At 36.0% G+C, this 60,948-nt stretch overlaps 3 protein-coding genes and 2 long non-coding RNA genes across 9 annotated transcripts; 2 read left to right on the plus strand and 3 right to left on the minus strand.

The window, feature by feature from the left end:
* Positions 1-24,891: 24,891 nt before the first annotated feature.
* On the plus strand, positions 24,892-31,779 carry LOC147481622 (uncharacterized). Its single transcript, XR_015203842.1, has 2 exons — positions 24,892-27,557; positions 31,467-31,779. It is a non-coding gene; the product is annotated as an uncharacterized LOC147481622 (long non-coding RNA).
* On the minus strand, positions 27,648-46,095 carry LOC147481623 (protein REVEILLE 4-like). 4 transcript variants are annotated; one of them, XM_086576012.1, is made up of 8 exons: positions 45,881-46,095; positions 45,734-45,791; positions 44,796-44,919; positions 44,537-44,695; positions 43,558-43,667; positions 29,804-29,863; positions 28,944-29,010; positions 27,648-28,160 (listed from the first exon to the last, which is right to left on the minus strand). In XM_086576012.1, exons 1-7 carry the CDS (start codon positions 46,018-46,020, stop codon positions 28,951-28,953), a joined length of 711 nt encoding a protein of 236 aa, XP_086432138.1. In that variant the 5' UTR covers positions 46,021-46,095; the 3' UTR covers positions 27,648-28,160; positions 28,944-28,950. The 4 variants fall into 4 exon arrangements, with proteins under 4 accessions (XP_086432138.1, XP_086432137.1, XP_086432140.1 ...); XM_086576011.1 differs by lacking the exon at positions 28,944-29,010; XM_086576014.1 differs by lacking the exons at positions 28,944-29,010; positions 44,537-44,695.
* Positions 32,116-40,799, minus strand: LOC147481624 (uncharacterized). The gene is made up of 2 exons (XR_015203843.1): positions 36,372-40,799; positions 32,116-36,302 (listed from the first exon to the last, which is right to left on the minus strand). It is a non-coding gene; the product is annotated as an uncharacterized LOC147481624 (long non-coding RNA).
* Positions 46,096-46,180: 85 nt separating the features above from the next.
* LOC147481625 (large ribosomal subunit protein uL4-like) lies at positions 46,181-49,981 on the plus strand. Of its 2 annotated transcripts, none has more exons than XM_086576009.1 (2): positions 46,181-47,386; positions 49,592-49,981. In XM_086576009.1, the coding sequence occupies exons 1-2, from the start codon at positions 46,277-46,279 to the stop codon at positions 49,703-49,705; spliced, it is 1,224 nt and encodes a 407-aa protein (XP_086432135.1). In that variant the 5' UTR covers positions 46,181-46,276; the 3' UTR covers positions 49,706-49,981. The 2 variants fall into 2 exon arrangements, with proteins under 2 accessions (XP_086432135.1, XP_086432136.1); XM_086576010.1 differs by having other exon boundaries at positions 49,595-49,981.
* Positions 49,982-60,279: 10,298 nt separating this feature from the next.
* LOC147481626 (uncharacterized) lies at positions 60,280-60,663 on the minus strand. The gene has a single exon (XM_086578988.1). It carries the CDS (start codon positions 60,661-60,663, stop codon positions 60,280-60,282), a length of 384 nt encoding a protein of 127 aa, XP_086435114.1.
* Between the last annotated feature and the right edge of the window lie 285 nt (positions 60,664-60,948).

Below are 60,948 nucleotides of genomic sequence, written 5' to 3' on the forward strand. Positions count from 1 at the left end.
GACCCTTCTACCATTCCACCGATGCACCAAATTATTCGGCGCAAAGTTATTGCCTTTGACGATTCTCCATTGTTTGATGCGGATAATGTAAGTCCAATGTCTCGCGAAGCACTTCTTCGATAGTTCAAGTATGTACGGAAACAAAACAATTACTACAAGCGTCATCTGAAACGAACCATTCCTCTCGAAGATGATGTGAAATCTATCGCACCACAACATAACACACGGCAATGACATCATAGCGTGTGGGATCATTGACATGGTGAGGATGAGATTCCTGTTGTTCACAACGAACGGTCATCCATGAGTTCTCAAAAATGGTGTTGTATCTGTCACACCACAACGTAACACATGCCAACAACATAGTTGTATGTGGGATTATTTACGTGGTGGTGATTAGATTCTTGCTGTTCGCAATGGTTACCCATGAGTTTAAAATGATACATACGGACTTCGTAATGGTTACTTTTCACAAATCTCAGTGAAACATATCCAATTCATATTTGTCCATTGTTTTATATCAACTGAATCGAGGCATTCTTACATTGAGAAAATTGTATTGACCTTGTTTCATGCTTCTAGACGTCTTAAGCTTATTTCCAGGAAGAAATAGTCGAAGTTTATACTTAATATATATCCGTTGCGCAAGTTTTTTCGTAATGTCTACGAATCTAGTTGCAGAATGGAAAAGTTACCTTAGTGCTTACAACATTATTTCTGACACTCATACAGTTAAAAAGAGACAAACTTTGGTTTTGCTAATGGTTGATTTTCTTATTGGTGATATTTATATGTCGAACGTATTACTCGATAAGGAAAACATCGCTACCTAATTGTCATTACCTCCTGGGGGGCGATGACTAACAATACTTATTGGCTATATCAACTGATTGTTGGATTTACACCGAAGGTTCACATAATAAGTCTGGCTCCGGTCTTGGTTTTATCATCTTGAAGCTGAATGAAGACATAATTGAGAGGTCTCTATGTTTAGGTTTTGATGCTTCAAATAATGTGGTCGAGTACAAAACTGTCATTTGTGGTATACCCACAACTCTTCAACTGGGGGCGACTAAGTTACGATTGATTATTCTAAGTTAGTCGCTAGCCACTTTGAATGATCTTATGCGGCTCGTGATGATGGAATGGACATTTATTTGAACTTAATTCAACGAATTACATTTAAGTTTACATCTATCAGTATTGTGTTGTATCCGTATTATGATGTAAGGCATCCTGATTCTATCGCATACTTATCTGTGGAAATCAGACCATCGCTGCCAAGACAACACTTGATCAACAACTTATGCTATCAGATGATTCCAACGAGCTTGGCACTGATAATGTCTCGGTATCTACCATAGCTATCGACGACGATCATGTAGCTAATAATGCTCTGGAATTCCTAATGACCAAAAACTCTATCACAAAGGTACAAGTCTCAATCCTATCTTTCGTTGTTTGGGCAGAACGAACGATTTACTATGTGAGCACCACTCCCGGGGGTGAAGTCTCGCTCACAGCGCAATGACCCAATGGTATTAGTGGCCATACATGCCAAAGAATGTTAAGCATTTGTCCGAGAAGTGTGTGCCTTGTCAAAAACATGATATATGATATGGGTCAAACTTGTCGCAATGCAGTGTCATCTAATCCATTAACCTTGGTCGTTTGCAAAATGGGGCCTTGACATTGTTGGTTTATTTCCGACAGCCCCTTGCAGTGTTCGTTTCTTGCTCGTTGCAACAAATTATTTTACTAAGTGAGCGGATGCCCCGATCCATGCTTTAGACATTAAAAATTTCTTATGGCGTGACATTATTTGCCGTTTTGGTATTCTAGCATTGTTGACTTTTTACAATGGCAAATAATACGTCGTTAAAGAAATTTGACAATTTTGTTTTGACTTTACGATTAGTCACAATTTCTCGTCACCATACCATCCTTTATTCAATAGACAAGCTGAAAGAAAAAATAACGGACAACACTTCGTTAGGTTGTTTATAGTTCAGTAGTTTATTTTCTGTTATTATCTTTGAAGTTTTCAAGATTTGGTAATCAATAAAGCAGTATTTCTTTCATTGCAGTTCTAATGGTATAATTATGTTTCCATCGCAACCTTATTATCGCTACGACAAAATCTTGACGAAGCTACCAAGTTTAGCTTCGTCAGTCTAAGTTTGAATACTTTTACGTTCGCTTAGTTCGTTACTATCGTTACAACAAAATCTGATGAAGTTACCATGTTTAGCTTCGTAAGTCTAAGTTTGAAGGCTTTTACGCTCGCTTAGTACATTACTATCGCTACGACAAAATCTGACGAAGTTATCACGTTTAGCTTTGTCAGTCTAAGTTTTTAACGCTTTTACACTCAGCTCGCTTAATACGTTATTATCGCTACGACAAAAATGCGCGAAGTTACCGCGTTTAGCCGTCGGTCTAAAATTTGAACGCTTTTCGCCGCTTTTAGCTTGAATGCGTTACTATCGCTACGATAAAATCTGGCGAAGTTATCATGTTTAGCTTCATCAATCTAAGTTTGAACGCTTTTACGCTCACTTAGTACGTTACTAGTGCTATGCCAAATTCTGACGAAGTTACCACGTTTAGCTTCGTCAGTCTAAGTTTGAATGCTTTTACGCTTGCTTAGTACGTTACTATCGGTACGACAACTCTTATGAAGTTGCCACATTTAGCTTCATCAGTCTAAGTTTGAACGTTTTTACGCTCGCTTAGTACATTACTATCGCTGCGACAAATTCCGCCCAAGTTACCACATTTAACTTCGTCAGTCTAAGTTTGAACATTTTTACGCTCGCTTAGTCTAATTTTGCCAAGTTAAGTTAGCATTGGGGGCGTTTTTCTCTACATGGAGGCGTCTCATTCTATTTCATTTCAACTACATTAATCAACAACATTGTCAGTTTTCCACAAGTATGTTATCTGACACAACAACAATATTCAATAGCAAACCTATACTTTATTTTTATTTTTCATCAAAAGATTTTTTCGCTCTATGGTATTACATTCACACAATTACATAATCATTGGTTTGGGAAAATTCAATGGTTCTTTACAAGTTTTTTGCATATACAACTCATACAAATCTTTGTAATTCATCTTTTCCCATTCTAGTTCATCTCCTGTTTCTTTTTAAGTCTCTGTCAATTGTATTACGGACAATTCACAATGTGCCATTTGCACGTGATCTTTGCCGAGCCACTCATTTAAATCTTTCATCGACTTGTTATTTTGCTCCAACCTAACTCTTTTTGCGAGTGAAACTTTCCGTTCTATGCGAACATATCTACCAGCTTCATTATTCTTTCTAAGGCATCGTACCGGTCTTTCTAAGAGAAATTTTCCGAGTGAAATTTTTTGACAGCTTCATTATTTTTACTAAGACATTATGCTGATTTTTCTAAGAGAAATTTTCCAAGAGACAATTTTTGACAACTTCATTCTTTTTTCTAAGGCATTGACCAATCTTTTTAAGAGAAATTTTCTAAGCGAAAATTTTCGTTAGCTTCTTTTTTACTTCGACTCTTCGGGTCGTTCGATTAAATCTTCGTTTTCTTCTTTGAAATCTGCATTTGCTTCGCTTAGCATTTTTAGTTACATATCTTCCAACAGTTTCATTATTTTTTTAAAAGCATTGAGTTGATCTTCTGAACAAAACTTTCCAACAGCTTTATTATTTTTTCTAAGGCATTGAGCCTATCTTTCTGAGCGAAATTTTCCGACAGCTTCAATATTTTTGCAAAGGCATTGAGCCGATCTTTTAAGCGAAACTTTTCGACAGTTTCAATATTTTTTTCTAAGGCATTGAGATGATCTTTTTTAGCTAATCATTCCGACAGCTTCATTATTTTTTCTAAGGCATTAAAACAATCTTTCTGAGCGAATCATTCCGACAACATCATTGTTTTTTTCTAAGGCATTGAGTTGATCTTCTTGAGCTAAACTTTCCTTCAGCTTCTTTATTTTTTTCTAAGGTATTGAGCTCTTTCCGATCAAAAGTTTTCTTCGCGGACTTTTCGTGAATTTTTTTCGCCCGTAATACCGCCGTTTCAACCTGCGGCCAAAAGAAAATTAGCTTTACGTCAATCTTTCTGATTTAACCAAAATTTTAAGATAATTGATAACATATACTAACATACCTATTTCATACCGTCGAAAATCTTTGACACCACTTTGTCATATTCTCCGAAATTTTCCGTGTTTTGGTCACACTTACAGAATTTTCCGAGTCCATCCATTGTGTACATACGTTTTATTTATCCATTGATCTTCGGATAGTAGGCCTAACATTATCCCACTTTATTTGGCTTGTGCCATACTTTTTTCTTTTCGGACGCAATTCTATTGTTTTTTCTTGTGCCGATGAAATCTTTTCGTTACTGTTTTCTTTTTCTGAACTTTTGTCAGTTACCTTGGTACTAGGTCGTTAGCAATATGCTCACTTCATATTGCGGCATGGAACATCTCAACTTCATCTATAAACTTCATTAGATTAGTCTTTGATACAAGCTTCAATCCCCGTAGGCAAATTTTACCCGGCCCGTAACAACTTAAAATTGCCATTATAACCAAAACAAAAACAATAATCAAGGTCAACTTACTGTTTCACAAACTTTGTTGTTTTCCTCTATAAATAGTATTACACCTAACAGTGCTTCTTATCAAGAGTCGTTGGATATTTTCCTCCTGCACTTTGCTTCGCTGGACTTCTTCTATCACCAATTCTATCATTTTCGTCTGATCATCTATCGCAAGAGGCGTAATTATACCTTCCCAAATTCTCTTTTCCTGCAAGTACAATACCAATGACAGACTTGTAAATTTCTAATGATCAGACCTACCAAGTGTTTAACAAACACACATACAATTCCTAGATTAGTTTCCCTCATACATAAAGTTCATTGCTATTTAGTTAAGTTCTAGTTTGATATTTGTATGCCTTCCCACTTTAATTTGCCTTTATCTCTTTGGTTCCTTAGTTAATATATTTCTTTTTGTCTGATATGACTCTCTTCAACAGTAGCAATATATACCCCACTTGCCACAAATTTTTGCATCCACTTATCCCACTTATATTTCCAGCAAGTTATCTCATAACCCCACCATTCAATCTTTAAGGTCAGCTTGGGTTTTGCTTTGATAATTAATCGATGAGGTTAATATGGTTGAATGGCATGCGAACCTTTTCTGTACTAATTAATCGATGAGGATAATTAATTGATTTTGTACTAACCTATTCCTTTTCGTTGTCTGTGCATAAACGTTTCCACTGATTCAAAACTTGATTTCCATTTCCTCATGGCATGCTGCCTTGCCACGCCATATCACTCACCCTTGTATATCTTTCTCTACTTAGTTTTTTCCATCTACTATTTTTCATATGGAGCTTCGCCAGCACTTATATAATATTTCTTAGATCTAGTTTTACATTAATGGTTGGATTCTTATCTAATCCAAATTCTTATCTAATCCGAAGTTGGCATCCAGTTTTAGTCGCTCAAGTCTTCACCTTCGAATCTAATTCGTATCTAACTTTCTTTTCTTCCTATTATTACTAAACTACCCCTACATTTAATTTTAACTGTGTAATCCTAATATAAATCTTCCATTAGCATGAGTAGTCAAAATCAATTTTATTATTATTACGTAATTATTTCGATACAGTTTTTGCCATCAATTTCTTTTGCTATTTTTTCTATGCCACCCATTTCAATTCTCACTTCAGCCATATTTCATTTAACTACATTGCATCCCATATAAGTTAGTTTGACATTATTTCATTCACAATAATTCACAACTTTTTCCTGACAGCCCATTTTCCTATCGTTTACATTCACACGACACTTTGTTATGCATTCCGCTCACTCTTTTCTTCTTCCATTTTTTCCTTGCTTTTTCTTCTCTTCTTTGTCATATGAACTTTGTTCGCATGCCAAAGAGGGGTCGGTGTTTCGACCCCCACCTACGTGGCAAACGTCCATTAGTAGGGGTCTCCATTTTTATTTGTTTAATCGACAGGGCTAAATCCCAATTTGCAATACTATGGATCAATGTACATGCCCATTAACTCATGTGTCTAAGGCTAAACCTTAGCCACATGGCTTGCCACTAACATACATTAATTTATGTCCAGATTCATTTCTTATTAGAGAGATAATTATCAGTTGAGAGTTATATTCAATTACAATTACTTAAGCTACAAAAAAACTTAAGCTACAAGGAGTCTCTACTCTACCTATATAAATACAAAACTATTTTTCATAAAGAACTACGTTCTTGAAACTTGATCTCATCGATAATTTGGGTACGTAGGCAACCGAAAGGTACAGTCTCATCATTCACTCAATTACCATCACTTTTCTCACTACTTTTTTACGTTATTTATCTCTTTCGTCACCACTTAGTGTTGTGATCATATTTGGTCGAAACAATCAACAACACCTTTACGTGTAAAAATCGACGGTGGATAAGAAAAGGAAGTAATCATACTTCCATGCTACGTTTTAATATAATTACCAAGTCATAAAAATATTACAAGACTCATTCTTCTTCAATTTTTCCCACTATGTTCTTTTCCTTATTATCCCGCCCAAATTTTTTACCAAATCGAGAAATTTTTATCTCAATTAAATCCTAATCGGCACAAATTTATATAAATATCTTACTAGATCTTAGAAACTCATATCTCAATCAATTCATTAATCTCACGGAGATATGAATTTTATATTTCCGAATCAAATCACACACAAACAAAGTTGTTTTTCTTAATGGTGGGGAAAATCGATTTGGTATCGATCCGTACGCATAAGAAAATTTGAGAGAATCTGAACTTGAATCAGTTGGATTATATTTAATTAATGATGCAAAATAGGATATCCTTAACGGTGCAGGACCGTTACTAAAAATATTTGTAACGCTTTTTATCCGTAACTGTTTGGGCGTTATTAATTTGTTAAGTTATTTACTTACGTTTTATTACCGTTACAAATTATTTTTAGTAACGGTTTTTCAGTGTGACTGAAATTATTTACTAACGGTTTTTCAGCCTCAACTGCGGTAATTATTTGCAAAAACAGTAACGGTTTTCTTTAGTTTCTAATAGTTTTCCAACATAGCTTAAGTAAACTATTAGTAACAGTTGTGAGAAGTTAGTAACGTTTTGTTTTGTGTGGAATGTGTTACTGATTGAATCCTTTACTAACATTTTTTTCATCCATTGTTAATGTTTTTTCAGCTTTTCAAGTGTAAGTAAATGAAGAGATCAGTAACGCTTTTTTCTGTTATGAAACAGTTGCATATTAAAAAAAAATAACTTTCTCCTACCACCCATTGAGCACCTTCACCTGCACCCATTGAGAAGGGTCGCGGTATTGACACCCCACTTTTTGGAATTGGCACCCCTTTAACCAATTCAAAGGTATTGGCACCCCTCCATTAATCACATAAAAAAAACACTCATGGCAAGAAGCTACCGCGAGATCGCACAATCTACGACATCGGGTTGCCACGAGATCCCATATCCCACAGAAGCTTGTTGTCGTGGGTCATTTTTTCTTTTAAATTTTTTTTAATAGCCACCGTAAAAAAGTTAGTTGCCGCGAAATGGTTATGTTCACTAAAATGGAGTCTTTGCTTGTGTTAATTATCAAAACTCTTCTTCATTAATTTGATCACAAGTTTTTCTTATAACATATGAAATATATTTGTTGCGAGATAGCAAAATTATGCTTCGATTGTACATTTTTTTTGTCATGATTTTGGTGTTGTTCTTGGAGTGTATAAAGAATCTTTAGAGAAGAAAATGATGTATCCATATGTCGTGTGTGTTCAATACGCAAAATTTGAAGTGAAAAAAAAACAAAAAACACAAAAAAAAAATGTTCCGCGGCAACGCCCTGCCATGGGATATGGATTCTCGCGGCAACTCCCTGTCGTGGGATATGGGTTCTCGCGGCAACTTGATGTCGTGGATTGTGCGATCTCGCAGCAGCTGCCTGTCGTGGGATATGGGATTTCGCGACAACCAGATGTCATAGAACTATCGGGCATGTGGGGTGTAAAAGGACATATAAGAAATAACCATTATTGTTTTACTTTTTGCCAAACGAGTGCCAATCTCATAAAGTAGGGTGCCAATACCACGCCCCTTTTGAGAAATCCACAAAAGTTATCACTAGACAAAAAATCTCACAAGTACATCCAATCAAATAATTCATTATATTACTACAAATCACAACCAAAAAGTCATACATAAACATTTGATGCACCACAAGGAAATAAACATTTCTTCAAAACCAATAAGATTTGTCAGGGAGCTCATCCTCATCTTCTTAAACTATCTACGCCTTGACAATCCATGAATCTTTAATCCTATGAATAACAAAAATTAAAATGTATAAGACATAGGCAAAATGAAAGAAACATCCATACCTGAATTGAGTCGATGCTAATTTCAAGTATTACCCAAGTACCTCAAAAACTTTCTAGCTAAGTAGTCAGATATATCAATATGAACATAATACACTTGCTAAACAGGTGCCTTATACTAGTATGACTAGCTAGCATAAGGACACTAACCTATTAATACAAGTACATATTAGTACATGATTTTAAATCATGCAAAATAACTATATCAATATTTAAAACCAAGAGAAATATATGTAACATTAAAACTTGTAAGCCAGCACAACTATAATCAGGATGAAGTAGATATGAGATGCACTACACCTAAACAAGATATCCGTAAACTATTAAATATGTTACCTAACTATATACGTATACCACAGTGACTACAAGCCTTGTTTGTTATACCGTAAATGAGATATGATAACTAACCTGCATAAAACCTTAGTCAGACATTGAACAGCAACTACAATAGCATGTTCTTCTTCTCTAAACTTAACATACACATTGCCCACCTACCAACAAAATGAGCAAATTTTCATTATTAACAAAACATACAAACTTGGGGTGCACAATACTATCAAAGATAACTTACCATGTGTGTCAGCCAAGTTATCACAGATGTTAGAACCGGTAGCAACAGATAAGGTTCCACAATTTATAAAACAGATAAGATCCGAAACCACAACTGTACCCGCAAAATTAAATGGTTCTTGGTTCTTACATCACTAGGGCCCGGACTATAGTCGGACCACTGACACCCCTAATTACTCCTAACGTCTTACAATTCATTTATGAGTGTGTGTGCCAACCAAAATAAAGTAACTCACATTACACTTAAAGATCAACAACACCTTAACGTGTAAAAATCAACGGTGGATAAGAAAAGGAAGTAATCATACTTCCATGCTACATCTTAATATAATTACCAAGTCATAAAAATATTACAAGACTCATTATTCTTCAATTTTTCCCACTATGTTCTTTTCCTTATTATCCTGCCCAAATTTTTTACCAGATCGAGAAATTTCTATCTCAATTAAATCCTAATTGGCACAAATTTATATTAAATATCTTCCTAGATCTTAGAAACTCATATCTCAATCAATTCATTAATCTCACGGAGATATGAATTTTATATTTCCGAATCAAATCACACACACAAACAAAGTTGTTTTTCTTAATGGCGGGGAAAATGGATTCGGTATCGATCCGTACGCATAAGAAAATTTGAGAGAATCTGAACTTGAATCAATTGGATTAGATTTAATTAATGATGAACATAGAATCGAACGTAGACAAACTTCCAATGGAATTCGTGATAATAATGTTTGTTCCCCGAGTGATAAAAAGACAACACCATTTAGTACGAAGGCAATGGTTTAGAGTTATATTGATGTTGGTGTTGTTTAATTTGTTTGGGATTTGCAGCTTTCTCTTTTAACGACGCATAGAGTGTTGGAATCTCTTGTGTATTTCTAAATACTAGTGTGTGTGCAAAGTGGAGGAGATGAACAAAGGGTGTTCTCTCCACTTTAGTGCATAGTAGATAGTCCCACATTGGTTATCCACCACATCAGGTAGGGTTCGGGCTTGGGCTTGGGATTACTGTTGTGGGTAGTGGTTTGACCAATAGCCTAAACTTGTTTTGCTTTTTTTCTTGAGTAGTAAGTTTCAATGTTCTATTAGGAGTTGGTCTCTCTTCCTTATCTGTTTAGGAGACCGACCTAACCTCTATAAATAGGACTATGAGTCCATAGAGGGAATAAACTTTATCAAAAACTCAACTCAGAGAAACAGAAACTCAAACCAATCCTTTTCTTCTTCTCTTCTTCTTGTAGCCGCTAGATAGAGTTATATTAATGTTCTAGAGGGTAGTCTATTCTAGTTCAAAGTCAGACTGCTGTTAACCATTGAATCATATGAGGAAGACGCCACTGCTGCCTTTCTGCACTATTGAAAGGGGTGAAATCTTTCCTTAAGGACAGCCTAATCCGCGCATTGGTTATTCTCAATTACTGTTGTCCTTGTCTCTTCATTGCTACTGTTGTCTACTATTCCTTCTGTTCTACTTTAGTTGCTGTTTCAATACAAATATTCTAACAATCTTTAGGAAAGATTTTTGTAGAAGAACAAAGGAGAGTGCTTTAATACGGCAATCAAAAGACCTTATATGGTTGTAGGCCTTTCTCCTATGTTTGTGGGAGTCAAATATGAGATTTCTATCAAGAAAAACATCAAAGTTTGTCTTTTTTATAGTTGCGTCACTCATTAAGGAAACTGCTGTAACTTTTAGCTTAGATCTCGATTTTGCAATCCGCTTCTTGTGTTGGATATTGTATTCTCGATTTTGAACTGTTTTTCTAGAAGGAGAAAAATATGGTAATCTGATTTTTCAATCGGTTAGGTATTGTATTCTTTCACTCTTTGCAATTCTTTTGGTTTGATTATATGGTAATATTCTTGCCTTGAGTTGCATACTAGTTTTTCTTAGGAGGGAAATCCCTAAGCTTAAACTTCTTTAATAACCTAGTCAACAAATTATACGTGTTTATCACTAAGATATTAATTGGTTTGACTAGAAGTAGTTTGATATTAATTTTCTTTGTACATATGTAGATATATGTAGATGGTCTAAGAGAGACCTTAAGATAGTTAATATCAACCACACTCAAATCTTGGATAGTAATTATAATGTATTCAATGTATAATTGCTTACCTCTATTGAGTGTATGTGTTGTGAAAATACATGTTAGATGAAGTAACTTGTAGCTTATATCCATGCATAATTGTTTACCTCTATTGAGTGTACGTATTGTTAGATGATGGTTATAATTGTACTGTTGTGAAAATACATGTTAGATGAAGTAACTTGTAGCTTATATCCAATATAGCATATGTTAAAGTTGTATAGCATGCTAGTTTTGGATATTAATCATTGTGGATTTACTTTGAACTTGATCAATGATAGTTTTTTGGTAAATTTTTTCTACTTTAAGACATTAATGGGTTAAGCCATTAGATGTTGTGGTGGTACTTGAGGTCTTGTTGATAGGGTATCTTATCTTGCTTGAGCTCATGTAAGGAGAGGAGGTGGAGTCCTTAGTTGTTTTGCATATTCAGTGGCTAGATTTGTTTAAATATCATATACTTTTTGTTGTGAGGGGTACAGTTAAAGTTTATTTTTCTGAACCTATGATATGATACTAACCATGTTTGACATGAATGCATTTTTTAACATTGGCATGAAGCTTAACCATGTCATATATTATTAAGTAATGTGCATCATTGTCTTCGAGAGGAAACAATATGGGAAACAATCAATATCCTCCTAAGCATAATTTAGTCAAGGAGATGTAAGGTTATGGATTGTCTTCTTAGATAATATCTTCCAGTGACTATTTTAGACAAGGAGATGTAATATTTGTAGATTGTCTTATTAGACATTATCCTCCTATGACTATGAATAAATAGCCAAGGTGATGTACAAGTCTGTGGATTGTCTCACCATGTCAGTAGGAATGTTGAATGATGAAAAGGAAAAATGATAATGATTATCTCGAGTAAAACCCTTTTCATCAAATTCTTCTATTGTTTAAGATTCATGAAAATCATTTGTAGATTTCCTTTCATATAGATAGCATGAACATAATATGACTATATTTAATATGATCCATAATCATAGACTTGAGTAAGGTATATTCTTGTCATAAGAGTGCATATTATTGTTGGTGTTTCTTTTAGTGTTTGTAGCGGTATAATGTGCTTTGCATGTAAGTTTGATTAGGTTGAGTAACCATTGAACTGTGGGGGGTGGTGACCCATATGCATAACACTGTTTTACCATAGTTCATCTCACAAGATAATTGGAAAGACACTGAACTACAAAGTATGGAAAGGTCTTGAGCCTATCCAAAAATGCTTCAAAATGTGGGGGTTGTCTTGCCAAGGCTATTGTGAATGAATCTAAAATTTTTTTTTTTTTTTAGACCTAGAACTATCTAGTAGATGTTCATTGGTGAAACTCATAATAGTGATATTTGTTTTAGTTCTCATGCGTGATAACAATCTTGTAGATACCACACTATTATTGAATGTCTTATATGCTAATTTTATTTTGAGAATATGCTTTATGTAAAATTGGCATAGAGTGGTTGGATGTTCATAATGAACTACGTAAGAGGATCCCATAATTTCTTAACAAGAAATTTGGAAGACTATCAGTGAGTATATCCACCATTCACGGTGATGATGTTTATATGTTTCTTGAGGAAGATTCATTAACCTATAAGGAAGTTGTCTGTCTGTAAGAAGTATCCTTTTTAAGGATACAACTCCTCTAAGCTGAACTCTTGATTTATTGGGGGATTTATAGGTTGAATTGGATCTTTAAGAGAAAACTAAAACATGATAGTTGTATTGCAAAATACAAGACTAATAATAATAGCCAAGGGGTTTCAATCAGAGACAAGATTTATACTACTTTGAAACCTTGCTCATGTAACTAGAATTTCTTCTACATAATTCTAAAGACTCTAGTTGAGTAGTTGTGCGGAACTACAATACCAAGTAGTACCAGGTGATGAGCTTAAGGTATACAACTTAGTTAAATCTTTGTATGAGTTGATTCAAGCGCCTATAAATGGCATGAGCAATTCAACAACATATTGGTGTCATATGGATGTCAAAGTACCATTGTTGATAAAAAAAATGTGTACTTTCTTTAGAGTAAAGCAAGATATATGTATTAATCTCTCTTTGTTTAGATGATTTAATATCATAATAAGTGCTAGCATTGAGAATTTATATAAGATAGAAAAAATTTCTATTTGAAACACATAATAGACCGTCACTGAAAACGGTAGTTCATTATGTTGCAAAACTCATTTCTGTAACTGCTATATTCAGTTGTCAAGATGTTGATGTTTGAATATGGTTGAAGCCCACAGCGTACCTTAAACCAGACCGACCGGATGGTATAGAGGAATTTTGGACACTACAGAATTGAATGACTGGTGAATATAGGAATTAAAACTCATGTTGGTCTCATTATATTGTTATAGCACTTAGTATAAATATTTTTCATTGAAAAGTATGGGTATTATGATAGTAAGCATGTGTTAACACCTTTTGTGGCAAATATCCATCTTATGAAAAATAATCTCCTTGTGTTTTCTCATACTAAATATGTCAATATCATTGGTAGCCTATTGTACTTGATGGATAATGTATGTGAGACATGACATTGCCTACATTAATGGCATACTGAGCTGATAACCCATTGTGTCCTTATAAGGAACTTTGATGTATATTGTCAGATTGTTCAAGTACTATAGCAGAGCCATTGATTATGGACTGATATTTAGTAGATTTCCATCATTGTTAGAAGGTTAATATGTTATAAACTGGATCCAGTAATGTTTATGTGTTTACCTTTGGTGGAAATTGAGTGTCTTGGATATCATCCAAGCTAATCGCCTTAGAAAAGGCATGTGATGATGCTGAGTGGATTAGCAACCTCTTGACATATCTTCCCATTGACTCTAAACAGCCTCCTGATGTGTATATGCTTTGCAACTGTCTCATTGCAATAGCTAAGACATATTACCCTTTGTGCAATGGGAAAAGAATACATGCATGTAAGTTTGAGATATAACTTAATCAAGCAACTGCTAGAGATTATGTTAGGTTGGACTTAGTTTGGCCACATGTTTGACCGCACCATTTCTTTGGAGGTAAGTGGTCATACGTCAAGGGGGATGGGACTTATGCCCATATATAGGGTGACACGGACGGCAACCCTATCTATGTGATTGGAGATCCCATGAAGTAGGTTCAAAGGGAAAAACAAGTCACTTCGTCGTCCTGCTGTACTATCGTCTTCTTTATTTATGAGACGTCCCACCCTATGGCGAGATGGTACTTAGTATACATTGTATAACTAGAATTACAGTGAGTAAAGATGAGTTTTTTAACTCTTATTGGATTCCATAGCCCATATTTTAATGAGGTGGTGTATTTAAACTGCAATGTACACCTGATGGAAATCCACCTACGTGAATGTAGAACTGGATCGGTCCTTATGAGTATTCGGGCAAGTACTCTAGAGCATTCATGGAACACAAAATGAGGGGTCAAAAAAAAACATAACACCGTAAAGGGCATATAATGAAAGAGCAGTGTGGGTGCATGTGATCTATTTTACTACAAGGGAATGTTGGCTCAAAGATTTTTTAATCCACCACTTTCACGTATTATAAGACATGTTACCCTATGACTAGTTCAAGCCCGTAAAGCACCAGTATCTTATGTATTGTTTTTTCGATTTTCTTTGGTATTTCGTTAACCCATTTCTTTTGTAATATCCTATTCCAAAGTAGTAGGGGACTATTAGTATTTTGAAATAGTGGGGGATTGTTGGAATCTTTTGTGTATTTCTAAATACTAGTGTGTGTGTGTGTGTGTGCAAAGTGGAGGAGATGAACAAAGGGTATTCTCTCCACTTTAGTGCATAGTAGATAGTCCAACATTGGTTATCCACCACATCGGGTAGGGTTCGGGCTTGGGTTTGGGCTTACTGTTGTGGGTAGTGGTTTGACCAATAGCCTAAACTTGTTTTGCTTTTTTCTTGAGCAGCAAGTTTCAGTGTTCTATTAGGAGTTGGTCTCTCTTCCTTATCCAGTTTAGGAGACCGACCTAACCTCTATAAATAAGATTGTGAGTCCATAGAGGGAATAAACTTTATCAGAAACTCAACTTAGAGAAACAGAAACTCAAACCAATTATTTTCTTCTTCTCTTCTTCTTGTAGCCACCAGATAGAGTTATATTACTGTTCTAGAGGGTAGTCTGTTATAGTGCAAAGTCAAACTGCTGTTAACCATTGAATCCTGGGAGGAAGACGTCACTGCTGCCTTTCTACACTACTTGGAAGGCTTAAATCTTTCCTTAAGGACTGACCTAATCCAGCCTTTGGTTATTCCCGCCATCTTTGTTCATCGTTCCTTACGTTTCTACTTTAGTTCTTTGTTTCAATACAAATATTCTAACATAGAGCACTTTAATTAGTTCGGTGGGAAAATATTCAGATTGGAAACCTCCGTTACTATTAATTCTCATTCGCAATGTGCTTTACTGTTTCACTGGGTAAACTGTTAGAGCTCAATGAAGCTGGGTTAATTGTTAGAGATCAACGAAGTTGTAGATAGTTTATCTTAAACTACATTCTTAAACGTACATCCATTTTTCCCAACGGAATTTTGGAAGCAGATATTATGGACTACTTCCTAATAATCGGTTGACCAGTCAATTTCATTAGGTATTTGTATGTATCTTAGTGGAGACAACATTTTACGATCATTAGCCATCTTGACGGTTCCTTCTAGTTTCGTTTTCACTTATTCAAATACCCATTTATGGAGATGGGATGGACACACCTAGGTTGGAGAGATTCTAGCGTATGCTTAAAACTCGAAAGATAATGAAGCATAGAAATATCAATGTTCACTTATTTGTTGAATCAGTATTTGATTAAAAAAAATAATGTAAGACCTGTAAATTAGCAAAAAATTTAGAAATGCACCAGTTGTGTTATCGCCCACACTGGTGATGTTCCGATATTGTCGAATCTGGTGATTGGATTCAAGGTCAGGACGTTTGAATCCTTTTGGACATAGAGTGGATAACATGCAGGGCTAGCGGAGTAGCCATTGAGCCTCTGATGGCTAATTCTTTGTACTGATAATGGTTGTAGGTAGAGTTTTGTTTCAGCAAATGCTCGAGCCTAAGGTTGCTAAGTGTGATGTATCCAGGCGGTATGGGTACATTCAAAGGTTTTGGCTGCAGATTATTCTGATTGTTGTTGTTTCCGCGTTGATTTGGATTATTACACTGGCTAACTAGGGTGCGGGAACGACCCTCGTTATGTTTGTGTCTTCTGGGTGGTGGAGTATGAGAGTTTCTCCCTCTGGTGTTGTGTGATGAGCCGGGTGAGCCTGGTGGTTGCGGTGAGCGCTGATTTTGTTGCCCCCCAGTCCGTTCCGGAAGATGACGGTTGTTTTCTTCGCTATCTTCTTGTCTACTGTGATGAGACACAAAACGTCGGCTGATTCTGATCGGTTCTGTGATGAGCTCCGTCTGGTCGTAATAATCTTGCTTTAGTGGCAAGACTGAGTCTATCTCTTTGGAATATGTCCCAACTCTAAATATCAGTTCCTTTCATAATTAGGAAGTCTGGATTTGGGCTCGGGCTTGGGCTGTTTCCAAGCATAAACACCATATAGATATGAGCTGGGTTTATTTATCAGTGGATCTGAGCCATTGGGCTTTATTTAAAAGGGACAAAACTGAGAAAGACAAAATTCCGAAATAATGAACCCAAAAAATCAACGTCGTTAGAAAAACACTCTCAAGGATAATAGTTGACTCTTGTCTGAAAAAGACAATAGTACGTACCCCGATATGCATAAGTGTCGGTGCATACCACTTTAGATATGCACAAACGTCTATGCATACCAAGCATCACAAGAAAATGGTATGCACAAGTGTCGGTGAATACAACTTTGGTATGCAACCAAACATAGAACGGTAAAATTGGAAAAAGTGAAAAATAATAATATTAATAATAATAATAATAATAATAATAATAAAATCAAGTTTGTGCTTATTAATAATTAAAACGAGAAATTTAGTTTTTCTAGTAGTTATAAGCCAAAATATGTCCTTATCAATGGTTTCAAAACCCGGTTGTCTTAGACTATGATTAAAATTGGAAAATTGGTATTTTGGCTTCTTGTATTTAAAATGCACCGATTAGACTCGAATGTGATTGATTCGTGCCCATTACAATTAGGGCATGTGTGGACCTAGACCTGGTGATGGTCGGGCTTGTACCCATTGGGGGCCTACAAAGGAGGGTCCCAAACAGACTACTCTACTAACACGGGACTGAAGCCCGTTGAATGATGAACATATATATGTGATGGTAACCCAACCTAGGAACTGGAGATCCCAAGAACTAGTTTCAAAGGGAAGAACAAGTCATAGAATGTTTGGTAATGAGACACACATTGTTGTTGTTTGTTTATCATTCCAAACTTGATTAATAAAATGCATGATATCCTAATGAAGTTATATGGTCCTTATGGGGCGGAATGTATAACTACAGGAGCACTCTTGATAGAATCATCTAGTGAATGCATGTGAAAGTGAGGCCACTTTCTATGAGAATTTGGGCTAATTCTCTAGATCAATCACAAAACCAGGATGGTAAACACATGGGCGTAATGTGTTGGCTTGATAGGAGAACGCTGGATGTATTGTGTGTGTTTAGAACTTATTGTATAGACAAGACCTAAGTTTAAGACTTTGTCATTTATAGTTCTTATACTTTGAGTACTCTTCACTACGTAAAGGTTTTAATTTTGGACACCTTTATTTATGCCTAACATATTGAAATGATACTAATTGCCTATATGATATATCTTATTTTTATGAAAATAAGTGGTAGATTGTTATATTATTTTATTAAAATAAGTGGGGATTGTTATGTTATTTGAATAAAAAAACAGTTTTGGAAAACCCTCTCTTAACATAAAAGATTTCATTTTGGACTTGGATACTACTGAACCTTGTGGACTCCTTTCTAAACGGGCAACTGAATTAGTTAACCTAATAAAATAGGATCCATTAAGGTTTAAGTAGGACTCTTGCTCTCCAAGTTTTGTACTCTATAAAAAAAAACCTCTTTGAGCAGCCAAAAAATGATATAAAATATATGAGAGAAAACCTATTTTATATACTACTATTTGTGGGCAATCAAATCAGTTTCGTGTTCGTCTTCTTTTCTTCATTGTTAAGTGTAGTATACATTGGAGATAGATTGATTGTGGTTGTTGTATCCTGGTGGTTCCATGGCTTTGTCTGCACAAAGAGTACAGGTGTGAAACAACCTTTATAACACTCGGCTATTTCTATTTATTATTTTTATAATATATGATTAATATTAAAAATAATAATAAATAAAACAAAACAAAAGGGATAAAGATTTGAAAGAGATAGGCTAAAGAGGATAAACCCCATTCCTATTTTTCGGGGGGTTTTAAAACAAAAAGGAATTCACACATAGAGTTTATTTTATACACACACACACACACACACACACACACACACACACACACACACACACACACACACACACAAACCTGGAATTGAGAGTAATACCAGTGAGTGGTTGCTATTTGAGAGTAAAAAGAAAAGGTTTCGAACGAGGAAGACCATCTTCTTCGCGCGACAGTCGACTTCGGTCTTTCGGATTCTTCCGCTTTTGAAATCTAGTTGTTCGGTTTACAAACAGTGAGTAGTCTAAGTCTTTTTATTTTAAGATTAATATTTTAGTTGATTGATTAGTATATATTTTTCTGATTAGTAATCTAATTCTTTGATTTTCGTGGAACCTTGATATATTTAATTTGACTCAAAGACATCTCGCATAATTTGAGTCACTAACTCAAAGCTCCTGAAGTAGACGGTGATATGCAAAATTTTGTTACTTTGAATTGTTGGCGCAAGTTACCTTTTTATATATATGTATAAAGCCTGATAGAATTGACTTACAGTATTTAGCTAGTTGTATTGCCAGCAGCTTGGATTTCTTAGGAAAGGTTCAGTAATAGTTATGGGTCATAAACTTGAGTCCAGAAACTTTTAGACTATTATTTTTGATGTTTGATTGTTAACTACACTTTGTTTTATATGTGTGGATGTGGTAGTAACAATTGTTGGTCTTTGGGTTGATGTGAAGCTTTGAAAATTTTATTAATGGCGGTCGAGATCGAGTTTTGGAGGAGTGAGAGAATTAAAAATTGTTAATGGTAGAGAGTTGGATTTTTGAAGGGTAGGAAAACCGTACATTTTTGGTGTGGTGGGGAGTGAGATTGGTGGTGGTTGATTCGGTGGTGATGTTGGTTGTTGAGGAGGTAGAAGACGACCTCTTATTTGGACTAGGCTCTAAAGTCTTTTTAAGTGGGCTGGGCTTTAGTTTTTTTTTTGTTTGGTCTTGGGTCTTAGTTCTTGGATTTTGGGCTTAATCTATTTATGGATCCATAAGTAGCTTGGTCCACCTTTATTCCATTTCATATAGGTACAAGGATCCGCTCGCTTGCTGTCTTGTTCTCTACGGCGAACTGGGAGAAATTAATGAACCATCATTGATGGACGTTGCACATGACACGATCAATCCGGCTAGAAAGAGATTTTTCCAAATCTAAAGAAGAGGCTGAAGTGCTTATGGGCTGGGTTAAAACTTAAGTTATTGAACCAGGTCAGGCTAGCCAAGTCGGTTTAGGACTTATAAGTTCATTGTTTAGTTAATGGGTTATGGGATGAGTTTTGGATTAACTGATTTTGGAAAATAACCCTTTGACTGTTGATTATCGAGCTTGACCCTTGGCAGGTTGACTATTGTTGACCATTCAATCTTTTGACTGGTGACCAAATTTGAATTTTGATTATTTGTTAGGATAAGTCTAGGGCTATTAGTGTGTTGGGCTTTAGGCTAAGACTATATTTTTACATAAGTGGTACGTGTATTAATTAATATGTGAAAGTACATTTTTACTATTTTTTCTTTTATGATATACAACGTTATGACACTTAGACATCATAAAAAATTAATAACGAGTGAATAATGAAATACGAACAAGATACTTCTCTTTACATGGAAAGAATATAAGAAATACAATTCAATAATGTTGCCATGACCTTAACTATGAACCATGGCTGACCATGAGTCTGGTGACCATGAAAATGATATGTTGACCATCGGCTTTGACTGTTGACCGTTGACTTTTTGAATGTTGACTTTTCAGACTTTTGACATATTAAACTTTGTGGACAAATCCAATAATAGGATGTTGTCGAAACTTATATAAACATGTTTGTCATTATCTAATAAAGATTTGGCATGGTATTATGCAATAATATATATTTGGCTCTGATGGACTTTGATTTTGATTATGTGGCTCATAAGAACTACGAAGGCTTGATTCCAATCTTGAAAGAGTTAGATATGTAGGCAGCTTTGAGCAAAAGTACAACCACTATATTATATATTATATAGTAGTTAGTGTGATAATTATATATGTACAATGTTAATACTTAATTGTGTACGTGATTGTGGTTATTTAAAATGTATTCACGAGACATTTAACTAATATGTTATTCCTGATTGAACCTTTTGATATCTATGATTTATATAATTGATAATGAGGTGAGTTGATTAGTTATTGTATTTGGAATCTTTAGTAATGATTCTATTGTTTGAGACAATGTTTGTTTTGTAATTAAAATATTATAATAAATGAGAACTCTTGAGTGTTAAAATCTGGTGTAAAAGTGTCCGGTGAAAATTTAATGTGTCGCCCACATCTTTAGATCTCTCCATGCCTCTTTGATGAAAAGAAATGAAATGAAAAGTTTATGACTAATGATGTCATGTGAAAAGCCGCCTTAGAGAGGGACTAAGGCATTCGCCTTGCGGGTGGGCTGTATTCCTTGAGTGTACAGGAATGTAGGTCTGAATTCCTTGAATGTGGCGGGAATGACCTAACGTATTCATTGAATGTGCCATGAATGACCTGTTAGTGTTATGATGTGTATTCCTTGAATGTGGCGGAAATGACCCAAGGTATTCATTGAATGTGCCATGAATGACCTGATATTTTGTTATGCCCAAAAGAGGCTTTGTGTATGTGTATTGAAAGCCCAGAGATGGCGGTGATTCATAAGTACGTTACAAGTTTATCCTGGAGGCGATATCCCCGCTTGTGACATATGTCTTGTAGTGGTACTCGGTGTGAGTGAGGCATACAGATATGTGTGATTTGGCAAATGTGTGAAGTACAAATCGTGGAATAGGAACTAAAGGTTGGGCTATGTCTTTTAATAAATGAGTCAACGAGATCATTAATAAGCAAAGTAAAATATTGATTTTACGTGTGATAGAGTTATTGCATATAAATATTTATATATTATGATGTATATAATTTTTCTTATGAGAAATGTTTATGTGGTTTGTGTGAGTTGATACTCACGAGGGATGAATGTACTCCCTGGTTGTGATTCTTCTCGTTCTCATAAGTAGACGAGTGGTTTTAAAGAAAAATATTGGCTTTTTGTATGAGCGAGTTATTGGATATGATTGGTTGTGTATTATGATATGATACATATGATTTCTTACGAAGGAATGTAAATATTGTTAACGTGATATAATTGATACGGTGGAGTGACATGAATGTTAATATTTGTGATATATTATGTCAGATTATATATTCTCATGGTTATTGTGAGAGAAGTAGATGTATGAATTAAATGTTTAGGTTTGGGAAACCTAACTTTGTTTTGCAGGAGGGTAGGACTTAATGATATTTTATGCAGGGACGCTGTCCTACCCTTATACAGAAGTGGATATCAGTAAGATTTAATTCAATTACTAAGTTATTAAAATAAATTATTATAATGAGTTAATAGAATGAATGTTTTGTTTGGGAAGAAACTATGCCGGTTGAAATGACGGAACTATCTGTCTTCCAAGCTAAGAATGGTTAAGTTATGGGTACATATAAAGTGTTTATTTGGATAATTAAAGTATGGAATTATTTTTATGTTGTTAGTCTACTCATACCAGCAAATTCAATTTGCTGACCCATGTTTGCTTTCTTTTGCAATGTGGGTGTGTTTTTGGATACATAGATAGTAGAATGCAGTGGATGAAGACACTTGATTTGGATTCGCTCTTGGAGTCTTATTGGTATAAGTTTTATGAAGTATAAAGTCTTGATTTGAAACAGATGTAATAGAGTTGTTTAGTAATTCTTAAATTTGTACATTAAGAGTTGTTATTTTGGTTTTAATTTGATCTCATTTTTCTATATCATGTTCAGTAATGGGTTATTAGGGTTTCGTTTCATCCTGGGTTTTCAGAAGATGGAATAGGGTGTAGATATTTCCCTATTTTAAATTTTCTGGAAATTTGGGGTGTGACAACCTTAAAGAGAGTGAGCTGGTCCATGCCTCCGCTTTCTTGTATTCACAGTTTGTTCTTGTTGCAACAAATGATTTCCAACATCCAATCTAGGTTTTTCTGTTGTTGAGATCTATTTTCTAGATATTGGTAATTGTGGTGTTTGACTAAACCTTGAGGGGTGGCACAGCTAGTCCGGCCTTAGGTTTGCTCACCAGTGGTCACTAGTTTGATTCCCCTCAAGGCCACTAGCGAGGAGTACCCGGCCGAATTTCCAACCAGGCTCCAGGATTATTCGAGGTGCGCGTAAGCTAACCCGGACACCTAGTTAGCAAAAAAAAAATGTCAAATCCTAAGGATTATTGTTGAGATTCCATTGCTTTAAATAATAATCGAAAAGTGAAGACAAACACTGTGGGAAAGTTTGATGTTGAAAAGTTCAATAGCAAAAACAATTTCGGCATGTGGCAGTGTGAGATTTTGGATGTACTAGCGGAAAAAAAATTTGAAGAAGCTCTGGAAGATAAACCAATTAGCTTCTATGTGAAATGAACAATGGAAAAAGTTGAATCGACAAGCTAGCTTGTGGGTCAATATGACTTTGTTCGGCATAAGAACAAAAATATTTTGTAATGAAGGAAACCTCGGCTAAAGAACTCTAGAAAATAGCTAAGCTAGAAGACAAGTATATAACGAAGAGCATTCACAAATAAGTGTTTTTTTTACTAGAAAGCTTTTCCGGATGAATATGAGACCAAGTCTTACCTTGTCTAAGCACGTGAATGAGTTTAATAAACTTGTTAATGACTTATTGAATTTGGATGAAGAAGTGCCCGAGCACTATAAGGTTGTATGCCTTTTGAATTCCCGTCTAGATGAACTCAAGTATCTCACATCTAATTTGATGTCGGGAAAGGAAAGCTTGAATTATGAAGTGGTAGCTACAACATTGGTAAATCATGAGTACAGAAAGAAAGATCTAGCAGTCCGTAGGGACTTAATGTTTGAAGCTTTGGTTGCTGTGAGGGGAAGAAAATATGAAAGAAAGTCTGGTGGAGGTGGTAGGTCTCGCTCTAAATCAAGAGTTAGACATAATCGGCTCAAGTAATCCCGAGCAGAGGTGGAGTTGGAATTGTTTGCAGGACAGGCACTTAACGGTAGTGGGAGTTCTTGATGCAGGGCTAGGTGAGGTTAACAGTTTCCATGCTAAATTCACAACCATTGTCTTGGCAGTCGAGAAAGCTGTGGAAATGAATTGGGGCCACATTTGGATTGAGGCAGATTCTGAAGCTAAGGTAAAAGCATTTAATGGAGATGATATTCCATGGAGGTTTAGAACGAGATGGACACGTGCGACTACATCTATACAACACTGGAAACTAACACATGTATGGAGAGAATGCAATTTTGGTGTGGATGTCGCTGCTAGGAAAGAATCCACCTTATTGCAAGGCACCTCGCTATGGAGCACTAGTAGACCAAATTATGTAACAAGGATAGAAAGCCCTTTTAGGACTTACTATAGATTTAAATGAGAGGCTCTAAAAGTGTAGTATGTATTGTCTTTGACAATTTCGTTTTTCTTAATAAAATTTTCTTACTTGTGTGCAAAAAAAAAATGATCATTTAGATGAAGACCAATGTGCCTTTTGCCACAAAAAAGCGCACTTAAAATATGAATGTCCCAAGTTAGAAACGAAAAACAAAAATTCTTTGAATAGTGAGAATGTTAACATTGCACAAGATGGAGGTAGTGATGATGGTTTGGATTTCTCGTTTACTGTTTCAATGGGTGGTATCTCCACAATTGAGTGGGTCATGAATTCTAGTTGTTCTCAGTATATGTGTCTAAATAGATATTTGTTTTCTAGCTTCAATGAGCTAGATGGTGGAAATGCAGAATTCGTAGAAAGGAAACTATCGGGTTGAATATGTTTGATGGAACAATTGGGCTGATGTTCGACATGTACTAGATTTGAAGTCTAACCTCATCTCTTTGGGTTCTTTAGAGTAAGATGATATTAAACTATATTTGAAAATAGGACTCTAAAGGTTGGTTCTGGTGCACGTGTAGTGATGAAAGGGACAAGGCGAAATAATTTGTACTTCCTAACTGTACTGGAAGTGTTGTTGGTTCAGGTAGAGATTGTTCTCTATGTTCGTCTATTGAATTTGTTGGTCATATACTATTATTGTGGGTTGTTGCTTCTATCTCTTTCTTTTCTTTTGTTATCCGTTGCAATTAGATTGGTGTGCTCCATAGTTTATTTTTAGGGCCAACAATACTTGCTTTGGTTGTAGACCCCATTTGAGATTTGAGCTGTCTTTTTTGGACGGTTATATAATTTATAAGCCAAATAAATGATATACTACGCTCACGCCGCACTGCAATGCAGTATACTAGTTTATAAGCGAAGTAATGCGCCTCTAAAATCTCTCCTTATCAGTAAATTACCGAGTCTAGTCTATAGCTTGGATCTAAACAACATTACAACTTTCCAACGGTCAACTTTCCCGTGTTTTCTCCAGTTTCTAATTTAATCCCTGATCCCAAATAAGAAACTGTATTTACGCGGTTTCACAAAAATAAAAGTAACAGCCAATATTTACTTGCCTCTTCTTTGTAACGCAAACTTTTTCCCCAAGAAAAAAACATCGAGAGAACAAGAGAAAGCCAGTTCTAAAGCAAGGTAATTCATCATTATTGATGGAGACTACGTTGATCAACAAGGGTTCAGTGCATGAGGATTTTAACTACTCTACTGGAAGTTCACTTTGGTCGCCTTTACTTCCAATCCCTCTCAGCAACAAAATGTTTCATGATTCCTCAATGAGACGAGGAACCAAACGCACGGAATCTGAGGAGTCACCAATATCTCAACGAATAAATAAAAAATTCCCATTACTTTACGATTTCGACTACTCTCAAAGTTCACTCTGGTCACCCTTACTCCCAGTCCCGCTTACCAATCACACCAGGCTTTGTAATTCTCCAGCCACAATGGGATGTGGAACAAAGTTTTCGTTCGACGCGAAGATCGAATATCCACGGAAAAAGATGAAGAAGGTTGTTGTTCAGATAAAGAAGAAATTTAGCACGGTTGTTAGTGATGCCCAGAAGAAGAATAAGGTTTGTGATTTTTATGCGTCGTGTAATTCTCCTGTGAAGAAGTCTAGTCCTAAGAAGAAGGTTCAAGGATGGGCTAAGGCTTTAAAAGTTGCTTCTCAGCCTTTTAAGAAGAAGAAAGATCCTTGTTTCCGTTCGTTGGGGCTTGAAGATTTTCTGAATGTTTAGGTTAATTGTATATACATGTATCGATTTCTCTGTTTTTCTTGTACTCTGTTTTGTAATTTTCATATGATGTGAAGTGTTGATTAATGAAACCAATTAGTTTTGATTGGAGAATTTTTTGTAGTCCATAGTTATTAGGAGAAACTAGGGTTTCATATAAACTGAGTTGGATGATTGGATCTGTTTTTTGTTATTATAAAGTTAGAATTTAAAGCTAAATTTCTGGCACCTTCAATTGTGAGTTTGATTACAATTATGACAATGATTACTTGAGATTATACATTTATACATACGTTGTAAGAAATTAGAAATACCAAAGTAGTAACTCAGTAGAAAATTGTAGTGCGATCCTGTTCACGATAATGCTTGTAAAATTTCAATATATGAAAAGTGAACTTGTTTAAAGTTGATTCTACTGTGTATTTCAGGTTTGCCCAGGCTCTCCCTGTTCGACCGCACGACCAGAATCACCTCATATTGTGACAGGATTCTAGACGTCAATTTGTTTATCTGTAGGCCGGCGAAGCATATACAGAATTAAAGGAAGTTGACAAGGGCACAGCCAATATGGTTTCTGTAGATCATGGGAGTTCACTAGTACCTGTGGAGTGTGGACAGAGGAGGGTGCTCAGCTATATTACAAAGTTTATAATCGGCTTCGATTTGGCTACCACAAACTGAAAATGAGAGGACCTGGATTTGCCAATCTGTGTAGATCACCCTGACTACTGACCACGGTGCAGTCAAGACTGATATTGGGGGGATTTGAGAGAGGGTAGTTGCAGTATGACACCCAAAAGATGTTGCTAGGTGCATCTGTCTGGATACATTATTGAAATGTACGTTGATGGTACCAGCATAGTAAAAAAGATCTGGGTGTTGTCCAAAACAATTGGAATTAGTGATGGACTGGTAAGTGGTGCTAACTGAAGTGCTGCCAAAAATGTAATTGCTCACTATAGTTTCCAATCTTTCGATCGAACAGAACCATCTCTGTCTGTAGCACCTATCCACAGGTTTACTTGAAGCCGCTTCTCCAAAATGGTTTATTCATCTAGTACAGCTTTGAGACTGCGTCCAGTATATGTCCACTGTTCTATAAAAAGCTTAATTGTTTTAAAGAGGAGAATGAAATATTCTGATGACAGTTGAGAAACAGAGTTGTGTATAGGATCTGACACGAAAACATCTGACGAGGAAACTAACAAGAGGGCAGGGGCAAATATAAAGGAAAACAACTACTGGTGTAATCAAAAGGACATGGTCTAAATAGCATATGGGGATGGAAGAGCACAGCACCAAAACTTTCTATGGTTGTGTTAATGAACCGAAACAACTACTCCCCTTCAATTTCAGCCGTGTCTTGGTTGGTCAGGCATATAAAGCATGCTAATGTGAAATCCCAAGAAAAGATAGTTATAGCCTCAAATTCCATATTAGCTCAAAGAAAAGTGGTAAAACTTAGATACGACTTAACAGAGTTCTTACCCATGCCGACATACAAACAGAGGAGGGTATAGAATGAAAAACAACTAGCCAAATCAGATTCATTGAGGACGGTTTGAGTTATAAGAGGCTCAGAGGCGGCACTACCTTGGTACTGCACTTTCGTCCATTAAGCTCCTAAGCCTCCAAGCTTCAGGTTCATTGAACTCTCACATGTATACAGTGAAGCAGAATAGATATATGTGCTGATCATGTAGACTCAGTTGGTGAGGGTTTCCATATGTATTATGCACCAGCATTAAGCCTAATATTGAATACTTTGGTGCAGAAAGAAGGCACTGACAGGACATGCGTAAGATCTACACGATGAATACAGGTTGTCTGCTAAACCTTCTGAACTTTTCTCCGCTTAACCAAAAAGAAAAGGAAAAAGGAAAAAAGAAAGAGTTGGAAAAAAAAGCTTGAATGCGGTAAATATAATGTAGAACTGCATTGATGGTTAGTTGGTTACATACTTCTGATGGTCATGAAAAATAAAGAGGTTCTCACTCTATAATATATTTTTGCTACTTCAATATATACAGGAGCTAACTGGCTTGTACGCCGTTGGTTGTGTATAAACACCAGAATATATTAGTAATGCCTATACTGCCATTTTTCAGTTCATCCTGGTCTCTAAAATTTGACACTCAAGGTTTTACCGGGCATGCTGGGAGTGAAAAGGAATAGCTCCCAAGTAAGGAGCTCCTTTAGTTTCCCAGATACCTACGCTGCACATTCAACGCATCTAGTTACCTGGATAGGTTTTCTCCAATTTAAAACCTCTTCCCTTAAGTTTGGAAGGAGAACTAAAGGAGCATACAAGCTAGCAACGTAATCAACAGTCAGCTCAACATGGTAAAAGATCCTCATTCTGCTTGCTCGGAACAGCTCCTGCTTGATCTTTTACTGTTTCAGTGTTCGCCTCACATGATAGAACCTTCCAATTTAAGAAATAAGAAGATTAGTTCTTCAACACAGATTTACAAGTAAGAATACATTCAAGTAAAACATATACTAATATTCTTTGAAGAAGTTAAAATTGTACGAGAATTTTGTAGATTTAATGATCCTTACTGTAATATAGAATAACTGAAAGAAATCCTAACAGCATTGTTAAAAACTTGTAGAATAAGAAAAGGAGAATAGAAACTTCATAAATTAATAATGTTAACCCTAACATGCCTTTATATAGGCTCCGATAGTTAAACCTAATGGCAAAATTTCTATCCTACCTGTGTGCCGTTACATCATTACGATTGGTTCCAATTCATACGATCTATATTATACAAAATTAAACATAACTCCTTCAACTGCATGCAACTAACATCCCCGAACAATAACATCCAACAAAAATGTTCCGGAGTCCGGACACACGTCTTGGTAGCATCATAATGCCTATAGCAAGACTATGGCAACAAAGGGCTCCTCAGAAAGAGGCAACACCAACAAAAAAACTCTCGAATTAGAGGTAGAACCAACAACCGGAGCATATCGAACAGTGATGAGTGTGCAGCGAAGAGTACAATAACTTGTAAAAAGGCAAGTGAAATAATCATACGAGGAATGGAATAGTGAGATGACAAGATTAGCAACAAGAGACTAACGAATTATGTAACAGGATTGAAAACCAGGATAAGTATCACACCAAAAAATAGAAGGGATAATAGGCCATAAACCACAATGTGAAAAAGAAATGAACCATATTCAAAAACCCACTTACAAGTGGTTCAAATACTTCTGCAAGGCAAAAACGTGCTTAGATGAATCTTCCCATTTACAAGGACTGTCTGTCACAAAGACATAAACACACTTTGTATTACCAGACTACTTGGAATAACAAATCCTCTATAGCAGCACATAATCTCAGGTTGTAACTTTTCTTCTATGCGAACCAAGCACTCCATACGCAAAATCATGCTTTAGTACTAGCAGATCTCACGAGATCAATAACCAGAAAAAAGAGAAACACTTGCAGAGTCCGTAGTTGAGAAACATAAACTAAAAAGATAAACACTACTATGATGAGATCCGGCAATCATCTTCAATACCAGCTAGAATTTTGTGGATCCAATGATCCTTACTGTGATATATACTAATGGAGAGAAATCCTAACAACTACATTGTTAACAACTTGTAGAACAAGAAAGGAGAATAGAACTTTACAAATAATATTAACCCTAACACGGCATTATATAGGCTACAATAGTGAAACCTGATAGCAAAATATCTATCTTGCCCATGTGCCAATTCATACTATTTATCTACTCTATTTGTATACGAGAATGTACGAAGATAGGTAAGATATCACACAATATAAAATTGGTATCAATCACTTCGTAGCTGTACTATCAACATAATCAGTAGAGCAAAGTTATTAGTAAGAGTTTACGAGAGTCCATTAATCTCAATGTTTTAACTTTAACTTACTAACATTAAAGGAAATGAAGCTGAACTGGCAATTATAGCCACCAAAGGAAAAAATAAGCATCTTATATATGAAGATTATCAAATGAAGAGTGTATGTACATTTCATTTTTAATGAGGAAGAACATAAGAATAAAAGAGGGAGCAAGTACTTACAATCGGCTCAAAATCAGGCTCAGATAAATTGACGGTGAGATTTCGTAACAATAAGAGCACCTGAAAAAGTCCCCAAATCGATGTATTTAAATCTAATTGATATTTTTTTCTTTTTTTGCTTGGCAAGTCAGCAAAGTCAAACATCATTAATTAGGGGAAAGTACACTGAGAAGGCTTACATTAAAAAGCATTTACAAAAATTGAATCAACATAAAACATAAGATAAAACCCAAGAAAAGCACCCTCACCCCGTATCCAAGAACATAAGACGGGGATAGCACCTAGCTATAAGACGATCCCACCTAACTACAAAAGACTAAAGCTTTTATAGACCACCCTCTGCAGTCTTTGAAGAATTTAGACCACCCGAAACAACAAAGCTTTTATAGAGAAAATAGTCTTCTTAAGCGAAGCTGATATGTGTTCAAAGTTATAACGATTTTGCTTAAGCCAAATGCCCCACATGATCATGATTGCTAAAGTTAATAAGCCCCAAAGGCAATTCCCATAACCAGGACCCTAACCTTAAAGCAAATCCAACACCCGGCATGGGCATACCCAATTTATTCCAGACACTAAGAAAAGCAGACAATATTTTCCAAGAAAAGGGACAACAAAGAACTACATGATTCACACACTCACCATCCTTTCTATGGAATTAAAAAAAAAATGATCAAACACATATTAGGATGCCTGATGTTATCTATGGTGAGGATGCACACCATGCAAAGAAAGTAATCTTGGAAGGAATTTCTCTCCAAATTATAGGACCGGAGAATCAAGATTAGGGATATGACCATCAGAAATACACAACCATAAAAAGACCACATGACCTTTATTGTTGGGACTCCACAGTAAGGGTGGAATTCGAGCTAAACGAGCCGAGCTTTACCATGCTCAAGCTCGGCTCGTTAATTACACGAGTTTTAAATTGAGCTCGAGCCCGGCTCATATAGTTAAACGAACGAGCTCGAGCCAAGCTTATACGAGCTGAGCCGAGCCAAGCTTATACGAGCTGAGCCCGAGTGGCTCGATTATTTTACACTACAAATATGCTATTTGAGCTAAACGAGCTGAGCCGAGCTTCATCAAACTCATTTGTTCCACGAGCTTTAATTTGGGCTTGAGCTTGACTCATAGTTAAACGAGCAAGCTCGAGCCGAGCCCGAGCCCGAGCCGCTCGACTCAAATTCCACCCTTACACCACACTCTCTTATTGCCATTCTGTGTATATCAGGAATAAAAGTATCAGGACTTGCAATGAAGCTAGATCTTTGACTTCCCAATCATTCAAAGCTCTCCGCAGTCCAAGATTCCAATATATGCCTCCCTCAAATCTAACCATACAATCCAAAATCGGTTTCCTTTTGAAACTAGATAGGCCAAACAGCAAATGGAATGCAGTCTCTAAAGCTCTGCCTCTTGTCCAATGATCCTCCTAGAAATGAATTCTATCTCATACAACAAAATTGTATCTAATACCTTTTAAAAACAAAGGGAGCACATTAGGAATTGCCCTTCACACTCCATACTCATAAAATATGGAAACGGGACCACTCTGATAAGCACCCAAAACTGTATTATAAACCCCGTAGAGACACTATATATTGGTTGATTATGTGTTTAATAAATGTAAATTAATTATATTTTCGTGATTTCGCAGGTTTTGGCAATTGACGATAAATTTGTAACCAAACCTGCGTTTTAGCATGAATAGTGCTTGAACGTAAAGTCTTCTCTCTTTGTCCATTTAAAGCTCAAAAAGGCCAGACTAAAGCCCGTGGACTCAACACCAACCATTTCCGGTCCAAATGAAGACAACAGTGTAGAAAAGCCGTGAAACATCTGAAGATCATATCTCCTAATTTTGGGCTCGAATTCGCACTGAGGTCAAAACGATCTTGATCGGGCGTGAGAGCTCTACATAAAAAGACGTGAAGTTGTAAAAATTAGCATGGTCCACATGGACCCACCACTGGTCAAAACACGTGGGTCCATCACTTAGTGGGTGCTCCATTATTTGAGCACTAATTAATGTCAAAATTAAGTAGTGCACTAAATTGTATTAAATGTATAAGTGGAGCACTAGTTTGATTTTTAAAATGAATGGATGAGGGCAATTATGCTTGGCACTCATTCATTCCACTAGGAATAGAGTAAGTAAAATGGAATTCATTCCATACGTAGATTCATTCCATGTTTTTTTGTTTTAGTTGGGAGAAAAGCTTGCAAGTATTTAATGGAGTCTTCTCCATGCTAAAAAAAAACTACTTTTTCTCTTTCAACTTGATTTCTTATATTACTTCGTCTTCTTTTTCTTTGTAGTTTATTCCTCATAAGATCATGAGTTAAAACCCTCCTTTGTGGAAAGTTAATGATGCTCATATGAAGAGAAGCTCCATTAATGGAGTCTTTCATTACTTTAATTGTTTACAAGCTTGTTATCAACATTAACTTCAAAATAGTTGATGTTGATAACAAGCTAGGACTTGTTAGGGTATTCTAGAAATAGAGTACCATAGTAAGTCCTCATGCTAGTAGGTTGTCTTAGAGATAAAATAAATCCACTAGAGATCAAACTTAGTCTTATTTTTGGGTTTGTCTATGAACCCAAGATTGATTATAGTTTTTTGTAATGAATAGATTAAAAATGGTAGTTATCCTTGCATGAGTAGAGTTAATCCTCCACATATTTTTCTCTCTATCTCTCTCTATTTCTCTTTGTGTAAATAGGTTAAAATCAAGTTTACGTAAATTGTAAGTTAAGGTAAAAATAGTCCAAGAGTAGTGTAAAAATCTTCAAAGAAATCCTCGCTCATAAAAGTTTCTTGTGATTAGTTGAGTGAAGTTGTGAACCAAGAGTGCTTACTCCCGCTACTCGAACAATGATTTAAGAGCAAGGTACTTGATATAAATCTACTGAAATTGATTTATCACACTCTCCCACCCAAAATGCCTCGCCCCAAAAATAGACACAATCACCCTCCTCCAAAGACACCGTCTCTCCTCCCCAAAACACCATAACCACTTACTTGCAAGAGTTGGGTTGAACGCCACACACCATACCGCATAAACTCAATTCACCAACTTTGTTAGCCAAAAACAGAGAATCTCCCACCTCACCAAATGATACCTACGTTACTCTCCGGAATCATTTCAAAGAAACGTTTTAATGATGCCCTTAACCCCATTAGCAACACTCTTTGGAATGACGAAAAGAGACATAAAATACACCGGAAGAGTGGATAGAGTACTCTTAATCAAAACTAACCATCCTCCTTTAGAGAGGTACCTACACCTCCAACAGCTAAATTAAGTTGAAATCTCTCAATAAGGTCCCAAATTACTTGGATTGCTTACCAGCCCCAAGAGGAAGACCTAAATCAGTACAAAGAAAATGAATCAGCCCAACAATCTAAAACCAAAAAAAGACTACTCAATAGAAGAACACTCCCTATGCCAGACATCTTACTCTTGGAAAGATACACCTCGAGCCAAGAAGCTACCACAAAACAACAACAGATGCCCCTCAACCATCTAACCTGACCTACCTCGGCTCCAAGAAAAATCAAAATATCATCAACAAACTTGAGGTGAGAAATGCAGACCCTGCATCACCCACTCTAAAGCCTTCTAAGACACCCCTCGGATTTGTTCTAGAAATCATTATTTCCAAAACTTCCACCAAAATAAAGAGGATAGGGAAAGTGGATTACCTTGCCTAATTCCTCTCAAATTCTTAAAGAATTTTGCTAGAGACTCGTTAACTATAACTAAAAAAAAGTACTGACGAGATACACTTCCACATTCATCTTCTCCTCTTAACCCTAAACCCCTAAAACATAGTCGAGGAACCTCCAACTTACATGATCGATCATAGGCAGTGGTTAGATAAATTTGAATTATCAGTACCCGGGTCACCACTCCTCTTATCATCAATGGCTTTATTAGCTATATGAGTTGCATCAAGTAATCATTTGTCACTAATGAAGCCCCTTGCTCTTGTGATACAAGTTTAACCAGAACATTTTTCGTTCTCAAAGACAACCTTAAATAAAATCTTATAAGCAATACTGATCAAACTATTCGGCCTTAAGTCACTAATGTCCCAACATCTATAACCTTTGGAAGTAAGGCAATGAAAATGTTGTTCAAATGAAGTGGAAAGCGTGTCAAAGAAGTCTTTTACCATATTTAAAAATCCACACGAATTGTTTCTCAACCCCTTTTGTAAACCTCAATCGGAAACCCATTGGATCTTGAGGCTCTATAAAAGTTCCATCGGATCATTAGCTATAAGCTATGTGGACACGCATTTAGACTCTGCTAAGAAATTTTCACAGCCCCATCAAAAATGATATCCAAAAAAAAATCACCCAGCAATGGTCTAAAGCTACAAGGTTTAATGCATAGGTTAGTATGGTACCCTCAATACCTTCTCCGGGATTATTCTTTTGTAACTTCATGTCCCTCTATTCTCCAACTTTCAAAATATTATCTTTATTCCTAGCTTTGGCCATTTTGTCGAAAATTGTAGTACATTGCTCGTCTCAATTGTGAACTTTACCTTGGCGTTTTGTTTCCAAAAGATTTCCTCTCTCCTTGTTGTAGCTTGGATGTTCCCTAAATTCTTATCCTTTAAAGTTCTCTCTTCATTAGAAAGAGAATCCCACCTCCTCATTCAAATCTAATTCCATAATATCCATAAGTAACTCCACTTTCCACCTTTACATTCTCTAAAAAATCTCTCTATTCTACACCTTAATTTTAAGCGCCTTCAAACCTTTTTGAAAAAATAACACTTGGTTGCCTTTCAAAAGAGAAAGCTAGAGTTCCACTAATTCTTAATGTTCTCCTCAAATTTAGGGCCATCAAATCACAAGACTTCCAACTTGAAAGGGAAGGTCTTCTAGACCCACTCTCATTATCAAGGACAATGGGATGATAATAATGTTGGGATTACTTTAATCCTACATCTTTGACATGCTAATCTATTATTGATTAAAAAAAGGAATTAAAAGAAAAATACTTTTAAAGCCGGAATTAGAGATTGACAGTAAAGAGAAACTTTCCAAAGCTGAATCCAAATCGCTTAGTCTTCAGCCTTCTAGTAGTATTCACCACACAACACACCACAAAACACTTTTGTTTTTCTCCTTCTTTTAGTTGTACTTTTCTTAGAAAAACTAATGGTCCTTTTCTCCAAAAAGTCAATCTCTTATATGTAGAAACTTTGAGAATACGTAAGTGTGTGTGTAGTGCGATCCACTTAGGATTCCAAGTCTTATCTTAAAAAGACAAGTACTTGTACTTGATATATTAAAACATTTTTAAAATATATCTCTTTAATATGGAAAGTGCCCATTAACAAATCCATATTTACAATAAGGCTCCTGGAACTTTCAAGAAACTCCTTTCCTACTATTAATTATATCTAAGTCCCTCCACCTTATTTGTATTCACAATTAGACCAGTGGAAATTTGTTTTTCACTGCCACACCCATGTCTAATTGACCCAATGTGACATTTAACATCAACTGAGCATTAAAAAACTATTTCTTATACCGGCCGAGTTTCAGCTCAATTAGTTATGTCACAATTTCCTAATACATAACTCCGTAAAGTGGTGGATCCTTTATTAGAATTCGTGATTCAAGACGTCCTACATTCATTACCCAAAACGTCAAGTCTAGTCTATGAATAGACATTATTTTTTAACATCTCAAATTTCTCAAAGTAATAAATTTGAGACAATGAATTTTCACAATTCCTTAAGTCTAGAGATTAATTGGTAGTGTGAGATTTGCACACTAACCTTAACAGCAAATTTATAGTGTGTTCTCACTTTGATCCCCTCAGTGTTAGTCATATGACTACACCAATATACAAACTTAGAGTCATACTCAAATGATTGAGATATCATTATCCTATCATATAGCAGTTATGTATATTACAGTCTTATAAGTGAAGTATCCGACTTCACCCCCTAACTGTGAGCATTCTAGGAATAGATACAATCAAATCTCCCGCACATGACTCTTCATATGCTTGATTGTTCTAATTCTATTACCTATGGAACTTATGGTTTCATCATAATAATAAGATTCGTGTATTTAATTAAACATCATCATGTATAATCAATAAATGTTCATTGGCTTTGTAAAGGCCAAATATCCTAACAATCTCCCACTGGCCTTCAAAGCCATTTAGCAACTATTCTAAAACCCATAATATTTATATAAGGATCTGCATACATATATATATACCAATATGTATAGTATTTGGTCCTCATACACTATATCATTCATAATAGAAACCAAATTTCTCCTTATCTCTGGAACATAGTAATAGTCTTTTAAAACCAACACTTTCTCACCTAATGCTAAACAATAAATTGATACTGCGACAACCTTTGCCTCTGTGTACACCTCTCCTTCATTCAACCTTCTTTTTTTTCTCGGAAACCCGTGTAACATATTACAAACGTAGTTAGTGGCCCCTGAGTCCACACACCAGGTGTCAGAAGGAAAAACCAACAAATTGGTTTCAAGAATAAAAGATTGCATACATTCTTTATCTATTTGTTTCAAAAAACAGATACTCCCCCAGTTCCGCTTCCAATGACCAGACTTTTCACAATGATAACAATTACCCTTTGTTTTAGCCCAACTTTCAGCAGTCAAGATAGATGCTAAGAGATTGAGACATATCTGGAATATTTACATATACATAAAAATTATTATAATGCATTTAATATTGGTTTTGGGAATATAATAAACCAATTACCCGCTTATATAATAAAAATACAACACCCTCCATATTTTATCAATAAGACAAATATAAGCAATAGAAACCTAATACTTATGACTAATTTCTTATCCGTAGGGCATCAAAATTATTCAACTTAATTAGGCGAGTTCTACTGGACCCATCAATTTTACATACATGTAATATGATTTCCATTATTATTCCTTTTGCTACTAAAACATAATTGCACAAATCGTAGGACTGTCAATTATATTTCAGCCAAGTGTACCATCATAATAATTCATTAATGTAACCGCAAGATAATGAATCCGTAAGGGAAAACACTCTCACTAGCCATATATGAATTTTTCTTTTTAAGAATAGACAATAGACAAATATTTTAGCATGCAATTAATTTATCCGTAGGGATCATATTAATCACATCTAAAAATATAATTCCTATTGAATTGATAACGGTGTAGCAAGGGATTCAATTCGTAAATTAAATGCCTTTACCACTTGCTTTATATAAACCGAGGGTATTAACAATTAATGATCAACATATATCGACAACTCTTAATATGAATGTAACATTATGTATATGTCACTAATTAGCAATGATATACTACCTATTTAACGGACCATGCATCTCATGCCAATAATAAATAAGCGTAAATATATCATTGTGATACTAAATTAATAGTAGATAAGCTAACCGCTTGTATTATATACATGTTGAAATTCTCTGGTACAAGTCATGTATACATCTAACCGAAACATCAGATTAATTAGCATGCAAATTATGTACCTTCAAATTGCTAATAGTAGTATACTATAACACATGAATTTCAACTGTTACTTTACCGTTAATATATTGATAAAAACATATCCAGTTATCTCAATAATGAAAAAAAAAAACGTTAGTCGTGTTTACTGTACAAACTTTAGAAGTCTTTACAAGCATCTCCTGCATGTGTTAGTAGATAAAAGTGTGTTGACCAAATAGTCTACTAACTAATCACTGTTTCCGTCCTTGATTGTGTTTTTTCCTTTACTAAGAATAAATACACTTTGTAAGCATGTGAAACAGTGCATGAAAACTTTTTGCTTAAAGATTAAAAGAGGTCCTTGTCAGTACTATTACATGTCAATTCTCCCTCACAAACACAAACGTACCCACAAACGTAATTACTTACTATTGCTTTATTTCTTTACTAATAATTAGTACACTTTGTATGCATGTGTTGGAAAAGAAACATTGCATGCCATGTGTCAAGTCCTTATGCATCATCCTTGTATTTAGTGCAAAGATATCATGTGTTATAACAAGACAAAACAAGACTAGGCATATCCTTTACTATTACTGACGGCCCAAAACTAACTATATGAAACAATGGTATCTGACTTTTAGTGAATAGTAGTTTTGTCCTTTAGTGCATATGATATGCTTTACATCAACAAGTAAATTGGCATGTGATATGATATGTTTTACATCAACCGAAATCAAACTTTTGATTCTCTAGATTCCAACTACAGTACCATTTTAACAATAATAAAAATAAAGTTTTATTACGTAACTGAATCGCATGAAAATAATAACACCTAGCGGAAGGAATCATATATTATTAATATTGCATGCATTATCCAATATGTGATATATGTCACCCTCTTTTCTTTTATAGTATGTATCAATACTTAAAAAAAACACCTTTATTTATTAGAACATACAGATCTGAAATTACCTTATATCATATATATTTGTACAATAAAAAAAATTCAGATCTAATTATTCTATTAAAAGCAAATAAAAAATAGATTATAGCATGACCCGCTCTAATACCAATTGTTGGGATTATTTTAATCCTACATCTTTGACATGCTAATCTATTATTGATCAAAAAAGAAATTAAAAGAAAAATACTTTTAAAGTCGAAATTGGAGATTGACAGTAAAGAGAAACTTTACAAAGCTGAATCCAAATCACTTAGTCTTCAGCTTTCTAGTAGTATTCACCACACAACACACCACAAAACACTTTTGCTTTTCTCCTTCTTTTAGTTGTACTTTTCCTAGAAAGACAAATGATCCCTTTCTCCAAAAAGTCATTCTCTTATATAGAGAAACTTTGAGAATACGTAAATGTGTGTGTAGTGGGATCCACTTAGGATTCCAAGTCTTATCTTAAAAGGACAAATACTTGTACTTGATATATGAAAACATTTTTAATATATATCTCTTTAATATGGAAAGTGCTCATTAACAAATCCATATTTATAATAAGGCCCCTGAAACTTTCAAGAAAGTCCTTTCCTACCATTAATTATATCTAAGTCCCTCCACCTTATTTGTATTCACAATTAGACCATTGGGCATTGGGAATTTGTTCTTCACTGTCACACCCATGTCTAATTGACCCAATGTGACATTTAACATCAATTGAGTATTAATAAACTATTTCTTATACCGGCCGGGTTTGAACTCAATAAGTTATGTCACAATTTCTTAATACATAACTCCGTAGAGTGGTGGATCCTTTATTAGAATTCGTGATTCAAGACGTCCTACATTCATTACCTAAAACGTCAAGTCTAGTCTATGAATAGACATTACTTTTTAACGTCTCAAAATAATAAATTTGAGACACAATGAATTTTCACAATTCCTCAAATCTAGGGATTAATCAGTAGAGTGAGATTTGCACACTAATCGTAACAGCGAATTTATAGTGTGTTCTCACTTTGATCCCCTCAGTGTCAATCATGTGACTACACCAATATACAAACGTAGAGTCATACTCAAATGATTGAGATATCATCATCCTATCATATAACAGTTATGTATATTACAGTCTTATAAGTGAAGTGTCCGACTTCACCCCTAACTGTGAGCATTCTAGGTAAATAGATACAATCAAATCTCCCGCACATGACTCTTCATATGCTTGATTGTTCTAATTCTATTACCTATGAAACTTATGGTTTCATCATATGATATGAGTTCATCCATATGCATAATAATAAGATTTGTGTATTTAATTAAACATCATCATGTATAACCAATAAATGTTCATTGGTTTTGTAAAGGCCAAATATCCTAACAAATAACTAGTAACAATAGTCTGCGACAAACAGAGGCCAATCTTCCTCCCACTCCAGTCACCAAAAAAGGATCTAAAGCATAGAGAGAGAAGGGTTATCTTGCCTACTAGACCTAGTAAATTGACCCCATTAATAGGTCAATCCAGAAGCTCACAACGAATAATAAAATCATCAAAGCTCACCATCATCTAAGTAATACGACAATCTTTCTTCTTATCACTCGACAACCGAAGAAATTTACACCACAGGTAACCACTCCCAAGAGCAAAAGTGATGTGATTAGCTTGACCAGATTTGGTTTAGCCTAGGAGTCCTTCCAAGATGGCCTCATATCATTAATTATTACTGTTTTTTTTTATTTTATTTTATTAGAATCTGGTTTGTTTGGAAAGTTTATTAGGGTTTTTCTTTTGCTTGGAGCTTAAGAAACATATATTTTTAAGGCTATTAGAGCCTACATTTTCAAGAGTTGATTTTTATTAATAAAGAGTTGTTCGTTAGTTAGCCTATTTTCGGCTTTTGTGCTAATTTAAATCGTTTCGCATCTATGATTTCTATCAATTGGTAATCGAAGCTAGAAATCCCTCCATCAATGATCAATCTCTATCAAAGTCTCCATTTTTCTTCTTTAAGATCCAATTTGTCTTTATTCTCTTCAATGGCTGGCAAAAAGAAACATAGAGGACGACCACCATGGTAGAAAACAAGAGTTGGGAGAGTTGAAGACAACTTTCATGACATCTCTGGGAAGATGGAAGATCTGAGAATCAATCTCACCCACGTGAACGCTAAAGTTGACAAAATGCTTTGGAGATGATGGTGTCGGCAATTTACAAACAGATGACTGGCAAGATGATGCCGGAGGATGCACTTCCTTCTTCTTCTTTAGAGGCCAACGAAACTGAAGATAGTTTTCTTGATTCAAGGGTTAATCCCTTTGTTGGCCCAAGTAAGAAACGTCAAGATAATGGTAAAGGCGACGATATAGAGGATGACGACGAATCTGATGGCAATGAAGACAAGACGAGTATTGAACACGGTAACTCTGACCAGTGTTTTGGTTGGCCTAGGCACTAACCATCAAACTCCACATGCCAGAAGTAAGCCAAGGTGCGAATGGAATCCTGCCAACGCCTCCTACGGTCACCCCCACCCCCTCCTCATAACAAGCCTGTAGGCCGTGATGCTTCTCCACCACCAGTTGCACAACACGACACAACACATTGTGGAAGTGGAGGTAGATGCTGATATCCTGGCCCTAGCAATAACGTGCAACAACAAAAGGATCATTCTCATATCCACCATGGTACATGCACGCAGAAAAATCTCCTAGGTCGTGTAGAGTGTAGACCATGATCCTTTCTCTCCTACTTCATCACCTCCTTCCTCATGGCGTAATTTTGGTACTTTTAGGACTCCAACTCATCCACCGGTACGTCCCCATTATGCTAGGGATCCACCCCTATATGATAACTTTAACTTAAATGGGTTTGATCATTCTCCACCAAGACAGGGTAGAAATCGACGTAATCATTCAATTTTGACCAATTTTTACGTATCTTGGAGCGTAGTCAAATAGTGATAGTAAACTTGATATTACTTCCTTTTTCTGGCGATATGAATGCTGATGTTTATATTGATTCGATTAATGCAATTGAAAAATGTTTTGCCTATAAGAATTTCGATGGTAGAAAGGAGAACGTCAGCAACAACAAAATTGATTGGTTATGCTTTATCGGGGGCGGATGATTTAAATATTCTCCGTGAGTCTCACGGTTATCCCAGAATGCGCATGAAACAGGAGAAGTCGTCTAATTTTGTTCCAGAAGATTATTAATCTGATGTTTTTATGAGATCGCAAGAATTGAAACAGAAGGCGAGCACTGTTCAAGAGTATACCGAGCAATTTCATATTTTGAGCTCTCAGACTGGAGTACAAAAGACTAAAGATCAACGTGTTGTTCACTATGTTACTGGTTTAAAGAAGTCTCACCGCAATGCGCTTGCCCTTTTGGATTTGCCAAACCTTGCTACCGCTTATAAACTAGCTTCAAGAGCTGAAAAGATGTCCAAAAAAGTCTTCCACTTATTCATCATCGTCCACTCCAATCCCAACATCTACTCCTACACCTACACCATTTAATCGAGGAATTAAGTGTTATGAATGTGGTGTGATTGGCCACCAGTCTTCGGATTGTCCTAAGAAAAAGAAGAAAACCGATGTCCTTACAACTGAAGAGGGTGAAACTCTTGCAGATACAACCAATGAATCAACTCCCATTGTGGAAGTCTATTTGACTGGTACTGCTACTGACTTGGTACTGTTTAGCTCGAGGCAGGGCCGGCCCTGCTGCAAAATGAGACCTTTATTTTCTTTTCTTTTTCAGAGGAGCTTTCTGTGTGGGTTTCTAACACTATAGTGGATTTTTTCGAGCTTAATGGGGCCTTTTGTTTTGGTTAATATTGGGGGCCCTATGCAAGGGTTAGACGACATTGGCCCAGGGCCGGCCCTCGCGCTCCAGGACAAGGTTCTTACTGGGGTGAATGGTGTGATTAGCTTGACCATATTTGGTCCAGCCTAGGAGTCCATAAAAAATGGCCTCGTATCTTTAATTACTATTTTTAGTTAATTTTATTTTATTAGAATCCGGTTTATGTGGAAAGTTTATTAAGGTTTTTCTTTTGCTTGGAGCTTAAGAAACATATGTTTTTAAGGCCATTAGAGCCTCCATTTTCAAGAGTTGGTTTATATTATTAAAGAGTTGTTCTTTACTGAGCCTATTTTTTATTTTTGCTCTAAATGAAATTAAATTGCTTCCGCAACAATGATTTCTAACAAATAGTATCATCCACTTCAGCCCAAAACTCTTCAATATTCCTAGGGTTAGACGGAACATACACACTTTTGCCAGCTTCACGCATAACCTCACCCTAAAGAGACAAATGACAGAGAGCGGAAAAGAAACCATTGTTGTCTCAAACACCTCAACCTTCCCCTTGTCCCATATGATACACACACCTCCCACCGTCCAATCTTTAGAAGAAAATGCCAACCAACATCAACAAATCTACCAACTCCTCGAGCTTGGTTTTCTGAAGGATCACCATACTTCTCTTGATTTACACATACAATCTTTAATAGAAGGTCTCTTCAACACATTCACTAAACCTCTCACATTCCACAATAGGATTTTGTGTTTCATTTAAACACCGCAGATTTCTATCTTCTAATACTGCCTTCAACATCATCGCCATAATTAACACATGAAGTGAGTCTCTTCAACTCCTTTCCAATTTTATTTTTCACCTCACTCTCAGAACCCTTCACAACAATATACTTATTGACGTTCCCCACAGACCCAAAACCATACTTTCTTTTCATAACAGATCTTAGAAGTCTCAGTACCTCAGCTCTCCTGCTAGCAAAGGATAAACCAACCTGCAATCTCTTCCATGTTCTGAAACAAACACTCCACAGTCACCTATTCACTATCTTGGGACACAGAATATCACCAACCATAGGAATAATAGTCAAAGGGTTGCCTAGTTCCAGCTCTATAAGATCCCCACTCTGTATCTCTAGATTAATCAAATTACTAGGACCAGCTTCGCTTCCCCGTTGTTGTCTTCTTTATCCGAGCAAAATGGAGAAACCTTAATGGTCCTTGCCCCATTGTGATGTGACATAGCTAGAGCATCATATCTCTGCAATCTGATATCTATAACAGGCCATGAGAATCAAGAAGGATCGGGTATCTAGCTTCAGTTTATGGTTTGGCTGAAATAAGTAAATCCAATGTATGCACAAGCCGGTGATAAAGGAGCGTATAATCTCCTTGATATTAAATTCTACACCAAATGAAAAATGCATATGGAGTTTACAAGCTATAACAAGGTTCAAAAACTCACAGTTTCAAAGTTAATGGGATCCATTTCCTTCAGCTTCTGCATGTGATCTTTAGTTTCTGGATCAAATACACTTCCTATAAATCTATATACTTCAGCAAAATCTGGTATACCTGCAAAAGACAGAAAATGCCCAATAAGGAAAAATAAATTATCAAAAGGTGGTGCGGTGAAAAAAAATCTGGGCTGAAAAAGTAAAACAAGGAATATAAAATTAAACGGGTACATCACCTAGAAGTATACTTTTATTAGTTTATACATTTTTATATATATCTTAATTAAGATAGCAGACTTGTCACTGAATACTCAAAACCATTTGTAACAGAACAACTCACCGAAGTAAAAGAATACTCCATAACACAATGAAAACCTTATAATCACAACATATTTCATGGAAACGACGAAAAGATGCAAGGATTTTAAGTTAGCTAATGTTTAAGTACTTTACAGAATTTGATGTGTATCATCGCTTGATAATGAAACTAAAGAATATGAACTCATAATAAAATTATTGTCTGTGGTTGCTAGCTGTTAACTTTAGGGAGCTGGATGAAACTGCAAGGACAACTCTATCTTTAGTGATCTCCAAAGAACTCAACCAGGTTCATAAACTAATAGCCTCCCATAAAACATCTGAAATTAGGTTTTTTTAAACACTTAATGGCGAAGTTAGAAATTTGACAGTGTGACGCAGCTAATGATGCATCAAACAAGAAAAGTGCGACAAACTAGACCACCTTCTTCAGCTTGCTTAGGTTTCTCCAAACTAGGATATATTCTCATAGAATTTCCAATGCCACTAAAACCATTGTTACCCATCCTTCCCGACTCAATATGAGCTGAGAAAGTGATGTCCTCTCAGAATAAATAAAGGATGTCCCATCCACAAGCATTCAGTTTTCTATCTATCCAGTGAGGAACATCTATATTTTGGAACTAAGACAAAATTAGATAAAGATCACAATTAAGAGCTTAGCCATGCCTTCAATTCCATGCAGATTGGTGCATTCATCTTGGGAGGGCACATTTCCACTTGATTCTGTATTTATAAGCATTGACAAGCCATCCCAGGGAGAATATCCAGGAGCAAGTGAACTTAATGTAGAGGGATATGTCAAGGAAGTTTGCAATGAAACCAAAGCTGACAATAGTTCCAAAAAGTAGTGTTTCAGAATATTAAGTTGTAGCATCAACATTAATCCTGCAAGACACAACCTTGCCTTGTGTTTAAACAAACAAACCATTTTTGGATGCCTTTTGTGGATATGGATGATTAGCTTTCCGCTTGGGACGAGGAGGAGGTACATGTGCAGTTGTACCATTCTTCTGAACCTTCAAAAAGTATTTCTGGGCGTGGCTTCTTATCTACAAATGTAAACAATCAGTATAAAGAAACAAAATTAAGAAGTTAAAGACTATAGCTCTGGATATAAGGATTGAGAAGAAATGTAAAATGTCAGTGTGCAAAATGTCCCTTAGCCAAAAAAAGAAATGAAAAATGTCAGCGCAAAAAGAAACAAATTCATTTCACACTGGTATGTATCTCTAATCAAAATTGAGACGTTTTTAGGGAATTATGATATCTTTGAAAATAAATGCTAGAGAAGAATTAATGAAAAGAAAAGAGTGAAATCGGAGAAAGGAAAAACAAATTTGCAAAAGTTTCTCAAGGGTTGGTGTGCAAAGACAATAAAGGGAAGAAACTTGGCTAGAAGAAAAATTAACATTTTCTGAATTTCTTGGTCATATGTTCTTTAGTGAAATGTCAACCAATGATGAAACAGAGTTACGTTAGACCTAAAGAAAGAAATAACATAAAGATCATTTTTCTTCTTTTTAACTTAGTTATTTTGTGGATAGTCATCAAATTGTGTCTCATGACAAAGTCAATCTGTCAATCTTGCTGAACTTAAACCTTTACATCTACAAGATAACATACCCCATAGCGTCTAAACAATTTTAAACACTTCAACTATATACTAACTGACATGATTTCTGATTTCTTACAGTACACTGAACAATCAAACCGGCTCAAACTTATATAGGGTCCGTTATGTTGGGATGGAGACTATAATTTGTCATTGAAGCATCAATCAGTAACAAAAATGCTAACAGGTATCATCAGATACTTAAAAATGTAAGAAAACAACAATTTATTAACAATCAGAAGAACAAGTACCTGAATCACAGTCTTTGAACCAATAAAATCCTCAATCTTTTTCCAATCACGGTCAAATCTGTAATTACAAGGATGAGTTAGGAGTTGAAGAAATATTATCACTTCTTGCATAAGAAAATAAATAAAAAGAAGCGAGTCTCAGCTCACAAGTGAAGTGCTTCGAGAAACTTGTCATGCTCTTCATCAGTCCAGCTTTCTCTTGACTTAGTTATAGTATACGGCTTTCGTATCTTCTTACTTCTGCTCGATACATCACTACTACAAGTCTCAAAAGCAGCAGAAGCCATAGTGGACAATCAGGCAAAACAAAGTTAACTTGTTTTTAAAGTCAGTAACTCAAGTATTTCATACCTCTCATTTAATCGCCGATTTATTTCTTTGGTCACAAGTACTAATAAATTGGTGGTCTAAAACCACTCACGTGCCAAGTAGCATGTTCTCTAAGGACATTTTGGTCTCCAACTCCTCTATAAAAACATCAGAACCCTAGAGACTCATTTCATTTTTCTCTTTCATCAAAAGTCAAAACCCTAAAGAAAAAAAATGGCCACCACAGCGGCTGCACGTCCCTTAGTGACAGTCCAAAAACTAGAAGGAGAAATGGAAACCGATGGATCTAACTCAATCCCTCTTCCTGACGTCATGAAAGCATCCATCCGACCGGACATAGTCAACTATGTTCACTCCAACATTTCAAAGAATAGCCGTCAACCTTATGCAGTTAGCAGACGTGCCGGTCACCAAACATCTGCTGAGTCATGGGGTACAGGTCGTGCCGTTTCACGTATCCCACGTGTCCCTGGTGGTGGTACCCATCGTGCCGGTCAAGGTGCTTTCGGTAATATGTGTAGAGGTGGACGTATGTTTGCTCCGACACAAATCTGGCGACGTTGGCATAGGAAGATTAACATTAATCAGAAGAGATATGCTGTGGTTTCGGCTTTAGCCGCTTCGGCTGTTCCTTCACTTGTTTTGGCACGTGGGCATAAGATTGAGAATGTACCTGAGATTCCACTTGTTGTTGGGGATTCTGCTGAGGGTGTTGAGAAGACTAGTTCTGCTATTAAGGTTTTGAAGCAGATTGGTGCTTATGCTGATGCCGAGAAGGCCAAGGATAGTGAGAAGATTCGACCGGGGAAAGGTAAAATGAGGAACCGTAGGTATGTTTCTAAGAAGGGTCCTTTGATTGTTTATGGTACTGAGGGTAGTAAGATTGTTAAGGCATTTAGGAATATTCCTGGAGTTGAGGTTGCTAATGTGGAGAGGCTTAATCTTTTGAAGCTTGCTCCTGGTGGTCATCTTGGTAGGTTTATTATTTGGACTAAATCGGCTTTTGAGAAGTTGGATTCGATTTATGGCTCCTTTGATAAGGCTTCCGAGAAGAAGAAGGGGTATGTTTTACCAAGGTCTAAGATGGTTAATGCTGATTTGTCAAGAATTATTAATTCCGATGAGGTTCAGTCTGTTGTTAGACCAATTAATAATGAAGTGAAGAGAGCTCCAATGAAGAAGAACCCATTGAAGAACTTAAATGTTCTTCTCAAGTTGAACCCGTATGCTAAGACTGCTAGGAGGATGGCGCTTCTTGCCGAGGCGGAGCGTGTTAAGGCTAAGAAGGAGAAGCTTGACAAGAAAAGGATGGTTATACCCAAGGTATATCTGGTCTCAGTCGTCATTTTAAATATTAAATGTCATGTGTACTAAGTTTAAATTGTATATTACACTGTGTGAGTGCTGGGCATGTTTGTTTGGTTTTATAATCTTAGATTGCTGTGCCATTGTATTGTAGGTTTTGATAGTACAAGTTAGAAAGTGAAGTGCATCTTCAAGTGTTTAGAGTTTGAAATGTAGTTCGAATTGGGTTGTGTTGTAAAATTTGGCCTGGATGTTTTATGTTAGTCATTGTTCATTTCTTTAGGTTAAATATTATCATTATTGGATTATTTAGGTTATAAATAATTTGGTCCACCCTTTAGAAAGAATCATTACTCTAGTTTTTTAAAAATCATTACCCACACATGGTTGTATAGGTATTTGGCCGTATTTACTATTGTCCAGTGTTTAAAAAGAAGCATTCAGTGAGCCTTGAGTTCCTGGAGGCTCCGAAGTGATTGAGGGTAATACTATGTCAAAAATAGAATGATGTTAAATGTGATTTTTTTGAATCTGAACAATATGCCAGATGTTTGTGTTTTTATCCCCATTTAAACAAAAGATTGAGGCTAGTTGTGGTGAACATTTTGAAAAATTATAATAACCAAAGCTTTTAAGGTCTTAGGCCCCATGGACTGCCTTTCATTAGGCTTTATTGTTATTGAGCTTTTCTACCAAAGACAATGAGGCGCACTTCCTGAGTTTTTCAGTGTGTTTCTATGAACAAGGGTAGCTTTATAATTAATTGTGGAAGTGTGGCTACCTAGAGTATTAGCTGTGTAATTGTCTAGCCTGAAGTGGGTTAATGTATATGGGCCTCTCAGTGTTGGGGTTGTGTCTGCTTGGTTAAATCTCTTAAATTTCAAAGAAGTATTTGTCCTTTCTAGATAACAACTCCATGTTGCTGGTCTTGTTGAATCATTTTAAAGAAGTCTCTATCTAGAGTGTATTATGATCAAGTTCATATACGTGTAGTTATTAGCTTTAATGTGCTCAATTTTCTTTTGTTTCTTTTTTTTTTTAAAAAAAAAAAAACAAACAAAAAACTTATTTTCTGTGATTATGGTGATTGTTGACATGCATACATAATATATTTTCTGATAGTGTGGGGGTTTAGCCCCAAAGAATTGGGGAGCAGTTTGTTCCTACAACTAAGGAGGGCCTGGGAATAAACTATTTATCGTTGGAAGTTAGGACACCATCTGCCAATTATGAAAGATTAGCATTATAAATATTTTAATGATATTAGTATATTACTATTTGTTATTTAGACATGTTTTTACCCACATATATCATTGGAAAGAAGTGAGATATATGTTGTATTTTTTTCTGACATACTTTTTTATCGGTACTTAATTGTTTTGATTTTTAAGGAATGGTGGCCATGTTAGGCACTTATTTATACTACTATGATATATAGGAGCGCAGAAAACTAATGTAATAGTAAATTATATTGTTGTTACTTGCGTAGTTTGTTCTGTTTGGTTTTGTTCTAAGCTACATTGACACAGATTTTAAGTCGGATCTCGGTTTTGTCCATACCCGTGTCAGGTCTTAAGTGTCTGGGAGGATAAAAATATAAAAAACTGGGGTATATTACTTGCACTATTCCACGAGTGTTTCCGACACAGACACATGGATAAGTATCTAACATGGAGTAGTTTTGAAATATGGCATGTCCATGTAACATAGGTTTCTCTGTTTTTGATGTTCCTTGAAGAGGTGAGCTAATGTGCATGCAATTTATTTGTTGATAGCAGCTAAGATGTAGTTGTTACTTTTCTTTTCTTGTGATTGAGGAGTTCTGACGTAACGTTTTGTCAGTGAGAGATAACGATTGTTCATGGTTTGGTGCTAGTGTGTTAAAGTGCATTTCTTGTCCTTTATACCTTTTTAATACCTAAACAAGGATTTTGCAATCCAACATCTCTCAAGTTGTTGATTTACTGGTGTTTGTCCATCACCTGGCCCGTTTTTGTGTATGCTTTCTCTAGGATATATTACTGTTCATGGTACTTTGTATTGTTGAACTGTTTCCCAAATTGTGCGAGTTAAGAGATTCTTTTTTTTCCGTTCTCCTTACTGTGCAATACCCAGGATTTTTTTTTCCCGTTTTGAAGCAGAATCTGTGTATATTATTCTTAATTGAGCTGATTTGTCTCAATGCTGATTGTACTAATGGTGGTCGTCTATTATTTTTTGTAGGAGGAGGCTGCTGCTATTAAGGCTGCAGGAAAAGCATGGTATAAGACAATGATCTCTGACAGTGACTACTCTGAGTTTGACAACTTCTCAAAGTGGCTAGGCATTTCCCAGTGATTTTTTTGTGGTATTTAAACATTTGTTTCGTGTTAGAGATGGTGAAAGATTTTGTTGAGGTTATGGATCTGTTAAGTTTTAAGAAATTTTCTAGTCTGGACAAATGTAGGAGAGGACAGGGAAGGTGCAATGCATCAAGTGATGTTTTGTGGCATATTGGCCTGACTCACTCCCCTCCATTTTGTGGTTCTTCTGTTTGTTTTGGTTGTGACTTGGTTTACAATTCTGTTGAGACTGTTAAAATGAGCTATAGTTATTTTATTGTTGTTTTCATCATAATAATTTTGCACAAAAATTGTATGATGTATTACTCAAATAATGTCTTCTCTACCATCGCCACTTCATTGAAAAAAGTCCATGCTCACTTGATTGTGGCTGATTCTAGATAAAAAATAGTGGGGATTCTGTGTCAAGATCCTTTTTGAATGAATACTATCCTATAATACCTTACTAGTGAGAATCTTTCAAGTCCTTTGAGTTTTATGCAGGTGAAGTATTATTGGTATCTTTTTGTTATTTTACGTTTTAAGCTTGGTTTCATTAAGTGGTCTACGGTTCAGTTGGATGACCTATTTTTGGTATATATATCAGGAAACTAGAACTTTGAATAATTGAATGTGAGTGTATTTAGTTCCTGTTTCTAGAATCTATGACTTATATTTTTTTGGGGAAAGATGGAGTCATGAAACATTGCCTGGTTTTGAATTCAGAGTGAGACATTGATTAGCTTTCAAACTTGACAAGAAGGATAAAAAAGGTGATTCAATCGGGCGCCACACAAATTGGATTGGGCAGCCTCCAGCCCAAGCCCAAACAGCAAAGTCCAAAAAAGCCCAGTACACCCCCACCTAAATTGCGAAAACCGGGAAAACCTTCTCAACCGGTATCATCTCTCACGCACTCACCCACCAAAAAAACAATTTTTTTTTGCATCTTCTCGCTTTGAAACAAATTGCATTCGCCCGACTATTGGTATTACACAAATTCAAATTGTATTCGCTCAACAATTGTATTGATAACCACTAAATTTGATTTGGAATTTGGCAAGTCTGAACCCAAAAAGACAAAAAAAAATTTGTATTTTCTCGTTTTGAGACAAATTGTATTACAAATTGCATTCGAATTACATGAAAGTGGAATTTGTGTCTGGAAGGGATATGAAAGTGACCAAAAAACAAAATGAACTTCTCAATTTTTTTTAGTCCAAACGACCTGGCTATGTCGCCTAAGAGAATCCCCAAACGACCAAGCCATGTCGTCCTAGAGACTGCCCAAATGACCCCGCCATGTCGTCCTGGAGACTGCCCATGGTAGGAATTTAGTCGGTCTAAATTAAATAGACTAATCTAACCCTAGTTAAACCGCAAGCGCACAGCTATCGTTGAAAATAGTTGCGACAAACGGGTCGATCCCACAGGGATTGCTATTTCGGACAAACGAGTATTAAAATTATACTTAACTAATTCGAACAATATTCTTTTATGGAATTTGGAATTACTATTAACTAAAGCTAATTATTTTAACTACGTTTATGAAAAGAATAAATTAAACAATTGAAATTAAACGAACAATTGGAGAGAAATACTAGGACTTTAGATTTCGCATGCTTGAACCTTTTAGTCAATATTTTAAGATTAGGTTTCAATGTTTCAAATTAATACGAGAAACATCCGAATGAGAATTCAGTGTTTCTCGATTTTATCATTGACAACACTATTTTTTTTCATAAAAGCATCTTTCAAAATTCAAAGACTAAAGATCAAACGTAAAAGATTACTTCGTCTTTTGGCACTAATAATATCTAAATTTAATATTTGCAATTAAATCAAGCTTTGATCAATAACAATATATATTCAAACGATTAAGGATGCATGACATACAAAGTGAAAGAATAAACTACTATCAATCGTGAATATATTGAACGAAGATTAATCGGTTAATATCTAAGTGAAATCATCAAAACCCAAACTCAAAATAATAACATCAAGGCTAGGGCTTCGTCTTAGCCCTAGCTAATAGTTTAGCAATTCATAATAATGGAACTGAAAATAAAGAAAAGGTTAGGAGAACTCATGTCGACAGTGAAATCTCCTTAGCTTTCCTTCGTCACGTTCTTGATTTCCGTCGTCTCCAATTCGCGCCCTCAAAAGATGCGGTGTTCATTTCGCATGTACGTGTTCTGGAGCCCCTCAACTCTCTGTCTCCACTTTGTTTATATATAGTCCTCTCCACGAACTCAGCAGAGTTTAATTGGAATTGTGACTTTTCTCGCGGTTTTCGTATTGGGCTCCGAAACAATTGAATGGTACCATGCGTATAATAATTCGGTACTGTTTAGAATTCTAATTGGAAGGAAATAGGAGTGCATTGGGTTACCGTTTTGGTTGTGATGATTCGATTGTTTCGCCGAAATAGGAAGGGTTTTGGCCTGTTCTCGAATTGGAGGGAGAAGAAACTAATGTACTGATCCGGTGGTGCAGTAGGTAGGATAGAGTTGGGCTTTAATGTTTGGTTATGGGCTGATTTTATTAGTTGCACATGGTCCGAATTTGGAAAGCTTGAATGGAGGGAACGTTTCCTGTTCGTGAGAAATGGGAGAGATATGTACTGGCGATCAAATGCTCCCATTTGCTAGGTAGAAAGTAGCTTACGGTAGTTGGGCTTTAGTGGTTGGGCTTTGGTGTTGGGTTGCACATGGGCTGGTCTTTAGATCTTGGACCTAAACTTAAGTTTCAAACTCCCTTTTCTGGTCACGTGCGCACTAAAGTTTATGGCCCCATTACTTTTCATTCTTTTATTTCGGCCCATCCAAATAATTAGCCAATTCTTCCATGCTCTTTTGGGTACCAACTAAAGTCATGCACTGATATCTCGATTCTTTCCAATATCGACATTATTAATCAAGTTACTTTAATTCCTGCAAAATCACTGAAATTACACCAACTTAATCAAAAAAATAAAATAAATAGACTAAGCGATATAAAATTAAGTAAAATAATGTAGCATTTACGTGTTTATCAAATACCCCCAAACTTACATTTTGCTAGTCCTCGAGCAAAACTAAAACTAAACTAATGACAAAAACAAAAATCATAACTCACTTTCGTAGGAATCACGATTACACTTAGCATGTGTAACAAGCCTTTTAAACCCCTAGGTTACCCTTAGTGGATGAGTTTAGTCTCGTGAAGGTTTTCAAAAACGGTACCCACAAACATTAACATAGCATAACCAATGGTGATATAATTTTCTCATAGATACAAATAAACTTTTTCTCCCACTGATAAACAAATTCAAAAATCAGCAATTACCACAGTTTACATCATCATCACCAAGACGCCTCACTACTTTCAAAGATAGAAAACATTGACTAATTTCCTAAACCAAAGTGTGTGTGTGTTTAGCCAAACTAATACAATCTCCTATCCAAGTAACGGAATTCCTAACTTACTATCCAAAGAATATATCAACCTCAATCCTCACCATTCATACACTCACAAGAAAGTCTCTCTCTTAGATAAGTTTTCAATTTTACCTCTGTATGCAGGGAAATGAGTAAAATAATAGAACATCCCACATACTTAGCCAGAAAGACGGACTTATAAAATTTCAAAAACAAATTAGTCTCATGGAAAGAACATCAATCACATGTGAAATATCGGGTCCTTCACTTTGGCATCCTCTCACCTATTCTACACTACATATCATACTTTTGTGATAAGTCTGGGTATTAAGACGGGGCTTAGGATAGGTTAACAAGAAAATGGTAAAAAGGATTCAAAAATTTCTGAGAATAAATTAAAGACTTTTCTTGCACTTGATCTTCTTGGAAAATTTCTTCACTTTGTAGACCACATTACTTTACTTTCTCACTACTTATTCTCAATGATTTCTCTCTCTTTCTTTTTCTTTTCTTTTTCTTTTCTATATATATATATATATTTTTTTTTTCTTTCTTTTCTATTGAATCACTTTGAGCAAAAGGAATGATTTTCTTCATTTGATTTTGGTAAATTTTCCTTCCGAATCTTCTTTCTTCTAGCTTTCTCCTTAGTCTTTAGAAATTCTCAGAAATATGGGTAAGGCCAATAATATGGGTTTACACTCCTTATCTGGAGTTGGGTTAAGTATAGTTGGTTTGAGAAGAAAAGGCTTAATATATAAGGCTCAAAAGGGGTTAACATGAAAATTCTACTAGGTGGTATAGATAAAGACTAATTGGTTCACTACTTGACTTATCAGTATGATATTCCGCTTCGAATAGACTACAAGACCTAATGGCTATCTCCCCAGTTGATGTCACTTCGTGATCGACCAAAATAAGAAAAAATGAGACCATACAACGAATTTAAGCACAGTAGAATGATTGAGTCAACTTGGACTCAGAATTTACGTAAAAACTCTCCAAGAAATTTAAAGGCTCAAATCTCACGGGTTAAGTCTCTATATTCCTCTTCTAGTTCACTAGGAGATTAAATTACTCTTCAATTTGACATGTATCAGGTGGCTAATAGTGCATATTCCACTTTGGTTTAGACTTTCATCAACAAAATCTATCTCTAGAGGTAGAAAATAGTCTAAAAACAACAATGACTTCAAAAGTGACTCTTAACTTCATAGATTCCTTGAAAATCAGTGGCTTTAGAAATCAATTTTTTTTTTTTTTATTTCTCATCATAGGAAATCACCATTAATCATACCATGTTGGACATATTTATTTTTCGCTAAACAAACATTTTGTTCCCACCCCCAAACTTCTTATAAACATTGTCCTCAATGTTAACATAGATGCGGAATTTAAAAGATAACAACATGGACAAGTAAAAGTATATAAGGAAAGAGGTTACCAAGAGCTTCCAAAAATGAAAAATAATATCTTTGAGTCACCTGTAGAAATTAGTACCTCACAAAAGATATAACAATGATAATATAAAAGAGGAACCAAGTTACTACAATGACTAAAATGTGTCACGTGTCTCATCCCATAGAGTTACACGTCTCCAAAAAGGCAGAGAAAAGGTGCTAGAGTGGAATGCATGATACACGTGCACAAAAGACTCAACAAAAAAAAAACATGGGTTGCCTCCCATAAGCACTACAGTTAACGTCTCTAGCAGACGAATGCTTCGGACACCCAATTCTTAGATTAGCATTTTGTCTACCAACTAGACACAAAATGAACGTCCCAAAATTGAAAAAAAAATTTCGACAGAGTCTCCTTTGTATTTTCGACATTTCATAAATATAAAACCTATCATAACCTGAAAATCACAATAATATGTTTCTCATTGGTTAACCCAAATGGAAACTAGGGGCTGGAATGAAATATTTGGGAACAATACGAAGCGACTCTTACAAAAGAAAAACAAAACCTAAACTACTAAAATACAACAAGCATACTCATTCAGTCATGATAAACAGGATCAATAAGATCCATCTCTTCCACATCCTTATTAGCAAAACCATCAAGATATGGTTTCAAGCGTTCACCATTAACCTTAAACACACGACCATCCGTAGGATCCTCTATCTCAACAGCACCATAAGGAAAAACAGTTTTAACAATGAAAGGACCAGTCCACCTAGAACGTAACTTACCAGGAAAAAGACGCAAACGAGAATTATATAGCAAAACTTTTTGATTAGGTTCAAAAGACTTGCGAAGAATAGATTTATCATGAAAAATCTTAGTCCGCTCCTTGTAAATTTTGGCATTCTCATATGCCTCATTCCTTAACTCAGCTAACTCATTCAATTGGAACTTACATTGTGAACTTGCTCTACGCATGTCAAAGTTAAAAGTTTTAATGGCCCAAAAAGCATGATGTTCTAATTCCACAGGCAAATGACATGCCTTCCCAAACACAAGCCTATAAGGAGACATACCAATGGGAGTCTTATAAGCAGTCCTATAAGCCCAAAGGGAATCTCATTAAGACGTTGAGACCAATCCTTAAGGTCAGGTCGTACCATCTTTTCTAAAATCCGTTTAATTTCCCTATTAGATACTTCAACTTGGCCACTAGTTTGGGGATGGTAAGGGGTAGCAAGTTTATGAGTAATATAGTACTTTTTCATTAAAGATTCAAACGCACGATTTGTAAAATGAGTACCATTATCACTTATGATTGCACGAGGAGTACCAAAACGAGAAAATATATTATATTTCAAAAAATTAACTACAACCTTGTGATCATTCGTTTTACATGGCACTGCCTCAACCCACTTAGAAACATAATCTACCGCGACGAGGATATAAAGATAACCAAAGGAAGGAGGAAAAGGACCCATGAAGTCTATACCCCACACATCAAAAAGCTCAACAACCAAAATAGGGGAAAGAGGCATCATGTTCCTATGGGAAATATTACCTGTACGCTGGCATCGATCACATCCTAAACAAAACTCATGTGCATCTCTAAAGAGAGTAGGCCAATAAAACCACACCGCAAAACCTTTAGCACCGCCTTCTTAGGACCAAAGTGACCACCACATGCATGGTCATGGCAAAAGGAGAGAATACTACTTAAACTTACTCTCGTGAACACATCTCCTAACAACTGATTAGGGCATGACTTAAACAAGTATGGGTCATCCCGGAAAAAAATACTTAACCTCAAAGAAGAAACTTAGATTTATCTTGTTTTGTCAATGAGAAGGAAACCGACCTGTAACAAGATAATTAACAATATCTCGTAGATACCAAGGCAACCGGGAGACACCAAAAAGTTGCTCATCGTGAGGGAAAGACTCATTCAAAGGCAAAAGACTAGTAGAAGACTCTCTACTATAAGCCTAGACAAGTTAATTAGGGGACCACGCGTTCTCTCACCACTTCTTTTATCCCTAATCTCAATGTCAAACTCTTGTAATAAGAGGACCCAACGAATAAGACGCGCTTTAGCATCCTTTTTAGAAAGAAGATACTTCAAAGCCGAATGATCAGTAAACACGATAACCTTAGACCCTATGAGATAAGACCTAAACTTGTCTAAAGCAAACACAACAGCTAACAATTCCTTCTCTGTTGTAGTGTAATTCATTTGGGCATCATTAAGAGTTCGACTCGCATAATAAATTACATGGGCCAACTTATCAAACCGTTGACCTAAAACAGCCCCAATAGCATAGTTCAACGCATCACACATTAACTCAAAAGGTACATTCCAATCAGGTGGTTGTATGATAGGAGCGGTAGTCAATAAATGCTTAAGTTTCTCAAAAGCTTTCAAACAATCATCATCAAAGACAAAATCGACGTCCTTACCAAGTAAATTGCATAAGGGGCGAGAAATCTTGCTAAAGTCCTTAATGAATCGCCTATAAAATCCAAAGATGACCTAAAAAGACCTAATATCTTTCACAGTCTTAGGTGGTGGAAGACTAGAAATGACATCAATCTTAGCCTTATCGACCTCAATTCCTTTAGTAGAAACAATATGACCAAGAACAATACCCTGTTGAACCATAAAATGGCACTTCTCCCAATTCAACACAAGATTCTTCTCCTTGCACCTAATTAACACTAATTCCAAATGGTGCAAACCCTCATCAAAAGAATCACCAAATACGGAGAAATCATCCATAAACACCTCAAGAAACCTTTCTACCATGTCAGAAAAAATGCTAAACATGCATCTCTGGAAGGTACCGGGTGCATTACATAACCCAAATGGCATACGACGGTAGGTAAAAGTTCTAAAAGGACAAGTAAATGTAGTCTTTTCTTGATCCTCAGGTGTAATACATATTTGATAATAACCGGAATAACCATCGAGAAAACAATAATACTTATGACCGGCTAACCGTTCAAGCATTTGGTCAATAAAAGGAAGAGGAAAATGATCTTTCCTAGTGGCTAGATTCAACTTACGATAGTCAATGCAAAAACGCCACCCAGTAGTCATACGGGTAGGAATTAACTCGCCATTCGCATTCTTAACTACCGTAATACCAGACTTCTTAGGGACAACCTGAACTGGACTGACCCATTGACTATCGGAGATGGGGTAAATGATACCCGCATCTAACAACTTGAGAACCTCGGCTCTCACTACCTCTCTCATGTTAGGATTAAGCCGTCTCTGGAACTCACGGGTTGGTTTAGCATTCTCCTCTAGATGAATATGATGCATACAATCAGTGGGGCTTATCCCATTAATATCAGCAATAGTCCACCCTAAAGCTGTTTGATGGTCTCTAAGAACCCTAAACAATTTACTCTCTTGTTCACTATCAAGATTAGAAGCAATAATAACATGCAAAGTCTCATCAGGTCCCAAAAAGACATACTTAAGAGTATCAGGTAATGGTTTCAACTCAAGCTTAGAAGGACTCTCTATGGAAGGAACTGGTTTAGACTCAGAAGGAGAAAGAGGTTCTACCTTGGTTTTCCACTTATTAGTATCTAAGATTGGGGTGGCATCAAGCAAAGCATTTACTTCACAAATAGAATTATCCACATCAAAATCACCACCAAAGTGAGTTAAACAAGACTCAAGAGGGTCATCAGAATAACTTTCCAAGAAAGTCTTGTGAACCACACTTTCAATAAGATTAACATCCCAAAGATCATCAGGTTCAGGAGGTTGTTGAGTCACATTAAACACATTAAGTTTTGTAGTCATATTACCAAAAGAAAGCTTCAACACTTCATTACGACAGTTAATATCGCATTGGATGTGGCAAAAAATGGACGACCTAAGATGACAGGAATATGGTGTTTAAGATCTTGAATAGGTTGTGTTTCTAGAACAATAAAATCAACTGGAAAATAAAATTTATCAATCTGAATCAAAACATCTTCAACAATACCACGTGGAACCCTGACAGACTTATCCGCTAGTTGAAGTGTAATCGGCGTAGGTTTCAATTTACCAAGACCAAGCTGTAAATAAACCGAATAAGGTAACAAATTAACACTAGCCCCCAAATCAAGTAATGCCTTCTCAATCATATGATCACCTATAACATAGGAAATAGTAGGGCATCCTAGATCTCTAAACTTAGGTGGAGTGCGGTTTTGAATAATCGAACTCACTTGCTCAGTGAGGAAAGCTTTCTTATGCACATTCAACTTACGTTTTTTAGGCATTACATATCCTTAAGAAACTTGGCATAAGAAGGAACTTGTTTTATAGCATCAAGTAACGGAATATTAATATGAACTTGCTTAAACATCTCCATTATCTCATTAAAAGTATTTCCTTTCTTAGCATGAACTAACCTCTCAGGAAAAGGGGATTTTGGTATATAAGATGGTACAGGACTAGACTCGAAAGACGTAGGAGGCTCTAAGCACTTCTTAGAAGTATCACGACTATTAGAACCACTTACATCACTCTTCTCGCCCTCACACTCTATAGAATCAGATTTGACCTCAACATCCCTAGGCATCTCAACCCTATTATCAATATGTTTACCACTTCTAAGAACGGTAATAGACTTGGGCTTGCTCGGTGGTGCTCTTGGCTCAAGTTAGAGCCTATTTCATCTTGTCCCTTTGGATTAGCCAGTTCGGTTGACTAGGAAACCTACCATTTTCCCTCTCATTCAAAGTATTAGCAATTTGACCCATTTGAATTTCTAACTTCAAGAATAGATTGCGGCGTTTGAATGCAAACTCTTTGGGTATCCTTTTGAAATCGTTGGGTGTCTTGATGAAATTGAAGGGAACTCTGCATGAAAAGACTAAGAGTGTCCTCCATGAAAGAGATGGTTTCTTAGATGGTGGGGGTGGTTGTTGGTATTGTTGAAACTGGTTGGAAGGAACTTGAGCATATGACTGGGGAAAGAGGATTCACAGTGACACCCCCGAAGATCGGGTTTTGATCGCCGCCCATTTTTCCATGAAAAATTGGGATGATTCCTCCACCCAGGGTTATATGTGTTAGAAATAAAAGAATATTAAAAGGGTCACCAAACTGAAAAACCTCTTTTTATTATTATATGTGTTGAGTGCATTAGCTTGTTCACATCTATACACTCATTTTTGAAGAAGAGATAGAAAGACATAATTTGATGGCTTTCGCGTGGTGTGGACTCTCACATAGGCTTTTGGGACATACTCGTTGATTTAATTGACATTTAACCGACTTGACATGAGAACTCTCCCTTTTAACTTCAAGGATTCCACCTCCCTAGCAAGATAAAAGATTGGCTAGTTTGGCACTCATCTCAAAATCGCCTCGGGCGTTTTTCACCTCATAAACACCACCTTTTTTTTGGTTCAAGAGCTACTTGTACACTTTTATCATAGACCCCTTCCCCGAGATTCCCCCATTATCGACGGGGACATGAGAACTTTCGAGAGATTGTCTCAAGAAGTTTCCAAGCCAAGGCGCCCTCTTGCAAAGAGAGGATATCATTTGACCCTTCCGGAGATTTCACCGGGACTCAACAAACCGTGATTAGGTTGGGGTTTGAAGAGTGAAATCGACAACCCCTCAAAGAAAAATTGCACTAATTGCCATTTCACAAAATTATGGTAAGAACACCTCAAAAGAAGATCTTTAAATCTTTTCCCAACATATATAAAACTCTTCACCCTCTTTTTGAGTAAAATGCATGATCCGTCAAGCGCTAGTAGTCTTGTGCATGGGAAAGAATTTAATGAGAAACTTAATGTTCAACTCATCCCAAGTAGTGATAGACTTAGACTCTAAGGAATTCAACCACAACTTTGCCTTATCCTTCAGTGAAAAAGGAAAGAGGCGGAGTTTGATAATCTCTGGTTGGACTCTAGGGAAGTTAAGAGTACCACATATATCTAAGAACTCCTTAACGTGAAGATAAGGGTCTTCAGAATCAAGACCATGGAACTGGGGAAGCAAGTTTATGATGGCCGCCCTTAACTCAAAATTAGCATCACACGCAGGCAAATCTATGCAAGAAGGATTAGAATTAAGGACTGGATAATAGTAGTCCTTAAGGGTTTTAACTTCGGGTTCTGCTGCCATTTCTAACAAATGTTTTTCTAACTCGCCTTGGTTTGGATTAGTAGGTCTCTTATGAAATGTTCTTTCGATTTCCGGATCAAAAGGTACTATATCAGGATTTTCAGAACGGGTTTCTACCATACACAACTTCTGACTCTAGATGATGAAAACCTAACTCTACAATGAAAGACAACAGACATAAAACTAAAGATGCGGGATGATGCACAATCACAGAAAATAGGCAACAAATCTCAAACCGAATTGAATTTTTAATTAAGGTTTAAAATAAATGCTCCTAAACCCGGA

Source organism: Coptis chinensis, chromosome 8 (assembly GCF_015680905.1).
Source record: "Coptis chinensis isolate HL-2020 chromosome 8, ASM1568090v1, whole genome shotgun sequence".
Lineage (NCBI taxonomy): Eukaryota > Viridiplantae > Streptophyta > Magnoliopsida > Ranunculales > Ranunculaceae > Coptis > Coptis chinensis.

What these genes read in the sequence shown, in the direction of transcription:
- LOC147481623 (XM_086576011.1), bottom strand. Translation starts at nt 46,020, where the DNA reads ATGGCTTCTGCTGCTTTTGAGACTTGTAGTAGTGATGTATCGAGCAGA. An exon ending in GTTCAAAGACTGTGATTCAG is followed by an intron (nt 44,920 to 45,733) that starts GTACTTGTTCTT and finishes TTACATTTGTAG; the next exon opens with ATAAGAAGCCACGCCCAGAA. An exon ending in ACAAAAGGCATCCAAAAATG is followed by an intron (nt 44,696 to 44,795) that starts GTTTGTTTGTTT and finishes AACTATTGTCAG; the next exon opens with CTTTGGTTTCATTGCAAACT.
- LOC147481625 (XM_086576009.1), top strand. Translation starts at nt 46,277, where the DNA reads ATGGCCACCACAGCGGCTGCACGTCCCTTAGTGACAGTCCAAAAACTA. An exon ending in AAAGGATGGTTATACCCAAG is followed by an intron (nt 47,387 to 49,591) that starts GTATATCTGGTC and finishes TATTTTTTGTAG; the next exon opens with GAGGAGGCTGCTGCTATTAA.
- LOC147481626 (XM_086578988.1), bottom strand. Translation starts at nt 60,663, where the DNA reads ATGGCAGCAGAACCCGAAGTTAAAACCCTTAAGGACTACTATTATCCA.